This window comes from Lactuca virosa, chromosome 5 (genome assembly GCF_052849685.1).
Source record: "Lactuca virosa cultivar CGN04683 chromosome 5, Lactuca_virosa_CGN04683_v6, whole genome shotgun sequence".
NCBI classification, from domain to species: domain Eukaryota; kingdom Viridiplantae; phylum Streptophyta; class Magnoliopsida; order Asterales; family Asteraceae; genus Lactuca; species Lactuca virosa.
In genome coordinates this window covers 357,585,892-357,657,980 of record NC_136430.1, presented here as the reverse complement: position 1 = coordinate 357,657,980, position 72,089 = coordinate 357,585,892, and the positions used below count along the sequence as shown (strand labels likewise).

Sequence of the window (72,089 nt, the reverse complement as noted above, 5' to 3'; positions counted from 1 at the left end):
GGTGCAAAACAGCCTTTGTTTGTTCAGATATCTGAGACTCTAGATGAGCATTGTTGATTTCCTTGACACCCCTTGGCTGATCTGGATACCACTCATCTTCGTTTTTGGAATGTTTAGACTCGATTTCCAGCTTTTCGAAAAGCTCTCTGATTTCAGTTGGCGTCATATCAGCCAAGGAACCACCACTGGAAGCATTTATCCGGCGCCTCTCCATGGGTGTCAGACCTTCACAAAAGCAATTATAAAGTTGATAGTAGCTGATCCATGGTGGGGGCACCGAACCACAAGCTTCTTGAACCTTTCCCAGTAGGTATGTAAAGCTTCTCCTTTTCCTTTTTTGGTCCCAAGGATTTATCTTCTGAGATTGGAAATTCACGTTTCTGGAAAATATTTCTCTAAAAGCAGCTTCGCGAGCTCGGTCCAAGTGGTGATGGAACCTGATGGGAGTTCATATAACCATTCCCTTGCTGAATCTTGAAGTGAAAATTGGAATGCCCTTAGCTTAATCTAGTCTTCTGTAAGATTATATGGCTTCATTCCTGAGCATACCACATGAAATTCCTTGAGGATTTTATGTGGGTCTTCGTTTTCCAATCCTCATAAAGTGGTAAAAAGATGAATCAGCCTATATCTGAGTTTGAAGTTCTAGGCTTCTGGAAAAGTAATGCAGAGGGGCTGCTGGTTGACTTCTTGAGTGGCCCACTCTCTGAGAGTCTTTTCTACTTCGTCTCCACTCATGGCTGATTCTTCATATTCGGATTCTGAAGAATCTGTGGGTTTTATTTGACTGAGGGTGGTGGAGAGTATATGTTTTATAAGGACTGTTTTGAGGAGAAGATGGGGGTACTTTCGGAAGAAACGGATCTAATTTGTTCCACAAGGGAGTTCCTTATGGTGTGGAGGTTTCTAGGGGTATGGAGGATTATGAACCAAAGAGACCAGCTGATCGTTTCTTTCTTGCTGATTCTTTCTTCAGTTTCCTTACAGTTCGCTCGATTTTTGGATCAAAAGCTAGAGGGGTACCTGAACGAAAAATTATTGGCATAAAACTATTAGAAAGCAACGTGTCCCCGACAACGACAACAATTTATTAACACACTGTCGCGCGCGTAAATATATGATAAAATATGCATTAAATTTCGTGTAAAATTCCCAACAATACCCAATACTTCTCACAAGCTCGAAAGCGTAAATATATGATTTTTTTTTCAGTTTATAATAAAGTCAAATCCCAAACACGGAACCAATTTATTACTTGTTACTTATTACCAATTTATTAAAAGAGTTAGGGATTCTATTAATTGATTAACTGGAATGATAAAACCCTAGCTAGGTGATTAAACTAAAAAGAATTAAAATCAAACATTCATTAAGAACAAAACTGAAAAATATAGATAGAAACACAAGTCAAAAATCAGATCTGAAAACTAATTATATGAGAAGTACAAGTCTATGTAGAACTGATAACTAAAGTTTAGGCAAACATGGCCAAAAACAAAATTAAACTAGATAAAAGAAACATTTACTGATAAATCTTCTAAACTAAATGTGTGAGGTGATTCGAAGTCTACAGATCTTCAAAAGTCGTTGAAAAAATTTAAAAATCGCCTTTGGAAGTGGTTTTCTTCATCTAGAATCGTCCAACCCTTACAACTGATGATGAGGGTTGTATTTATACTCAAGGTGGAAGCTTCCGGAGCAAGAATATGATAACATGTGATTGCATGTATCCAAGTTATGATCGTGTGTATTGAAGAAAATGCATCTCGGGCCTTTTTAATGAAGTAGGATGCTATTTTGGAACTTTTTTGGAAAACTTGCGATCGCATGAAGGGTAGTTGCGATCACATTTTTTCATTTTTTTCTCCCAGATGATATTTTGGCACGAAAAAACCTTGAAGAAAAGTTACGATCATAAATGTGATCGCATAAAGGCTCCATGCGATCACATGGGCAAGATATGAGCTGAACATTATTTAAATAAATGACATGAAAATGTACAAAATATGATCCTAAATGCTAATGAAAACTACCCTAAAAGATTCATAAAATGGCATCTAACAAGTATCCGGCCAGTCCTAGAAATTGACGCACTTCCGTTGGCGTCTTGGGCGCTTCCCAATTCTTGACCGCTTCTATCTTGGAAGGATCAACATGAATTCCTTCACTGCTTACCGCATGCCCAAGAAAGCATACTTTTCATAACCAAAATTCTCACTTAGAGAATTTGGCGTAAAACTTTTCTTTCCTTAACAACTCTAGGATTACTCGAAGGTGTTGCCCATGCTCTTCCTTGGTTCGTGAGTAAACCAGAATATCGTCGATGAATAAAATCACAAATTTATCGAAGTAGGGTTTACACACTCGATCCATAAGATCCATAAAGATCGTCGGGGCATTGGTCAATCCAAAAGGCATGACCAAGAACTCGTAATGATCGTAGCGTTTCGTAAACGTCGTCTTTGGAACGTCCTCTTCCATGAGTCGAAGTTGATGATATCCTGATCTCAAGTCGATCTTAGAGAAGTAACTCGATACTATCGAAGAGATGTTCTATTTAGGGTAGAGGATATATAATCTCAATGGTCAACTTATTTAGCTCTCTATAGTCTATGCACATTCAGAAATATTCGTCTTTCTTCTTGACAACTAAAACGGGTGCTCCCCAAGGCGAAAAGCTTGGTCTGATGAAACCCTTGTAAAGAAGTTATTGTTCTTGGATGGAGAGCACTTGCATCTCCGAGGGTGCCAATCTATAAGGAGACTTTTCTACCGGGGAAGCTCCTGGGAGTAGATCAATCCAAAATGCTAGTTGACGAAATAGCGGTAGACCGGGTGGATCTTCAAGGAATACATAAGGGAATTCGCACACCTGAGGTACTTCCTCTATCTTTTTCTTCTTATTGTCTTTCCTATCGACAATATGAGATTAGAAGGCGAAATACTTTTTCTACAAGTATTTCCTAGCCTTCATGCATGAGATGATCCTAAGGTTTATACTATGCTTGTCCCCGAAGATGATCACGGATTCTCCGTTGGGTAAGGGTAGACGTTGGGCCTTCTCGAAGTAAAGCAGCTCGATGTGGTTAGTAGATAACCAGTCTATGGCGATAATGACATCGAAACTTCCAATGACCATTGGCATAAGGTTGATAAGAAAGTGATGAGAATTTAGAGTTAAGGTACAGTTCCTAAGTATTTCCCTAATACTACCGACTTGGCCGTTAGCCATTTCTACTCTATAGGCTCCCCTAAGTTTACTAAAGGGGTGATCTAATAAACTTCCTAAATTCAGGAGTAATATAGCTTTTATCAGCACCGGTATCAAAAAGAATATTTTCATACAAATTATTGACTAGGAACGTTGTAACACCCGTCAAAAGTAGGTCAATAACAATCACATGTGATTATATCAATCATGTAATGTGATTTTGTTAAAACTAGTAATGTAGTAAACTTACTATGTATTTCATGATAATTCTAATATAAATATGAATTTTCATACATACTTTATAGTATAAATCAAAGTATGCATCCATATGATTCCAAAAATATAGAGAACGTCTAAATCTGACTTCGCGTGAAGAAGTTATGATAAACCGAACACTATAAAATCTTTATAAAAAGAGGAATTTAAAATAGGCTTAGAATTAGCTATTGTAATCTATTAGAGAGTTGTAGTACTCGGAATTACTTACGCGTGGATATAAAGAACATCAAAAACGGAGTTCGTATGCAAAAGTTATGGCCTTCCGAAGATTTCGCTGTCAGAAACCCTAATTTGACTGAACTCACGACGTGAGCACAGAAACTCACGACGTGAGGAGTCAAACTGCCATATTTCGGATCTAGAAGGTGTGACGAGGCTGCGAGGGGATAAGATCCAAACTCAGGACGTGAACATTGATATTTCACGACGTGAGGAGTCATTTTGCCACCTTCGGAAGCTAGAAGACGGATGGCAAGTCTATGAAGAGATAAGATCCAAACTCACGGCGTGAACAATGAGTTTTTCACTTCGTGAGGGCCAAAAATCTTACTATAAATAGCAAGATCGACCCCAGCCATTCTTACACCTGAACTTCTTTCTCCTCTCTCATTTGCTGAAGCCCTCTTGCATCCCGAACCCCGACGACCTCGTACGATGACTGTTTCTGCTTAGATTACATAAAATCACGCTACTAAGGTGAGTTTCACGGCCCCACTTTCTAATATTTCGAGGGAAAACGCATGCTAAATATTGTATATACGTTATTATTATGTCTATATGATAGTATATTAGTATCAACATATATAGTTATAATAACCGGGATATAGTTATTTCGTATCTGAAAATATACAACTATCGTAAAGTTGTTAGCATGTTATTGTTATAGTAGTATACTAATGTAGATCTTGAGTTATAATTAGGATTCTATTTATATGATGTGTGCGATATAGTTCCAGAGTTATACTCGGAAGTTCTATATGTTAATTGATAAGTATGTTGTTATTATTGGTTTTATGTCAAGATAAAACCAGGTATGTTATATGTTGTTGTTATTGGTTTTATGTCAAGATAAAACATGGTTTTGATTCTAATTATAGTTGTTGTACTACCGCAAGGTGTGATCCTTGTACTACCGCAAGGTGAAATCCTTGTACTACAGCAAGGTGTGATCCTTGTACTACCGCAAGGTGAAATCCTTGTACTACCGCAAGGTGTAATCCTTGTACTACCGCAATGTGTGATTCTTGTAATAATAATAAGAGGTATAAGACTAAGTCATATAGTAGCTGCTACAGACTCATGGTAGCACAACTTTAGAAGCATTATACTTTGTCGATATACAAGTATGAATGTTAAGTATAAGTTCCCCAAAGACTTATACTCTAAGTATAAGAATCTAGTAGGTATATTACTTGTATATTAAGTAGACCACTACACCTATCCTACTTACTCGTATAGAATTGAAATAAGATTTATACGTAGCAACTTTTGTTTGTATGGAATTACAAACACTTATATTCATAGTATATGAGACGTATAGGTAAACTACTTATTTGGTAAGTAAACTTTTATACCTAGGATATATATACTAAACGTTGGAGAGTCAAAATGATACTTTCAAAACTATACTTTTGAACTTGGAAAATGTATTATTTTTATATGGAGTCAAAACCTGTGGACTCACCAACTTTATGTTGACGTAGTTTAAAATCGCATGTGTTTTCAGGAAGTTGATAACTATGATACGAGAAATGACGTTACACCGCCCGGTGTTTCAGCCGACGGCCGGGGTGTGACAGATTGGTATCAGAGCTATTAACTATAGTGAATTAGTACTTTCTTAGGAAAGCACGACTATAGTTTAGGGCTTACTCTGTTAGGTTTAGGTATATCCCTTAGCCTAGTAATATAAAGTATTAGTAATTATACTACTAAAGGACTACTTACGGGAGCGGTGACAAGGATAGACATGTCGATTTGGGTTGCTGGATTTCAGAACGGCTATATGCTAAAATGATCCTGCCCTTCGACTGTCCTGACTGGCCGGTGCCTTATCAGCTAGACCTGAAGTAACAAACAATAACTAATAGAGCATGAATACAACAAAGAATAAATATAGAGTCATATATGAAGACTCAGACCCAGGATGAGAATACACCTAAATACCCGAAATGTTTTTGATCTCAAGGATTTAGATCAGATATTCCAACTAAAGTTCATATGTGCATAGATCTTATCAAAACTAGGTGTAGGTGTACAACTATATTTTATTATGATCAGATCATATGAACTATTTAAATTGGGAGTAATATTTGATAGACTAAACACTTCGTGATCTAAAATATATAGGAACTAAACAAAATGCCTAGAAGAAATAGCGCTCGTCTAAACCCTAACCAACGACTAGAACCACAACAACAACAACCGCAACCACCACCACCAGAAACAAACCCTCCAATAAGTTTAGTAGAACTTGAAGAAATCATAGCTCAGAGAATCGCTGCAGCTCTTGCTAATGTCGGAAGAGGAGGAGTTAGAAACGAAGGCGATGTAAAGACCGCCAGAATATGTACCTACAAGGATTTTATGAATTGCAAACCTAAGAGCTTCCATGGAACAGAAGGGGTTGTTAACTTGACCCGGTGGATTGAAAAGACAGAATCAGTATTTCAAATAAGCTTCTGTCCGGACGAATGTAAGGTACGATTTGTTGCATGTACCTTCGCCGATACAGCACTTACATGGTGGAACAGCCATGTGAATACAACGGGTATTGATGCTACCAATTCCATGCAATGGGAAGAGCTGAAGAGGATGCTAGTAGAGGGGTATTGTCCCAGGGAGGAAATACATAAGCTGGAACAAGAATTGTGGACCCTAACCATGAAGGGTTCAGAGATAAATGCTTATACCGCTAGATTCAATGATCTTGCGGTGATGTGTCCAGCACTAGTAACCCTAGAATACAAGAAGATTGAGCGATATATCTGGGGTCTAGCATCGCAAATCAAAGGAATGGTGATCGCATCGAAGCCTACAACATATGACAGTGCAAAGCGTATAGCTCATCAGCTAACCAACACAGAAATCCAAGTGGGATTTATAGCTGAGTCTCCCGAATCTGGAACGAACAAATGCAAATTTAATGGGAAGAATCCCATACAATCATCTGAGGAGAGACAAGATGTGGCAACTAATTATGCAACCACAACAGTAATACCCCTACAACCAAGGAAGTATGCTAGAAAACTCCCAATGTGCACTCAGTGCAACCGTCATCACCTAGGTAACTGTTCATGGTGCAGTCAATGTAACCGTCAGCACGCAGGTGACTGTTATATTTGCATGAAGTGCAAAAAGAGGGGACACACTGCAAATTACTGCAGAAGCACAACACCTACAACATAAAATCAAGGAACAAACACTGGAACATGCTATGATGGTGGAAGAGCATGTTTTGAGTGTGGTGAAATTGGACATATCAAGAAGGATTGTCCAAAGTTAAGGAGTCAAGGAAGTTAGGTCGTGGTAGGGCATTCGTAACAAGAAGCAGGGACGCTATCCAGGACCCTGCAGTGGAATCTAGTACAAGATAAATCTCTGGACGAAATTTTATCAACGGGGGGAGAATGTAACACCCGTCAAAAGTAGGTCAATAACAATCACATGTGATTATATCAATCATGTAATGTGATTTTGTTAAAACTAGTAATGTAGTAAACTTACTATGTATTTCATGATAATTCTAATATAAATATGAATTTTCATACATACTTTATAGTATAAATCAAAGTAAACATCCATACGATTCCAAAAATATAGAGAACGTCTAAATCTGACTTCGCGTGAAGAAGTTATGATAAACCGAACATTATAAAATCTTTATAAAAAGAGGAATTTAAAATAGGCTTAGAATTAGCTATTGTAATCTATGAGAGAGTTGTAGTACTCGGAATTACTTACGCGTGGATATAAAGAACGTCAAAAACGGAGTTCGTATGCAAAAGTTATGGCCTTCCGAAGATTTCGCTGTCAGAAACCCTAATTTGACTGAACTCACGACGTGATACACAGAAACTCACGATGTGAGGAGTCAAACCGCCATATTTCAGATCTTGAAGGTGTGACGAGGCTGTGAGGGGATAAGATCCAAACTCAGGACGTGAACATTGATATTTCACGACGTGAGGAGTCATTTTGCCACCTTCGGAAGCTAAAAGACGGATGGCAAGTCTACGAAGAGATAAGATCCAAACTCACGACGTGAACAATAAGTTTTTCACTTCGTGAGGGCCAAAAATCTTACTATAAATAGCAAGATCGACCCCAGCCATTCTTACACCTGAACTTCTTTCTCCTCTCTCATTTGCTGAAGCCCTCTTGCATCCCGAACCCCGACGACCTCGTACGATGACTGTTTCTGCTTAGATTACATAAAATCACGCTACTAAGGTGAGTTTCACGGCCCCACTTTCTAATATTTCGGGGGAAAACACATGCTAAATATTGTATATACGTTATTATTATGTCTATATGATAGTATATTAGTATCAACATATATAGTTATAATAACCGGGAAATAGTTATTTCGTATCTGAAAATATACAACTATCGTAAAGTTGTTAGCATGTTATTGTTATAGTAGTATACTAATGTAGATCTTGAGCTATACTTAGGATTCTATTTATATGATGCGTGCGATATAGTTCCAGAGTTATACTCGGAAGTTCTATATGTTAATTGATAAGTATGTTGTTATTATTGGTTTTATGTCAAGATAAAACCAGGTATGTTATATGTTGTTGTTATTGGTTTTATGTCAAGATAAAACCTGGTTTTGATTCTAATTATAGTTGTTGTACTACCGCAAGGTGAGATCCTTGTACTACCGCAAGGTGTGATCCTTGTACTACCGCAAGGTGAAATCCTTGTACTACCGCAAGGTGTGATCCTTGTACTACAGCAAGGTGAAATCCTTGTACTACATCAAGGTGAAATCCTTGTACTACCGCAAGATGTACTCCTTGTACTACCGCAAGGTGTAATCCTTGTACTACCGCAATGTGTGATTCTTGTAATAATAATAAGAGGTATAAGACTAAGTCATATAGTAGCAGCTACAGACTCATGGTAGCACAACTTTAGAAGCATTATACTTTGTCGATATACAAGTATGAATGTTAAGTATAAGTTCCCCAAAGACTTATACTCTAAGTATAAGAATCTAGTAGGTATATTACTTGTATATTAAGTAGACCACTACACCTATCCTACTTACTCGTATAGAATTGAAATAAGATTTATACGTAGCAACTTTTGTTTGTATGGAATTACAAACACTTATATTCATAGTATATGAGACGTATAGGTAAACTACTTATTTGGTAAGTAAACTTTTATATCTAGGATATATATACTAAACGTTGGAGAGTCAAAATGATACTTTCAAAACTATACTTTTGAACTTGGAAAATGTATTATTTTTATATGGAGTCAAAACCTGTGGACTCACCAACTTTATGTTGACGTAGTTTAAAATCGCATGTGTTTTCAGGAAGTTGATAACTATGATACGAGAAATGACGTTACACCGCCCGGTGTTTCCGCCGACAGTCGGGGTGTGACAAACGTACCCATCACTAGCGTCGAATCTTCGATGGCTTCCTGCACTCCAATAATGAATGTCATGTCTCTAGAAGCACCTCCCTGACCTCTTAACTTTGGACAATCCCTTCTGAGGTGTCCAATTTCGTTGCACTCATAGTACGCTCGACTATCTCTATTGGATGGGGTTCTACACTTGTTTGCAAGATGACCTCTCTTGCCGCAGTTGGTACAGACCCAACATGCTCCATGGTGATGATACCCACATTCCTTGCACTTAGGACTACTTCCTGAAGTAGTCCCTACCAAGGGTGCTAACACTGTAAACGCTCGAATCACTTCCCGTTCTTCTCTGACGACTGCCTAGCCTTACCTTTAGTCTCCTTGCCAAATTTCCTTATTCTACCCTCTGCCTTGGGAAGGTTAGTCTTCTGAACCATCGTTCCTCGAAGAACCTCTTGATGGGTCAGACTAAAGGTTAATCTCTTGGCGCTATCAAAGGTAGGCGGTTTTGAGGCCATGACTAAGCCTTGAATAGGCCGAGGCAAACCCGAAATATACCTCTCTATCTTCTACTACTCCGGGGTAACCATCCCGGGACACAAGGTGGCTAGGTCATTGAAGCGATTTATATAGGTGGCAATATCAGCTTCCAGTATCCTCATATTCCACAGCTCCTGCTCCAATTTCTGCATCTCATCACGTCGACAATATTCTCTAATCATGATTTGCTTGAAATCATCCAAAGACATGGCATTAGCTACATTTATGCCCATGGTCTTGGTGTAACTGTTCCACCAGCTCAAGGTTGCATCTGCCAGGGTGCAGGTGGCGAATTTGACTTTACATTCCTCTAGGCATAACTTATTTCAAAGATCGATTCCATCTTCTCTATCCACCTATTCAGCCCAACAGCTACCTCATTTGCATAGAAGGATTTTCACTTACAGTTCATAAGATCCGTATATGAACAGACTCTAGTGGGAACTTGATTGTCTCCTTACGAACTCTCGCCTCCATTACCTCTTGATCCTACATTCCTAGGGGTTTCTAGACTTGTTATGGCATCAGCTACATGTTGGGTGACCAGTGCCTCAATTGTGGCTGAGCTCATTAGCTCGGGATTCCTTTCAGGTGTTCTTGGTTACATCTAGTGCGAGGCATGATTCTATGTTTAAGGTACGAGTTAGTTGTTATTTTATCTTGCTAAGCTATAAGGATTAACTTATTTAAAGCAATCAAAACAAACAAATAACACTTAAACATTTAGATCATACAAACTTTTATGGATTTTATAAACTTTTTACATCACTTTATCATTACCAAAAGATTGTGTACAATTGTGGTGCGAACATGAATACGATCTATTTTACACAAAAGAAGCAGCGGATTCCTATATCGGCTACGCTGCTATTCCCTCCCTCAAACCCAAAAATATCATAGTTCCTAGCTACCCAAGGCTAGAACTATGTACCACAACCTAAAGCCAACTACCAACCAAGTCAATATCTAGGCTAATTGTTGCTGAAGGTACCTGATCATTGCCTCCATAGTGGCTGCTCCAATCTCAGACACTAATAACCTTAACTCCGCCTCTCTCACGAGCTGATCAAGACACTCAATCTCAATCTGCTCATGTTGCACTAGATATTGGGACTCCTCTAGGTGATCATAAGCGTGGAGGATCCTCATCTCATCAAAATCCCTCCTCTCCTGTAAACCTCTGATGACGTCATCAATATCCTAACCTCCCTCCGCAACGAGTCGTGATCCCCCTCTACCTGATGTATGCGATCCTCGTGTTGTGCCACACACGGAACTAACATTGAAATCGCTTGATATGTGGGATCCTCATGGATAGGGTTGCATCTCAGAGCCTGGGACGGCTCTCCGATCTTGTAGTGGCCAACGTTTTCCTCCTGGATCTACTCGTCTACTTGGGGTGTCCATTTATGGGTAGGGCAAGGTTTCTTGGATGGATTTGGGGATGATGGGGGGTGAGGTTTCTCACTTTCGGGATGGAATAAGAATGGATTTTATGGAGTGTAGATCACTCGGGGTCCTGAGGCGTACACACTGGAAGGCTGGTCTGAGGCTGGAGACTCTAATGATGGCTTTGACTCAAATGTGTCCTCCTCCTGAGTCATGGTATGTCCATCACCGTGGGATGACGAGTCGGGATATGGCGAGCCGTCACCTGGATCTCCTCTTGACTGCTCTTCATGCGAATCCTCCTCCATTGGCTCCTTGCGTTCATAAGGCTCCACATCCTCATAGGGCTCCTCATCCTCAATAAACTCCATATCAGTGGGGGTAAGTGGACTCGACATCCACGGATCGTACTCTGCCTCCTCCGTCACTAGGGAGTGCGGCACCACCTGATCTCCCTCTGGGGAAGGATGAGAAAACCAATCCTAGATATCCTCCATGGATGAGGTCTTGATGATTACGCCTGCTCCGACCGCCCTGCATAAGACATCCAAAAGGGTTAAATGTTTATGAGGGATAAGAGTAAAATCATAATACATATAATTATAGAATTATAGTTATATAATAGATAGTACCAGATCTATTGTGATTTTATCCTAAGTGTTTGTCGGATAATCGTTGCCTAGATTATCATCCTTGAGCTATGAACGGAACTCTACGAGTAGTAAGTCGGACTCGATCCTAAGAACTCTATGACATAAATCCTTAACATCTCTCGACGTATCACTCTATAAGGCTCTAGTCTTCGGGGGAGTTGATTAATGCTATTGATCCAATCATCTTCTAGTCAAAAACTTCGTCCTAATTTCCTAACTAGGTGTACTAACTATCGATCCACAAATCCTTAAGCGTTTAGATTGTCAACTATGACATCCAGGTTTGAGCGTGCGTCGGTCAGACCATAATAAAACTTAGTTGCGCATTCTAGGTCTAGTTGTGGGTCGACCGCAGTACTATCTAAACCTAGGATTCGTTTTTAACCTAAAATCTTAAGTTGTGATTTAAATGGATAATCTTTTTGGATATGAGGGTGCATTTATAAGAGTTTATACAACCCTTTATTTGATTAAAGTTTGATTGGGGTATTTTATTTAATCTTATCTTTATGTACTTACTACAAAGATCGACCAGTTAGGAAAAGTCGAAGAGCAAGACCATTTTGGCATATAACTGTTCTGAAATCCAGCAACCCTATCAACAAGTTTTTCCAATCTAGACACATCACCAAGAGTAGTTTATCCGTACAATTATTATTATTAATATTTTTATTAGGTTTTACTAATTTAGAGTTTTTACGCCCTAGGATATAGTCGTATTTCCTAAGGAATTACTAGTTTGCTATAACTTGAGGCTCTGATACCAATCTTTCACACCCTGACCAACCGTCGACGGAAATATCGGGCAGCACGAAGTAGGGATAATTGGATCTCGGGAACAGGTACAATCAAACACAAAGGTATACTTTAAACATTTATTTATTATTGATTTTTGAAGGATTACATTGTTTTAGGGACAGACACAAACTCCTAAAATCACTATACTAAACTTCAACAACTTCCTTGCATACTTCCTTCACACTTCGAAGACACTCTTGTACACTCATCTTCCTGGGAGTACATGTATTTTGAAAGTCAACATAATGTTGGTGAGTGCACGAGTTTTTATTTTTGAATTCCATTAAGAATACGTTTCTTTTGTGAAAACTTTTCTTATTTATTTACCTAGCCTTCAATTTTTTAAGGTATCTTTTATAAATCTTAAATTACTATCTTTTCAGAATATCTAATGATCCTAACGTAATTTAATTAGGATTGTCTTTTGTTAACCCTAATTTACAATCTTTTAAGGATTTTTAACAATCCTAACGTATTTTAATTACCATACCATGTGGTCCCTAATGGTAATCTAAGCTCCAAGTCAAATTTTAATGTATTAACGTGATCCCCTATAATCGACGCTACGACCGTAAATGTAACCCTAATCATGACGCTTCATCGGACGTCGAATAGTAACTTACATGGAAGGTATCCTGCCGAGATTGTAGCTAGCAATTGCAAGTGGGGTTATCATGGCCCCGTATAGATCTATACATAACTTCCTAGCTCTCGCAAGATTAATGATTATATGTATTTTGGATATGCCAAATTTAATCAAGGCTTGTGGATGAATAAACAACTCACTAACGCATTAACCCTAGGCTTTTATCTTTTTTATTTTAATCTTTTATCTTTTTCATAATTACCCTTATATATATATATATATATATATATATATATATATATATATATATATATATATTTGATAATTATATTTATGATCTCGTAATTATCTGATATATATAATTTGTCATATATACCCTAATTATGGTTATTTTAACAGGATATTTGGGCAGCGTAACAACTAAGGATAATGCATATCCTAAATCATGTCTAGCATAACTCCTAGGTAATTAAGGTTTCCTAGGGATTTGGCCATTATAACATCTAGGTAATAGCTACTCCTAGATTATCGAGGATCATATCCTTTAGACATAGATCATAGCTTAAATCTAGGCATAGTATGTACAGTTATACTATTCTAAGGAATTTATCATATTATAAAATGACTTAGTATCTATAAAATAAATATTTTTATAAAATCATTTGTTAAGCATGCATTCCCCTCTGAAAACATTTTAAAACTGTGAAATTGGGGTTGTGAACTCACTCTAGGGTTTGAAACCACGGATGTAGGGTAGAGATGATCTCGGAACCCCGAAAGCCGCTCCATGAGGTAACACACAAACAAAAGAGAAAGAGAGGAGTGTTTTGAAGGTGTGCTAGACTGAATGGGAAAGCCCACTTTTTATAGTCGAGTTTTGGGGTGCACTTCGCGCCTTTTCTATGCGCGACATGCATTCGAACACCGTGGCTCCACAGTAAGTTGACACGTGTCCCCACCCTACTCAGTCCTGTCACTCGCAATCTGATCGACTCCGGTGCCAGGTGTTCGGTGTGCGGTGGCGCGCACTTGACGCGCAAAAATCATTTCTTCCTTGTGTGTGCTTTAATCTAGACCATCTCTATATCTATATGACGATCTTAACGGGTACTACAACATTCCTTTTGGTTGTTTTAGCCGTTTTGACTTTCATTTTCGAGCCCAGCAGGGGGAATAATTAATGATTTTATAAAAATTATGACTTATTCATATGGATCCTATTTTTGACAAACTTTTTCCTAAAGTTTATATCTCTAGAAGTACTACGAAAATCCTTTTTTCACTTTTAGTCAAAACTCAACCAATCTCTAAGTACCATTTCGACGTAATTAATTTGAACTACGCGATTGATTTCTATTTTTATAAAATCCATAACTCTCTCCTTCGGAGTCAATTTTTATGAATCTTATATCCTTGAGATCAAGTTAACAAGTACAATCCAAATATGTTAACCGAATCAGAAAACGTCACAACTTTTTGATCGCTAATTTTAGAGCTTAATGGACGATTTTTAGCAAATAAATGTAAGAGCAAAACTTGTTAATGGTTTCTGGAAAATCCATCAAATACCAAGATGCTATGCCAAATCTCGAATCTAATAAATGACTTCGAGTCATGAACATTAGATGTAATCCAGGTATAAGAATCAAGTATGGACTTGATTAAAATTTATCCCTATAGCAAGGCTAGAAGGAGTAAATGATTTTTCTAGAAAGAATAAATTACATGGATAACCATACACATTTAAAGCAAGACTTGTTGTAAAAGGATTTTCTCATACTCATGTCATGGACTATGGTCCTCATCATACTCATGACATTGACTGTGATCAAACCTTTTTCACAAGTAGCTATGACTAGATAAATAAGGATATTGTTTACTATAAATTCATATTCTTAATATGAGATATAGCAAATAGATTTCAAGAAAGACCATTTTCCTTAATAGACATCTACTAGAAGATATCTATATAGATTAGCCTGGAGGTTCTCTTAAGCCATGATATCCTAACAAAATGTGTAGATCTTGAGATCCACTTGTGGATACAAAGCAAAAATCTACATGTTATAATCATCATTTTATGTAAAACCACAAGGTGTATTTTTATATCAAAATGAATAGAAAATGTGTTTTTACTAAGAACTAGTGGGAGCATAGTGAAATTCCTAATCTTGTATGAATGAGACATACTTAATCATGTGAAATCATATTCTGACTAAGCAAGATCGTTTTCACCTTGACTCAGAAAATGTTTCTAAAATGAAAAACTTAGGAAGGAGAAGATACATTCTTGGAATGTAAAATCTATAAAGGGATAGATAAAAAGAATGTTTTAAGTTTCATGTCTTGATATATATATTGGCGATATCTTGAAAGGGATCAAGACACAAGATTCTTTTGGAGAATTCTTGGCATTGTCATATGGCACCATTTTGAGTTAGCCTCAAAAGTATATAGCTCATAGGCTTGAACTAGATGAAATGATTTATATTCTATTTGCTTGGCAAATGAATTCATCATTTACGCCATTTTATGCATAGGACATGGCATTTGATCATGTTGTAAGCATGTCATAGGATACTAATTGAATACATGGTTAAGTCACTGGATGACTATGAAAACATTCTAAGAGTACTTTATAAGAACTAAGAGAATGTATATGAGACAATAAGTTTAGAAATGATCTTTATGGATAGAACTACACAAGATGTTAATTTCTAAACATATATAAATAATTTTGAATTATAATTGGATTTTGACTTCATTATGGAATGAATGGTAAATTTTGTTGGAATGAGGTCCAATCAAAACATAATGACACAATCTACTACAAAATAAGAATACACTACTTTAGAAGTTGAATTCAAATATGATTGGATGAATGAGATCATTGAAAAACTATGTTGATTTCTGTCATTCAAGGATCACATAGAAATCTTTGTGACTTCAAGAGTATACTTAATCAAGCTAAAAGACTCTATGTCACGAAAGAACACCAATCATATTCTCCAATATATTTAACTATACTTAGAGTAAAGTTAAGTATGGAGATGATAGTATTCACAGAATTCACACAAATTAACATTTTGTCAGATCTATTGATAAAGTCATTCTTTTGAGCTAAGTATGAATGGTCACACTTCAGCTATAAGACTTTATTATTCTAGAAATGGGTTTTTGATTTAAATTTAGTATTTGGATATTGGACCATTATAACAACAACTATTAGATAATGTAATGATATATTGGGATATAGTCATGACATTAATACTTGTTGTGTTCTATATTAACATGCTTAATCCATGAATAATGTTATTATTCTAAAGGTTCATAGTCGGTTATAATTGTGGAAGAAATTATGAAGTAAGACTAATCTGAATTGGATTGGTTGACTCTCACTAGATCAAAGTAGGCAAGTGGTTGTAACCAAGTTTCATAGGTACTTTTCAGAGAACTAATATTGAACTGACCCGCATCAAGATCATCTCATGGATCGCTATCATGAATGATACTTGATTAAAAGGTACTATCTTTGTATCCTTAACACCTGAGATACATAGTGGGACTTAAGTATAGGGAGTACTATGCTTTGATAATGGTCAAATGTTGTTCCTTAACCGGGCAGTTATAAAAGCCATTTTCAGGTATGATGTGAACAATGCAAGAGGCTTATGTAGTCAAGATGGGATTTGTTCCTCTTATGTGTTGAGAGTTAGACATCTAAGGTGCCTTACCAAAAGTTGAACAACTAATGAGATTGATCGCGATCCGAATCTCATGTTCAACATGATGTCTGTAGCAAAGGGATAACTGATAAACTTACCTTATACACCAATTGTAGCTTTGAGCTTTTAAGAATTGGGCGTTGATAGAATGGCACAAATAGTCGTATGGTCTTAGGGGCAGTGAAATGTTGTTAGACGTTCACCACTGTTTATATCAGTCTAATATGAGTCTTGCGCAAGTGGAAGATTGAAAGGTCTAGTATGCTCAAGTGTCATATTAAAGTGATATTGCTAAATAACATATGGTACTAATGGGTCACACTAACAACAACTTGATACAATTGATTATTTATTATAAATTGATTTCAATAAATATTCAATAAAAGTCTTATAATTAAATTGGAAATTATTTATTTCATGGAAATAATTATTTTTATTAGCAAGTAACATTACATTATTTCATATAGTATGAATTAATAAGTCATGCACAACTTTTTGGACTAGTTGGAAACCTTTTTGTCTTTTAATCAAAAGACAAAGTTTATATTTTATAAACCTTGAGTTCATAAAATTTAAACTAACTTTTCTCTTTTATATATATATTTCGAAATTTGTATAAAAAGATGAAAAGTATGGGCTTTCCATTATTTTATTCAAAAGTAATAAAGCATGGGAGACATGTTTATGACATGGGGACATATGTGTTTAAAGTGTTAAGACCTAATGGTTAATACCTTCACTTTATGCATATAAATAAGAGGCTTTCACTCTTGAATGAGTGCACCGTTCCTTCTTCCTTACTAGTGGCCGAAACTAGTTTCTTCCCTCTCATTCTCTCTAGTTTTGCTTTGAAGACTTGGAGATTACTTGCTTTCACATGCCCTCTTTAAGTTCATATTGGTTATGAACTTAAAGCTTAAGGGTTTAAGAGTTTTGGACTAGCATCTACATCAAGTTGAGTCATTGTTGGTGTCTCAAAGGTTCCACATTCTTCATCAACTTCCAAGCCTCCCAAGAGGACCCAATGAACTACAAAGGTTGTTATTTCTTCACCTCTTCTTTGGTTAGTGTTTTAATCTTTCTATAACTTGCAAGAAGATATTTGGTGGGTATAAAATGTTTATGTTATTTCAAAAATTAAAGTCTTTTGTTGCCATATTTTTCTAGTTTATGAAACTATTTATGAACTAAAACCCAACATATTTGTGTAATCACATGTGACTGAAGTATACATTTTTTAGTATTCATGTGATAAAAGTACTAATTTTTTAAAATAGATGTTAATCACATATGATTAAATAAGTGTGGCATGTGTATGTATCTAATCACAGGTGATTGAATTATACCTTTTTCGTTTTTCTTTTTCGAATTCATCTATGTTTTTCCTCTTCAGCAATTTCTTTTTCCTTTGGTGTAGGGATATTTGAGATGTATAAATATAGATATAATCAGAAAACCGCATATTATTTAAACCAAGTCTAAGCATACATTGTTCATAACATAAGCTAATCACATGTGATAGAACCATAGTGTTTGATGTTTTTGGTATGTCAAATATGAAATCTTTAATGTATATATTCTTCATAACATAATAGATGTTAATCGTATGTGATTGAATATTTTTTATGTATATAAAGGATGGTACTCATATATGATTAAACTATATTGTGGTTGTTTATTTGTATAAAAACTTGTGATTGTTGTATAAACGTTTTTTAGTCTCATACTTACATGTAATATAATTATAAATTGGTCGTTTTTTGCTTCGTTCTCCTCTCTGTACTTTCTTCTTTAGTGACTTTCTTTTTTATTGTTTTTGGGATGTCTCATATGTATAAATAATTGCATGTGATTAAATAAAAGACAATATTTAGAAAATAACAAATAGTTAAAACAAATCATGATAACTAAAGCATAAAGTGTCTAATCATATGTGATTGATGTATAAAATATGTGATTAAATCAATTTTCTATTAAAAATAATAATGTATCTTAAGAATTTTTAAATTAGCGATATGTTTTTATAATAGCTAACCATGAAATGTTAACAACAAATACTAATCAAATGTGATTGAACCATAGTCTTGGATGTTTTGTTTATGTCAAAGATCGTAATCATATATGAATAAACCATATTGTTTGATGTTTATTTGTCTAATCACATGTGATTGAAGTATACCTTTTTCAGTTGTCATGTCATAAAATTACTAATTTCTTAAAATAGATTTTAGTCACATGTGTTTAAATTAAGTATGTCATGTTTATGTATCTAATCAAATGTGATTAAATTATACCTTTTTTTCGATGTCTTCTCCGTTGTTTCTTCATTAGTGTGTTTTTTTTGCCTTTGTTTATGGATCTCTAAGATGTATTGTAACAACGTAAATTTCCAAAACAATTTTTCATTTTTAAAACATACTTTTATTCATTAGGTACTATCAAAACATAATGTATCCAATGTTATCATAACAAAACATATCCCAGAATCTCAAGACATAAACTTCATGAGTGTGTACGGATCATGCCGGCGCCTTCCCGCGATCCTCGCTAGTACCTGAAACACATAACACAACAACTGTAAGCATAAATGCTTAGTGAGTTCCCCAAAATACCACATACGCACATACGTCACTCAAGGCTATAAGACCTTCCGGTCGCTGTGTCTCAGAGGACTTCCGTCCCACAACCCTGGTAGACCTTCCGGTCCTACCCGTAATGACCTTCCGGTCCATATCATGTTGACCTTCCGGTCCATACCATAATGACCTTCCGATCCTTAGCATTCATAACATACATACCACATCCATATCATATAACAGCATACAGCACATACATCTCATAGGATATAAGACCTTCCGGTCACACATAGGTACCACTCCAGGTACAGTATAGTGACAAGACTCACCTCGTACGGTATCAGATAACCTCCCATGCTTGGATACCCGATCTAGCCTCCTCATATCGACAGAATAACATCCCTAATCAATACTCTCTCATCATCTCGTCTCTAATGATGGGTAGAAGGCCATTCTGCCCCTCCCAGAACTCTCTTGAATCAGCTTGACCAAAACCCTAAGGTCAACTGAAGTCAACGGTCAAACTTTGACCCGACTCGTCGAGTGCACATGGGCGACTCGGCGAGTCCATGCGGGTCCTTTGAATCCTTCTAGCCTCACTTGGCACGTCGAGTCATCCCTTCACTCGACGGGTTACTCTGTCACGAATCGCGGGGCAACCCCGAATCGACTCGTCGAGTCCACTTATGAACTCGGCGAGTTGCTTCCATGGCAACACTCAAATGACCTTCTGAGGTCAGATCTTCTTCTCTAACCTATAGATCTGACCTTCCCAAACATGGTAACCACGTAAAGGCTCAGTCTTGACATTCATGCAACGCACACAAGGCTTTCCTTGGTGAAATGGCTTCTAAAATGGCAACATAGTCTCATTCCCTCCATGAACCAACATAAAGCAGAATGGATAAGGCCCTCTGGACCTCTAGAGGTCCAGATCCAGAGTCTAACACTCAAAGGGACAATATTCTCAACATTTCAAGCCAATAAAGGGTATAGAAAACCCTAAAATTCAAGGATCTTAAACCAAACTGAGAAAGGATCGATGTGCTACCTCAACACTGTAGATCCAAGCTTGGAAACCACGGATTAGCAACCCTCTTGTCCTCCTCTAGCTGGAAACACCTTCTTCTTTGCAAAACAACACCAAAAAGGGTTGAAATGGCTTTCTCTCTCACACAACTCGTTCAAGCTCTCTAGGGTTTCTCTCTCTGGACTGGTAGCCGCAATTGAGGGCTATAAGGACCCTTAAATAGGGCACAGGCCCAAAGATTTAGGGTTTCTGTCCACAGCGCGGACTCGTCGAGTCCACCCATCGACTCGTCGAGTCCCTTCATTAATCCAGTCAACAAATCGCGATCCTACCCGACGAGTCTAGGCGTCGACTCGTCGAGTCCCTCCTTATAACTCAAAAAGAAATACTCAAATCGTCATGCCTGGAAATCCAGATGTTACAATTCTCCCCCACTTGAAATAGATTTCGCCCTCGAAATTGCTCCTCACCCACATAGATGAAAACCAAACACTCGAAAAGCACCACTGAGAGGTTCTCACACCAAAACGATATCCTTCCCCATGAATACCTGGATCCGACCAGGAACTCCAAATTTGGAACAAAACCGGCCCCTCTATTGCTAAAATACCCCTTCCTGACCTTCCCAGAATCGGGAAACTCTAGTGGCCTGGCCTGCCGCCAGACCCTCCACTCACGCTATCACCATGATATTCGCTCTTCGAACATCAAACCCTGATAACTCCCTGCTCCTCTGATTCTCACAAGACAAAATCCGACAATCTGCTACCGATCGCTCATACCAACGTACCAAAACAGTCTGAATCACGCCCCAAGAAACGAAAGGGTTTACATCCCACCAGGGCTCATCCACTAAACTACTATCAGAATCCATCTGAACAATAAACTTTCAACATCCTGTTCTATGACACAAGAGAATCGTGCTCGCTCAGAAGTCCTCAGACATCTAAAATCATAAGCCTCGGCTGCATCCCTCATATCTCTTTTTAACGTTGAGTACCAGATCTGATTTCGACCCAACAGTTGAACCTTCAGGGTCATCCGTTGCATTATCCCAACCGTCTCCATGGTTTTCTTCTTACTATAGCCACATCGGCCCAATGTGACACACAAATAACGAAGTTCACTTAACCCTAAGCGAATGCTACATCCCCGACTGGAGATCGACTCAACCCCGACCTTTGTCATCTGTTACTCATCGTTCCATGCGACTTGCGGTACCTCCCGTACCCAAGTACTGACCCACACAGGTCTAAGACATCAGATGACAAACAATACTCCTCAACATGGAACTCACCTCCGAATCCAGAATCTCATCTCGCCTATCCAACGCACCACCAGAGTCAAACTCAAACTCGAGAGTTTGGTCCGACCCAGAGTTGGAACCACTCGTCCCAACGAAGCACTCAACTCAGAACTCATTTCCCGCAACCCATGCGTACCTCACTTATCCCATTATTTCGGATTGCGATGACCATACCTTACTCAGAACATAATGACTCCGTATCATTGAGGAGACCCCGGTCTCGCCCCTGGTCCGACCACCAGGTTCCCAAAAACTCATAAATTAGGGCCACCCCATGCCTAAAACTCTTTTGCGCCATGTTCTGATCAAAGAGTACCTTATCATGACAACTTCTAACTGACTAGTGTGTACTACGTCTTCCCGTAGCTTCACATCAACCTCTCACTGACTGGTGAATACTACGGCTTCCCGCGGTATCACCACAACCTCTCACTGACTGGTGAGTACTACGGCTTCCCGTAGCATCACAACAACCTTTGACTAGTGAGTACTACGGCTTCCCGTAGCATCACAACAACCTCTGACTAGTGAGTACTACGGCTTCCCGTAGCATCACAACAACCTTTGACTAGTGAGTACTACGGCTTCCCGTAGCATCACAACAACCTCTTACTAGTGAGTACTACGGCTTCCCGTAGCATCACAACAACCTCTGACTAGTGAGTACTACGACTTCCCGTAGCATCACAACAACCTCTGACTAGTGAGTACTACGGCTTCCCATAGCATCACAACAACCTCTGACTAGTGAGTACTACGGCTTCCCGTAGCATCACAACAACCTCTGACTAGTGAGTACTACGGCTTCCCGTAGCATCACAACAACCTCTGACTAGTGAGGACTACGGCTTCCCGTAGCATCACAACAACCTCTGACTAGTGAGTACTATGGCTTCCCGTAGCATCACAACAACCTCTGACTAGTGAGTACTACGGCTTCCCGTAGCATCACAACAACCTCTGACTGATTCACAATCTGCGGATCAATCATAGATAGGTGCATGCACTTACCCAAATGAAGCATCACTATATCTGGCGGCAACCGTCATAACAAAACACCCTTCCCTGCTACGATCCATATTCTTGGACAATCTCACTTGCTGTCATTAAGCGAAAGGGCTCCCACTGGAATCATCGATGCTTGACCCACCACTTGCCGTCTGCACTCAAGACTCAAAATTATCCGAAATCCAATGCATTAAATTCGAATACCTCGATACACCTCATAGGACCTCATGACGTCTCGTCTCATCCACTCATCTTCCTGTTCCACAACCTGAAATTGGTTGTCTAATCAACTTCTGCCCTTTCCAAGCTGAATAACAGCCCCATTATTGAACCAGAATTTCTCAACCGCCGAACTCACCCTACGAGCCAACCATCTCGAATTCACCATTATGACCTTGAAGAATTCCCGTTCACCCCAAGGTCTCCGATCAACGGCCACTTGTCGTGGAGGCACTCATCCTTTTCAAACATAACACATGCATTATCTCGCTTTGCACCTCGTCTCAATCACCAAAAACCTTGGGCTCAATGAATTCGCACCGCCGGTCTCTATATCCAGATCTCTTAACCATTCTCGATTGAATCTCTGATCCCCTCAATAAAATACCCGGTTCTCCCCCACTTAGGGTTCGAACCATCCCCAATCGGCGTTCCAGCAACCTATCACACCGACTGTTTCCACCAGTAATCACCGCACCTACTCTTGGAAGGTGCTACGTAACGCTCGATGATCTCCCGGCAGAGATCGAGCAGCTCCAAATGCCCTGAAACTCAGATGAAATCCTCAGAACTTCCCAACATGACTGCCTCTAGTCATTCAGAATCTCACACCATTCCATCATCGGACCTCCCAAATGTCCAGTATTAACCCTGACTCTTAGTCTGGAAGTAATGATCTACCGTACTCCTCATCATCGACTCCTCAACCAACGTTCCATCACGCCACTTATCATAAGAGCAGAAACCATATTTCCACTCTTAATACCCATCAAAGACAATAAGGGCCACCACCCTGATATACTCCTCTGGATCGTCTGACGCTGCAGCTAACACATACCCTACTATACTCAATTAGGGTGTATCTTGGTCCTTGACCATCTCAGCCCCCACTGACGACCTGTTCAAGCTATATCTTTATCTCGCGGCAGATCTACTGCCATATACTCTGGTTGGAGATCACCATCCGTGCAATCCCATAGGGCTCACCCCCAAACTCAAAAACCGAAATCTCATTACCTCTTACATCTCCCACAGGAAACAGAAATAGCACCACTCGGGTCACAGAAAGTGACCTCTCCACTATCGGCTGGTCGCCCAGCCCAGACCGTATTCTCCCATAACGCACCATCCCTACTCATCCCTGAGTCTTGCGACTCCAACTGGCATATCACCAACAATCCCTCAGAGCTCACTCGATTTCCCTTTTCAAGGGATGCTCCACTAAAACTAGTTCATCAAGGCCTTCTGGCCCCATACTCATTCACCTCTGATCTCAGCCTAGACAATCCCCACGGAATAACCGGTAAAAACCAAAAATACTAACCGCCACATATCATGGTACTCAAACCGCGTGGCCACCTCTCGATCTGCTATGAATCATGGTACCTGCACCATGTTATCTCCTCTTAATCTTCTACGAGTCATGGTACTCGAACCATGTTCCCTCTTCTTATTCCACCTCACATCATGGCACTCGAACCATGACATCACCTCTCGACCTACTACAACTCATGGTACTCGAACCATGACGTCACTTCTCAATCCGCTACTTATCATGGTACTCGAACCATGACATCACTTCTCAATCCGCTACTTATCATGGTACTCGAACCATGTCATCACTTCTCAATCCGCTACTTATCATGGTACTCGAACCATGACATCACTTCTCAATCCGCTACTTATCATGGTACTTAAACCATGACATCACTTCTCAATCCGCTACTTAAAATCCTCCGGATTAGCCTTCCGAATCGCCACGGTCATCTCGTCATGAATCATACGGCGAATCTCATCATCGCTAACACCGCTGCTCTCCGGTGTGTGTGGTGTACCAACCATGATGTCTCTGAAACACAACACGAAGATACCAGAGACTCGATCGAGTATACTCGCACTCGATCACCCAACCCTACTAGTTCCTTGGTACCCTAAGGATTCTTACTTGGACTGCTCACTGATCCGGTGTTTTCAGTAGTACGGCCCCTATACTACCTTTCACACCGCATCAGTATTCATCCCAAGTCCTCCTCCTAGGATCCCAGATCACAAGTACTCTACACCTTGCTAAGCATAGGCTACCCTTCGGTAGACCTCTCATAAGCTCCTCACTGCTACCTACTCACTCTCGAAGCATCACATAGCAGCAGTAATCTCCTCGGCTAAGGCATCACAAATCAGGCCACTCTAGTCCTAATATGAATACCTAGCTTACTCTAGCATGCATAGCATATCATATCATATCTCATAATACATAATGTAAGGGTATTTTGGGAAATCACCGTTCGGGCGCTGGCTGATCGTACACACTGCTCCTTTCTGCTTTTCTCAAAGTCTTTTACTCTTTTAGAAAAATTGTTCCTTTTTATGAAAAACCTTCTCAAATCCTCAGTTTGAGTTCAGATACGCCCGAAGGTGCATCCGAATCCCTCAAACCAAGGCTCTGATACCAACTTGTAACAACGTAAATTTCCAAAACAATTTTTCATTTTTAAAACATACTTTTATTCATAAGGTACTATCAAAACATAATGTATCCAATGTTATCATAACAAAACATATCCCAGAATCTCAAGACATAAACTTCATGAGTGTGTACGGATCATGTCGGCGCCTTCCTGCGATCCTCGCTAGTACCTGAAACACATAACACAACAACTGTAAGCATAAATGCTTAGTGAGTTCCCCAAAATACCACATACGCACATACGCCACTCAAGGCTATAAGACCTTCCGGTCACTGTGTCTCAGAGGACTTCCTTCCCACAACCCTGGTAGACCTTCCGGTCCTACCCGTAATGACCTCCCGGTCCATATCATGTTGACCTTCCGGTCCATACCATAATGACCTTCCGGTCCTTATCATAATGACCTTCCGATCCTTAGCATTCATAACATACATACCACATCCATATCATATAATAGCATACAGCACATACATCTCATAGCATATAAGACCTTCCGGTCACACATAGGTACCACTCCAGGTACAGTATAGTGACAAGACTCACCTCGTACGGTATCAGATAACCTCCCATGCTTGGATACCCGATCTAGCCTCCTCATATCGACAGAATAACATCCCTAATCAATACTCTCTCATCATCTCGTCTCTAATGATGGGTAGAAGACCATTCTGCCCCTCCCAGAACTCTCTTGAATCAGCTTGACCAAAACCCTAAGGTCAACTGAAGTCAACGGTCAAACTTTGACCCGACTCGTCGAGTGCACATGGGCGACTCGGCGAGTCCATGCGGGTCCTTTGAATCCTTCTAGCCTCACTTGGCACGTCGAGTCATCCCTTCACTCGACGGGTTACTCTGTCACGAATCGCGGGGCAACCCCGACTCGACTCGTCGAGTCCACTTATGAACTCAGCGAGTTGCTTCCATGGCAACACTCAAATGACCTTCTGAGGTCAGATCTGCTTCTCTAACCTATAGATCTGACCTTCCCAAACACGGTAACCACGTAAAGGCTCAGTCTTGACATTCATGCAACGCACACAAGGCTTTCCTTGGTGAAATGGATTCTAAAATGGCAACATAGTCTCATTCCCTCCATGAACCAACATAAAGCAGAATGGATAAGGCCCTCTGGACCTCTAGAGGTCCAGATCCAGAGTCTAACACTCAAAGGGACAACATGCTCAACATTTCAAGCCAATAAAGGGTATAGAAAACCCTAAAATTCAAGGATCTTAAACCAAACTGAGAAAGGATCGATTTTCTACCTCAACACTGTAGATCCAAGCTTGGAAACCACGGATTAGCAACCCTCTTGTCCTCCTCTAGCTGGAAACACCTTCTTCTTTGCAAAACAACACCAAAAAGGGTTGAAATGGCTTTCTCTCTCACACAACTCGTTCAAGCTCTCTAGGGTTTCTCTCTCTGGACTGGTAGCCGCAATTGAGGGCTATAAGGACCCTTAAATAGGGCACAGGCCCAAAGATTTAGGGTTTCTGTCCACAGCGCGGACTCGTCGAGTCCACCCATCGACTCGTCGAGTCCCTTCATTAATCCAGTTAGCAAATCGTGATCCTACCCGACGAGTCTATGCGTCGACTCGTCGAGTCCCTCCTTATAACTCAAAAAGAAATACTCAAATCGTCATGCCTGGAAATCCGGATGTTACATGTATGAATATAGATATAATCATAAAATCGCATCTGATTTAAATCAATTCACAACAAATAAGCATACATTGTTTATAATATATGTTAATCACATCTGATTGAACCATAGTCTTGGATGTTTTGTGTATGTCAAAGATGGGAATCACAAGTGATTAAACCATAATGTTTGATGTTTACTTGTCTAATCACATGTCATTGAATTATACCTTTTTTAGTTTTTAGCTTATAGAAGTACTAATTTTTTAAATAGATGTTAATCACATGTTATTAAATAAGTGTGGCATGTTTATGTATCTAATCACATGTGATTGAACTATATCTTTTTCTTTTCTCTTTTTTTGATGTCTTCTCTGTTGTTTCCTTCTCAGTAATTTATTTTCCCTTTGGTTTAAGATCTTTGAGATCTATAATGTAAATATAATCAGAAAATCACATATGATTTAAACCAAGTCATGATAAATAAGCATATATTGTTCTTAACATATGCTAATCACATATAATTGAACCATAGAGTTTGATGTTTTATGTATGTCAAATATGGTAATCAAATATGTCTAATCACATTTGATTGAAGTATACCTTTTTCAATTGGTTTTATTGTTGTTCTTTTTGTAAACCTTTTAGGAGTAGTTTCTTTATGAATTGGAACTTCTTTATTCTCCTATGAGATGTACAAATACACATATTATAATAAAATCATATATGATTTGTTCTAGTCACGACAAATAACAATAAATTTTTCATATAGATTGTAATCACATGTGATTCAATCTTTTTTTGTATGTATAAAATATTCTAATCATATGTGATTTTAATCATATATAGCTAAATAATTTATAATAATCATATATATATATATATATATATATATATATATATATATATATATTTGTATATGATTTATTACCTGAAGCCACTATTTTTACATCAGTCTTCTTTCTGGGATATTTTTTTTAATGTTTTAATATTCTTTACAAGTATAAATTGACTTTATATAACTAATACATGGATAAAATAACACTAAATCAAGAAAATAAAATGTCAGTAGTTGTCAAAATTTAGTGTTATTGAATAGAAAACCTTCAGTAACTTTAAAATATGTATATTTCATGTATAAATATATAAAAGAACTCGATAATCATGAAAATCGAGTATTATAAAACAAAAAACATTGAATAATAGTTCAAAAAAGCTTTGAGTATGCAAATTTCATGTATAACAGTAGAAAAAGCCTTGATTACCTTGAAAATTGAATTATATCGAGCAAAAAACAGTAAATAATAGTTCAAAAAAACTTTGAATGTGCAGATATTGTGTATAACAATAGAAAAAAAAAACCTCTACTATCATCCAAATCATGCAATGTGCATTTTTTACCTTCTGACGAAGCTTCGAATGTCGCGATCTATGTTGTGGAAGACATTTTTTTGTATATTCTTTGAGTTCGTGATCGATTCAGCGTGGAGGATCGGGCCCTTAGTGTGGAGGATCGGGCCCTTGCATTCCTAGAGGCCTACAATCATGCAACTAAAGGGGCTTCACGGAAAAGGCAATAACTTTGGCTACGGATCTACGTTTTGGGCCTACGAATAGTCAAATCGAATCTTGGAGCAAGGAGCATGCCTAGATAAGTACCTAAAGGGGAATTACCTATTTTTAGTCCAGAAATCGCTTTCTAAATGGAGTTATGAATAATTTTGTTATTTTTCCTTAATTTTGGGGTTTTGTTTTTGGGTTTGTATTTAGCCATGGACTTTTAGGGTTCCGTTTTAATTTCTGCTTCTTATTTAATAGTTTTTGATGTAATTTGGATGGTCGGTCATCAAATTTATGAACTTTCATTTTCTCCCAAAATTTTGTGCGTGTTAACCGAAATTTTGAAGCCAATCCCACGGTATTCGCAGAATCAACGTGGTTTTGAAGAGATTGACCTGGTTATTATTTTAGAATCAATAGGTTCACTCTTGTTTATTTATGTTTGTTTTGTACGCTGCATCAGTTGGTATCAGAGCCAGGTTCCTGGTTTAGAATGCCTTCGAGGAGAAACAAGACACCAGCCAATGTTCATGAGCAAGAACTGGAAGAACGTATTATGGCAAGAATGGAGGAGAGGATGGATCAAATGGTTGATCAATTAACTGGCAGGATGGTCGAACTGATGAATCGAGGAGGTCAAAGGTCCCGAACTCATTTATAGGTGGAAGATGATGAGTTTAGGAACCCGTTCGGCGGCAATGATGGTTCGTAGTCTGAAGACGATCTAGAAAGGCGGCCAAGGCGTGAACGTGGGGGTGACAATAAGCGTTGGGAGGCCGTAATGCGAATTGATATCCCAAAATTCGATGGGGTTAGTTTGAATCTGGAGGGGTTCATCGACTGGTTGGCTACTATTGAGGAAGATTTTGAGTTCAAAGAAGTCCCTGAAAACAAGAGAGTGTCATTGATTGCTACCAGGCTACGTGGTATGGCATCTGCATGGTGGCAACAATTAAAACTGACACGAGAGAGGTTTGGAAAGTCAAAGTTCGTGACTTGGAGGAAGATGAAGAAGTGTTTACGGTCCAACTTCCTACCCCATAATTTTCAAAGGTTGATGTAACAACGCTTGCAAAATCTAAAGCAAGGTGCTAGGTCAGTTGACGATTACACAACTGAGTTCTACCAATTGATTGATCCAAGAGATAGAGGAACATCTCGTTTCACGATATATTAGGGGTCTACGGGTCCAAATCATGGACTCTGTAAATATGTTTGACCCGGTGTCTATTTCTGAAGCGCACCAACGGGCATTGGCTTTTGAGAAACAAAGTCGTCGGGTGGGCGGTTCGTCTTCGACTGCCATTGCTGGAGGAAGTTCCGGGACGGGTGGTATGGTACCCCGTGTTATGCCTAATCAATAAAGACCGACATCTAATAGTGTTGGACCAACTCCTAGGACAACTGGTAGTAGTAGTAGCTTGAAGTGTTTTAGTTGTGGGGAGACAGGTCACAGACAATCAGAGTGCAAGAAGTTCGGAAAACGTCATTTGTTTGCTGAGCAAGATGATTGGAAAAATGATGATGCTGGTGAAAATTACAAAGATCCCCCTGTGTATGACGAAGAGCTTCAATTCAAAGAGGAAGTTGTAATTGGAGATGTGGGGGTAAATTTTGTGGTAAGGCGCTCTTGTTTTACACCAAAAGTTGTTAGTGATGATTGGCTTAAACACAACATCTTTCAGTCGACATGTACTATTTTAGGAAAGGTTTGTAATTTTTTTATTGATTCAGGAAGTTGTGATAACCTTATATCTTAAGAAGCAGTTCAAAAGCTGGCTTTGAAAACAGAAAATCGCCCTAAGCCTTACAAGCTACAATGGCTTAAGAAGGGTGGTGAGGTCACTGTATCTAAACGAGCCCTTGTTCAATTTTCTATTGGTACCACGTATAAAGATGATGTGTGGTGTGATGTGATTGCTATGGATGCTTGTCATTTGTTGTTGGGTAGACCTTGGGAGTATGATCGTAACATAGATCATAACGGCCGGACTAATACTTACAGTTTCTTGTTTGGTGGTGTGAAGATATCATTGGTTCCCAATAAGCCAAAGGAGCCAGTTCCTAAACCTTCGGGTACTCTATTGACCCTTACTCCGTTTGAAGACAAGTTAGATGCGGAAGGTGACATTTTTGTGTTGCTAGGGAAGGAAGTGGCTAAGGAGGTTGAAATTCCCGAGGCTATGTTTCCTATGTTCAAGGAATTCGCTGATGTTTTCCCTAATGAATTACCTGATGTCTTGCCACCTTTATGTGACATCCAACACATTATTGATTTACAACCAGGAGCTCAGTTTCCTAATAGGCCACATTATAGAATGAGTCCCGGAGAGCATGAGGAGTTGCGACGACAGGTGGAGTACCTGATTTCAAAAGGTCGTGTTCGGGAGAGCATGAGCCCGTGTGTTGTTCCTTCTTTGTTGGCTCCTAAAAAGGATGGTACTTGGCGTATGTGTGTTGAAATTCATGCCATCAATAAGATCACAGTGAGGTACAGATTTCCAATTCCTCGACTAGATGACCTACTTGACCAGATTAGCGGTGCCACTATCTTTACGAAATTGGACTTGAAGAGCGGGTACTATCAGATTCGACTTAGGCCTGGGGATGAGTGGAAGACTGCCTTCAAGACTCGTGAAGGACTGTATGAGTGGTTGGTGATTCCTTTCGGTTTATCAAACGCTCCTAGTACATTTATGTGTGTGATGAACCAGTTGTTCAGGCCCTTTATTGTTAAATTTATAGTCGTTTATTTTGATGACATACTTATTTACAGTGCTACTCTTGGTAAGCATGTCAGCCATGTGAGGCAGGTTTTGACTGTACTTCAACGAGATAGTTTGTATGCAGCTATGAAGAAATGTGTTTTTATGCTCCCTAAAGTCTTGTTCTTGGTGTACGTTGTTTCTAGGGAAGGAATACAGTCGGACGAGTCTAAATTAGCAGTTGTCAGACAATGGCCAACTCCAACTACCATCACTGAAGTTCGAAGCTTTCATGGTCTTGCTTCATTCTATAGGAGGTTTATTCCAAACTTTAGTTCTATTATGGCACCAGTGACTGATTGTATGAACGGGAAGACCTTTACTTGGACCGAGGCGGCATAATCAACTTTCCAATTAGTAAAAGAGAAGCTTACTACAGCACTGATTCTTGTATTGCCAGATTTTTCTCATGTTTTTGAATTACACACAGATGCTTCCAAGGTTGGGAATGGAGCAATTCTAAGTCAAGGAGGACGACCCATTGCTATTTTAGTGTGAAGTTGACGGGGCCAAAGTTGCGTTATAGAACTTATGATGTTGAGTTATATGCAGTGGTCCAAGCTGTAAAGTATTGGTGCCATTATCTGTTTCATAAGGAATTTGTTTTGTTCACATATCATGATTCTTTAATACATATTCGCAGTCAAGATAAGGTGTCACACAAACATGGGAGGTGGATGTTGTTCATGGAAAAATTCACTTTCATGGTGAAACACAAGTATGGAATGTCGAATCGGGTGGCTAATGCATTGAGTCGGAGGAGTAATTTGCTAGTTTCCATGAGGGTTGGTGTGTCGGGGTTGGATGTCCTCATGGAGCAGCTAACGGTTGATCCTTATTTTTCTGTTGTTCTATAGGGTATACAATCTGGACAGAGGTCTGATTTTCTAGTGCATGAAGGTTTCCTTTTCAAAGGCAATCAGTTGTGCATCCCTAATTCTAGTCTCCGCCTTCAAATCATCAGGGAGTTGCATGGTGAAGGGCATGTCGGCCGAGATCACACTTTACAGTTGGTACAATCATCTTATTTTCTGCCTATAATGCACAAGGAGGTGGATAGATATGTTAAACGGTGTCAAATCTGTCAGGTGTCAAAGGGCACATCTACCAATGCAGGACTTTATATGCCTTTGCCTGTTCCATCACAACCTTGGGTGGATATCAACATGGATTTTGTGTTGGGTTTACCACGTACTCAACGGAGAAATGATTCAATATTTGTGGTTGTTGATCGTTTTTATAATATGCTGCACTTTATTCCTTGAAAAAGACGACGGATGCAGTTAATGTGGCTCAGTTATTCTTTCGAGACGTCTACCATTTGCATGGATTGTCGTCTTCTATTGTTTCAGATCAAGACACTAGGTTTTTGAGTCATTTTTGGCGTAGCTTATGGAAAATGGTGAACACTCAGCTTAATTTTAGTAGTGCATATCATCCTCAAACGGATGGCCAAACAGAAGTTGTCAATCGATCCCTCGGTAAACTTTTGCGATGTTTAGTGGGTGATCATGTGAAGGCCTGGGATCAGAAGCTTTGTCAAGCTGAGTTTGCTCATAATCATGTTATCAACCGAAGTACTAGCTTTAGTCCATTCCAGGTGGTCTATATTGTTCAGCCATGGGGACCACTGATTTGATGTCGCTTCCTATTTCTACTGTTGTTCCAAAGAAAGTGCAGGATTTTGTTGAAGGACTACATGATGTTCATAAGGTTGTTCATGACAACTTGGTCCGAGCTAACTCCAAGTACAAGCAAGATGCAGATAAAAAACGCAGACAAGTTGATTTTGAAGTAGGTGACTTTGTTTGGGTTGTTTTGACTAAATATCATTTTTCAGTTGGTGAGTACAACAAGTTATCAGCCAAGAAGATTGGACCAGTGGAGATTTTGGAGAAGATTAATTCCAATGTTTATGGTCTACAGTTTCCAAGCCACATTCGTTATTCCGATGTTTTCAATGTAAAACATTTTCTTCCTTATTATGGGGATTCTTCAGATGATGACCATGGTGCACATTCGAGGTTGAATTTTGTCTACCCAGGAGGGGATGATGCGGGCCCTAGTGTGGAGGATTGGGCCCTTGCATTCCTAAAGGCCCACGTTGTGCGACTAAAGGGGCTTCACGGAAATGGCCATAACTTCGGCTACAGATCTCCATTTTGGGCCTACGACCATTCAAATCGAATCTTGGAGCAAGGAGCTTGCCTACATAAGTACCCAAAGGGGACTTACCCATTTTTTAATCCAGAAATCGCTTTCTAAATGGAGTTATGAACAATTTTGTTATTTTTCCTTAATTTTTGGGTTTTGTTTTTGGGTTTGTATTTGGCCCATGGACTTTTAGGGTTCTGGTTTAATTTTTGCTTCTTATTTAACTGTTTTTCATGTAATTTGGATGGTCGATCATCAATTTTATGAACTTTCATTTTCTCCCAAAATTATGTGCGTGTTAGCCTATATTTTGAATCCAATCCCATAGTATTCGTAGAATCAACGTGGTTTTGAAGAGATTGACCTGGTTATTTATTTAGAGTCAACAGGTTCACTCTTGTTTATTTCTGTTTATTTTGTACGCTACATCACTCTCTCTCTCTCTCTCTCTCTCTCTCTCTATATATATATATATATATATATATATATATATATATATATATATATATATATATATATATATATATGACTTTAGCTTGTAGCTCAGTTGGCAATGGGACGAAGAGACTTGCAAGATATCAGACAAATCAATGATTCAATCTCTAACCCCTCCATTAGCCACAACCGTTGAGTGGTCTTTTAAAGCGCTCGTCCAACTCGCCCCTCGGAGGCTGGAGTTAATGTAGGCCTAGTTAGGGTTGCCGGGAATGAACCTTTGTGCAAGATATATATATATATATATATATATATATATATATATATATATATATATATATATATATATATATATATATATATATATATATTACCTAAAGTATTTTAAACTATTTAAATTAGTTATCGCTGTAAAAGCCTTGATTATTTAAGTTTTTAAATTTTCTAAACATGGAAAGGATTTCAAATAAATTAAAAAACATTATCCAATATTATCTTGGATGCTCCAAGCTTTCGAAAATCCCTTTGGGAGTTTCGAAAACTTCAAGCTTTCCAAATAATCTTGGATCTTAGCTATTTAATAAATCATGGATAATGTCTTATGTTACATCAATTCCTTTTGGAGATAATTAATAAAATTATTTTAAATCAATTTTAAAGTCATAACACTCTAAAATTTCAATTGCAACCTAATCATGTTTATAATTTCAATTTCTTCATAAGTACAAGCAAACAAAATCTCAACTCAACCTTTATGTTTTGCAAATATCATTTAAGCGTTCGCTCAGATACCACTGATAGGTTTTCTGTATACTTCCTTAGATAATCATATGACAGCGAAAACATACATTTTAATCTAAGTCAAGCAAACAACTAAAACCTAAAAGGATACCTAAATAATATGAACAACTACAAGAGGGATCAAGAAATAACAACTTTTAGTAAAACCAATTTGCTTGAAGAACCTATGATGGTGATTCGAAATCTACAAGCCAAGGAAGACTAACCAAAGTAGATTACATGTAATGGTTCACATCTAATAATTACAAATTATTAGTGTTATAATATTAAGCTTAGAAAAAAATAGAGATTTACTAAGGAATAAGTCAAGAGAGAATTGAGACTCTACATATGTAGAGTGGGACGAAAATTATAGGTGCCAAGGAGGGGTATTTATAACTTTTGGTTGCTTGGAAAGAAAGTTGATTTCAATTGATAACTAGATAAAGATGATAATTAGATATCTAATTCATCTAAAATTCAAATCCAAATCCTTGTAAATAAAGTTGATTTGAAGTATGTATGATTCATAACAATTCCTTTGCTCTTTCTTTCACTTGAACCAGAGAAAGGATCTTTAGTTATCTTTCCGCACAGACAAAACTATTATATATCAAATGAATCAAGATCATTCAACTTCAAAATACCACTCTTTTAAAGTTGGGATATGTGTTTCTTGTTTATACAACTAATACGACAACGTCATAGATAAGAATCACTCAAATCATATTTGAGTATTTCGGTGTTAGCATGGTATATAGAACTATTGTTTAATGAACCATTTAGGTTTACTTCATATATTCCATTAAGAGGTATACAAAGTTCTTTAAAAGATTGAACAAGATAAGATAATTTTTATTCAACCAAAACATCACTTTACATGATACATGCAAGATTAAAATAAACAATCACAGAAAGATTCAAGGATTACAACCTTTGAAGCCCTTGAATCTTTTAATGAATATGGTTGTTCAAGATGGCTAAAACTCGAAGTTAAGGTCCTCTACAAGTATCCACCAACAAGCTTTGTTGGCAATTGATAAGATGCTAGTCCTTTTCTTGTATAACTTCAACCTATTAAGCTTGAAAGCAAAATTTGATATTGCCTTTCAAGAGATGGATGAATAGAGGTTTTCTTCTAACAATTTTAGAGAGAAAAAGCAAGTAGATTGTGTGTGTGATAAAGAGAATTCGACCAAGGATTGAAAAAAGCAAGGTGTGTTCACTAGTATAATTCGAACTTAGGTAAGTATCATCCATGTAATCAACATCCATGTTAAATGTCATCTACATGCGTTAGACTATCCTCATGTGAGAGGGTGATGATGATTTCGAACGTTAAATGCAAGAGTAAAGGGGAGAGTGGGTCAAACACTCAATTTCCTCTCATTTACTCTTCTAACATTTACAAATTCTAACTTTTATATTATATAAAGGGTTAAATGATTTAAATTGTGTAAGATTTATTTATTTAATTTAAAAAGTTAAGTTAAATAAATAAAACATGTGTGTGTGTGTGTGTATATATATATATATATATATATATATATATATATATATATATATATATATATATACTAGGTAAGGTTTGAGGCCCGTGCTAAGCACGGCCCATGGAGGGTAAATTGGGTATTTTTTTTGGATTGTAAAATGTAAGTACATCGCTATTATAGGTAAGGAATTCCAAGTACATAGCTATTATCAGTAAAGAACCATGAATATTGCTTTTATTGGTAAAGAGATGGAAGTACATTGATATTGTGGGCAAGGAAAGTAAATTACATTGCTATTAGGGATAAAGAAATGAAATTAGTCAAATTACTATGGTATTACAAATAAATTATTTGTTATCATGCAACAAAGACCCAAGAACGAGAGTCGTGATGTTGGCTTCTAGCAACAATGAGTTTATTGTTTTATTGAAATCCACCACGCTTTTATATAGTTTATAACATAACACGTTATTAAGTGAATATCATCACCATGTATAGATATGGAAGTTTCTCCCTTTACAACATTCTTAAATTCCACAAATGTCTCGATGACAACCATGCATAGTCCAACTATAACTCCCTCCTTGTCATCCCCTGTTGTAGCTAAGATATGCACCCCTGATGCATTCTGTAAGTGAAATATCTACACGATTATGCTATTTTGTTTTTCCTATTTGATTATACATTTAACTGAAATGTTAATATATATACTGAAATCAAACAGATGAATATTTAGAGATGCGAACACACTCACAACAAAAATTTTATGCAACAATACATGAATTATTGTTAGTCTTTCTTTAAAACATAGAATACATGAAAAATTACTTGGAAATGAATAACCAAACCTAAATATACAAATAAGAAAGACATCATTACATTAATCAATTAAATTGCTAACTTTGCCCCTTTCATGGTGAAAATTTTAGAACATGCTTTTTGTGGCTAGAAGCATTGCGAATTTGTAAGAATTTTACTTTATTAACTCAAATTTAGCAACCTATTTTATCTATCCAATTATGAGAATTATACTTTCGTTCCTTCCGCACCGGGTATTGTACTTTGAAAATATACCCAATTTAGACGGTGAAAGTTGTGTTGTATTCAAATGATATTGCTATAATTTAGTAGATATTTTGGGAAAATTTAAAGTGAGATGCTATGATAAATAAATGAATGGAAGTATGCATCTATTTTTTGCATTTATGCCTTCTTTTTACCTTCCGTCATGATTTAGTTACAAATGAGGACAATCCTTTAAAATATCACAAATTTCCATACTACAATACATTCCCATTATGGATAATTAAATTAAATTACATTTAAGAAGCTAATAGTAACAATGGTTTCAAAACTGCCATAAAGTCCAAATTTTATTTAAAAAGACAAATCAATAAACAAAAAATATAAAATAAAAAATCCACCTTATGGAGAATAAATAAGGGTTGCTATTTCCATGTTCTCAGAGGGTGTTACACTAATTCTATATTCATCAGCCACATAATCATACCATAACCAGGTACAAATTTGAATTAAATTGGTAACTTATGAGGGAAGTTGATGATTAATGGAAATTGGAATTAAATCGATAATTTCAGAATGAACAACACCCTCCTGTTTGCATCAAGTCCCGTTGTACACCTTATAAACCTTTATTTAAATGACAATATGTTACAACCCAATTTGAAACCCCCGAATAAGAGCTATGGCATTAAACCCTCAACATACATTTCACTGCAGCACAAAACTATCATAATCTAGAAGTTCAAGAGATTGGAAAATCATGTGTACAACCAACTGGTCAGTAAAGTGATCCAAATTGAAAAATCTAGGATAAACTTAACAATATGAATAATCAAATACCATCCAGGTTATGTAAATTAACATGATTCGGATAATTTTTGAGAGTCAACTGCAGGAGGAAAGTAGGTTGTTATGATAATCTATCAATTAATATAAAAACTAAAATTTCACCTTATATGCAACCATCACCTCTGATTGTTCAATCGTCATCCTAGCATTCAAAATTACAAGGTAAGTTGCACCACATACTTTACAAAGCAATTTGGCCTTTACACTGTAAAACAAAGGGGTTATTTTTTTGCTTTTTTGTTTTCTTGAATATAAATTGGAGATATCACCAAAAAAAAGTCTAAACAATGAGACCAAAAGTTTCTTAAATATGTTTAAATTGGTTGTTTCAATGGAATATCCTTAGAGAAAAAAAATACAAAAACACCATATCTGTTTCCCTTTTCAGAAAGGAAACATTCAAATAACAATAGTTTAACATATATCTTCAAAATACCTGCTGTAAATAAAAAAATGAAACGAAAAGTAACAATAATAAGAAAACAGCTAACCTCTAGTTCCTTCACGAAAGGTTTTAGCAACACAAAGAGGGGTCTTCCTAAGACCTCTATTGATGTGTCTTCTCACCCAAACCTTGCAACAAAACCTTCACAACATCTTAAATGGCTAAAATCTTTAATTGTTGCTCAAACCTACAACCACCAAGGCCCAAGCTTCACTCCATCTTCTAGTATCACATTGTAATGACCATCATCCAAGGCTCCCACTATAAGAAACATTAACAAAAAAATGAAAACCCCTCACAAACCCAAATTAGATCCAATACAAGATGTAATCTACAATCAAAGCCCTTTCTTAATTCATCAACAAAGACTGAAGTATAAGTAAAAACATCAAAAAATCGAAATCATCAGTTTAGAAATCAGAAGAATAGATCAAAAAACAATAACCCAACAAAGTAGAAGCAATTTTTGGGTCACCAACATTCTTCATGGTATCTCTAGAAGTTATTGGTCACGAATACTGCCAGGCAGCAAAAAGATATTAAACAATCAAGACATATTGCATGATCAAGAATTTTAAATATGTCACAATAATAAACTACTTACATTTAGCCTCATGGAGTTAATGTCATTTCCCTGATTCAAGTAATAGTAGAAATGCAGCAACCAAATCACTTGCCTTTGTGAAATTCACCCTTGTTACATCCCCATGTTGTATGTCTATACCCTAAATTATCTGAGATATTTACCTTGCCAGGATTTAAAGCCTATCAAGAACCCTAATTTTAACATAGCAATTGGTTGGATTAATGAAAACGATGAAGATACCCGTGAGGCGTTAGTTATCAAAATCCCTGATTTCAGAAAGCAAGAGAAAGATGAGGAAGGTGTCGAGGATACAGACCCAAAAGAATCAAAATTAATAACAGAAAAAAGATCAACCACGTTACCTGAGTGAAAGAGGGAAAAATCAATTAAACCGGACTGATCTTGAATGGGGGAGAATATGGTATAATATATATACACCCTCTTTGTATTGAAGAAGTGCATTTGAGGTCGTGTCGATTGGATGCATCGTTTTCCTGGAAGCGGTACAAATAAATGTCGATTAAACGATTTAAGGGGTGAAAAATATGGCAACAGGACTTTCTGATATTCTAGAATTTATATGGCGATGCATTTTTTTGCCATAGAAAAACAACGGATGGGGGAATAAAATCACGTATGATGAATGGAAACGGTGTGAAGGATGAGACAAGGGGTGAATCAATGCCTCCGTCAAGAAACAGTGTGATACATAATAGCGTCGATCAAATTTTAGAATTTGATGATCTTGGCGTCGCTTGGAAGATAGGTTATGTAGGTCAAGCAGATACAACACAGGGGAATAGAGGCAATGTGAATCGACGTTAGATGTCCATGGCGTCGTTTAGAAGGTTGGGTACGTGTCGATTCACCTTAATCCCTTGCCTCCAATTTGATTGGTGTCGTTCCAATGTAGGGTTACGTGTCGTAATTGGAATTGTACAAAAAGGCAGTAGGCGGCACCAGAATAAAAGGGTGTTTATATATAGTAATGATATATATATATATATATATATATATATATATATATATATATATATATATTGTCATTGTATTTTCTTATTAAACCAAGAAACTAATAAAAATCAAAAATAATTTTTGAAGGAAAATCAAATCATTCAAGGACAACATGGCGTCCATGTATCGAATATCAAATTAGTAAAAAACTATAGAGACAAAATTCAGTCATTATATGTATTCATAACTTTTTTATAACTATATGGATGAAAAATAATCCCTGTATGTATTTTAATTTATTTTTAAATATATTTAAATGTTTATATATACAATAGTTTTAAACGAAATGTCTATCTCTAAATATATATCTTTAGAGACAAATTATATGTGTAACACTCGTGTTTATAGCCTATGCATTAATATTAAGGTGATAGTCTAGGTTAACCTTTGTAACTCATTTTGAATAAATGAAAAAGGAATTATGTGAATTTTATGTGTTTTATATGTTTTATGCTTAATTACTAGGAGTTAATTAATTAAGAATAAAAATGAGCGTCAAAATTAAATTTTAGATAAAGCCGATATCTATTAAGAAAGTTATAGGGGTCGTGACAAGGATTACGGATATATAAAGAATGCCGAAATCCGAGTTATAACGAAGAAGTTATGACCTGTCGAAGTTTCACGACAAAACCGGCTCGGTGCTGAATGTCGTAAAAAGTGAGTTTTCGGTAAACTACTTTTTAGCCTTAGTGATCTAAACGAAACTCGTAGTGTTCGTTAAACCGAGAGTAGGTATAAAAAGAACGCCCAAATCTGACTTCGTATGAGGAAGTTATGATTTTTCAAAGTTTCAGCTTAGCAGTACACAGCTAAAAACTCGAATTTTAGATCGAGTGATTTTTAGCCGACACGACCTAAACGAGAATCGAAGGTCTCGTAAATAGTAGCACAACGGTAAAAAGTATGACGAAAACGGACGTCGGATGAAGAAGTTATAAATTTTTAACGGATTTCCTGTCCCGGTCTGTTAAAAATAATAATATAAAAATTAAAGTCAAAATTAGCCGACGAAGTCTAAACAGAAGTTGTAGAGCGTAATTTTACCTACGCGTGCATATAAAGAACGTCAAAAACGGAGCTCGTATGCGAAAGTTATGGATTTTAGAAGTTTTTGCACAAAAACCGAGAAAATTCGCATAGTCACGAGTTGCCACGTCACCCTCGCCTCGCATGTGACACGTGTCCGAAATCTGTGACTCATGCGAAGCCACGTGGCGAAGCTGCTGAGTCATCCGAGCACATGGCCTTATCCGAAGCGGTCCAGTAGCCATGCGACACGTACCCTCTTAGCACGAGACCGAACCCTCGCTGACTGCCACGGTGCCTAGGCTTCGGACCAGTAGACCTCGGTCCAATAGGAGACTGCCAGCGAGCCTTCGCAGGTGCGACCCACGTGCAGCCCTCGTGCGAGCCTCCTCTGCGAGCCGTCGGATCCGCAGAGCGTGGCCACTTCTCAGCCATTGGATCAGGAGGCTCGGCCCTATAAATACAAGGGTGCGAGGCCTCCCGGGGGTATTTTGAAAACTTGTCATTTTTAGCCCCTTTCTCCATATTTCTTTCATATTATCATCCCCCGAAGCCCCGGTATCAATTATAAGCCTCGGAATACGCCACGAAGTGCCCGTGAAGCCCGGAAAATTTATCTTTTCGGTTTCGAAGCCCGACTTTTGCAGAGCCCGGTTTCTCAATAAAACTCCCGGTTTTATTAGAAACGAACGTTTTAGGAAACGAATTGCTGCCCGATTATCATCAAATCATGTGAGTGTGTAGTTACTTTCAATTTACACATAGATATGAAGTAATTACCTTAAATTACGTGTTATGTGTAAATATGTTAATTGTTTATTTGAGGTGACTGTTGAATTGATGTTTTATACAAGTTTTAAATTGTATATGTATTTTATCTACAAATATGTTGGGTAAAACATGGGTAGACAAAATAGTCGGTGGGTGTTAAAAATGATGAGAGGCCTCGGTGTCGGTGTTGTTGTTGGTGTTATCGTTGTAGTCGTCTAGCGGAGTATAGATGACGATCACGGACCTTTCTAGACAGTCCAGTGGTACACTAGCAAGTTCGCAACTTGTAGGTGTTGATGAACTAAATGTTCATTGGTGTACTCCAATCCCCCTCATGGTTGCCTTTAGGACATGTATGGCTGAGGAGTCCCCTTAGCAGTAGTGTCCAACCGGATGATATTCCTTAGGCTAAGTCCCTTGTGTTAGGTGTTTAGGGACGTAAAGTGAGGACAACGGGAATGGGTAATTAGGGTTATTGTTGATTGGTGAACTTAATATGTTATTATTATTGTGGGTTGAAAATCCTATATGCTCACCAGGCTCCCAAGCCTGACCCACTCAGCTTTTTATGATTACAGGTAGTGGACCCCGAGCATAGTCGGAGGACGATGAGAGATTTTTGATTATAGGCCAGTAGTTGTAAATAACCGTTGAAAGGCTTATAATGTCTTGTTTATGCTTTTGATCTGTATCGGAACATGACATCCCAAGTTTTGATATATTTATGGGAAATATATACCTTTTTAAAGAAGGGTTTTGATAAACTTTTATCATATGTTGTTTGGGGACCAATTCCGCAACATCTTTTGAAAAGATTTCTCTGATTTTATTTTAAAAAGCATAAATTAAATCGGTCTTTTCTGGCCGAGAAATTAGGGGATGTCACAGTTGGTATCAGAGCATTAGTTTAAGCGAACTAAGAAATATCCTACGATTTCTAGACTTGAACTTAGAATGCTAAGTGATGATTGTGAGGTGAGTGTCTACCATATTTTAGACATGAGCACTAGTTTATTTTAGGAAAGGTGCCTAAAATGCCTTTATGTGTTAAATGCTATATGTTGCCATATATGCCATTATTTGTTCGGATCTATGGTCTGTTGTCGACCGGATCTGGAAACCTTATGTGTGTAGGATTCTAAGCGTATGACTACGAGATTAGAACTAACATGTAAACGTTTCGGAGTGATAAGGGAATTGATATGTCTAACAAGGATAAAGACCTAAATTCGCCTTATTCGGTATATAGATTGTAATGGCAAGAACTCGAAGTGGAGCGGGGAATGCAAACCAACAACCTCAACCCCAAGTTGTGGAACAGGTGCCTATAGTAGGAGCTGCACCAGAACCCATCACTATGGCTGGAGTACGAACTATGATTCAGACCATGTTGGCTGATCAGAGGGAGGAGTTGAGGCAAATGTTGCTGAACAACAGGGATGAACCTTCAGTTCCTGTTGAACAACGTGAACTAAATGACGATCGATCTGAAGAAGGGAACAACAGCAGATCGGTTGGTCATAGTGAACCGCTTGTGGTTGGGAGGAATAACCACGAGGTTAGAGTGGAGAGAAATGGGTGCAAGTATAAGGACTTTATGACTTGCAAGCCATCGACCTTCACTGGAAAAGAAGATCCTGTCGGAGTTATGGACTGGATCTCGGAAATGGAGTTGGCTTTCATGACTTGTGATTGCCAAGGCAAGTTACAAACTACCTTTGCAGTACGTCAGTTCAGGGGTAGTGTTGCTCGTTGGTGGAACACATTGGGGAAAACCCTAAGCCCTAATGAGCCATTGCAAATGACTTGGGCAGAGTTCTTGGTGCACTTTAAGCGCAAGTTCTGCTCGGCCCAAAACGTACTTGAGTTAGAAAACCAATTTCTAACGTTGAAGAAGGAGAGTATGACCGTTGACGAGTATACGAATAACTTCACAGACAAAATGGAGTTTGCTTTGCGTATTGTCCCAGATGAGCTGGCGAAAATTGACAGGTACGCAAAGGGACTTCCATGGGAGTATGCGGTGCCAGTACGTCAGGCACTTACTTTGGAGGCAGCTATCTGGGCTGCCAAGTCTGTTGAAGATATGATCAAGGGGAGAGCCGCCAGCAAGGTTGAAGTTGGCGAAAAGAGAAAGTTTGAAGGAACGTCAGGTTCCAATAAAAAGAACAAATTCTCGAAGTCTGGTTCGAGAAAATTCGGAGGAGGAGCCGAAGCCAAATGGTGTGACAGGTGCAAGAAGAAACATGCTGGGAAGTGCAGCGTGGAAATCACTTGTTACAAGTGTGGAAAGCCAGGGCATTATGCCAATAATTGCACCTTCACTAATAACGTCTGTCATGGGTGCCATGAAGAAGGGCATATATTGAGGGATTGCCCGACGAAGAAGGACGCAGCGAAACCCAATCTGCCACCAAAGCCAAAGGCGAGAGCCTTTCAGATGACACTCGAAGCTGCGAAAGAAGAAGTCGATGTCGCTTCAGGTACCTTTCTCGTAAACGAATCGCCTGCCCAAATTTTGTTTGATTCTGGAGCAAATTACTCCTTTATATCGCATGAATTTGGTAGAAAACTAGCTTTGCCTGTTGATAGACTAGTTAATGCTTTATTAGTCGAAATTGCTAGTGGCAAGTTTGTACCTGTTAGCCATCGTATGAAAAACATCATCATTGACTTGGATGGGAATAAGTTCCACGAGGAATTATTGCCTATCGAGTTAAATGGATTCGACGTAGTTTTAGGAATGGATTGGCTTAGTGCCAATGATGCCGAAATAATGTGTAGGAAGAAGATAGTTAAAGTAAACCCGCCAGGGAAAGAGTCGTTTATGGTGTATGGAGACAAACGCAGAGTAAATTCTGGAATCATTTCCTTAATGAAAGCCATAAAGTGTTTGGCCAAGGGGTGTACATCATATCTAGCATTCGTGATCGATGCTCAGAAGGAAAAGAAGGAGGTGCAGAATATTCCAGTGGTGTGTGATTATCCGGAAGTCTTTCCCGAAGATCTTCCCGGATTGCCCCCTGATCGACAAGTAGAATTCCGTATCGACTTGTTATCAGGAACGACGCCAATAGCCAAAGAACCATATCGATTAGCACCAACCGAAATGAAAGAACTTATGACACAACTTCAGGAGTTATTGGATAAAGGTTTCATTCGACCTAGTTCATCACCCTGGGGAGCCCCTGTATTATTTGTAAAGAAGAAAGATGGGAGCATGAGAATGTGCATCGATTACAGAGAGTTGAATAAAGCGACGATAAAGAACAAGTACCCGTTGCCGAGGATCGATGACTTGTTCGATCAGTTGCAAGGATCGAGCTATTTTTCGAAGATCGATCTTAGGTCGGGGTACCATCAACTAAAGGTGAGGGAGCAGGATATCGAGAAGACCGCGTTCAGAACAAGATATGGACACTATGAATTTTTGGTTATGTCGTTCGGATTAACCAATGCCCCAGCAGCTTTCATGGATTTGATGAACAGGGTTTGTAAACCATACCTTGATAAATCCGTGATAGTATTCATAGACGATATCTTGATCTATTCGAAAAGCAAGCAGGAGCATGAGAAGCATCTGCGTGAAGTGCTAGAAGTTCTGAAAAAGGAGAAGTTGTACGCAAAGTTCTCCAAATGTGAATTTTGGATTCAAGAAGTCCAATTTTTGGGTCATGTGGTTAACCAAGAAGGGATAATGGTTGACCCAGCAAAGATTGAAGCTGTGATGAAGTGGGAACAACCAAAAAGTCCCACGGAGATTCGAAGCTTTTTAGGATTAGCCGGATATTATCGCCGATTTATCCAAGGCTTTTCTTTGATCGCTACTCCATTAACAGCTTTGACCCACAAAGGAGCTACTTATGCTTGGAATGAGAAGCATAAGGAAGCCTTTGAGAAGTTAAAGAAGAGATTGTGTGAAGCACCGATTCTTTCGTTACCTGAAGGAGCTGATGACTTTGCAGTCTATAGTGATGCCTCTGGAGTTGGGTTAGGATGTGTTCTGACCCAAAGGGATAAAGTGATAGTGTATGCATCGAGGCAGTTGAAAGAGCATGAAAAGAACTACCCAACTCATGATCTGGAGTTGGCAGCGGTAGTATTCGCCTTAAAGATATGGAGGCATTATCTTTATGGTACTAAGTGTAAACTTTTCACTGATCATAAGAGTCTTCAATATCTCTTTAATCAGAAGGAATTGAACATGAGGCAGCGGCGCTGGCTGGAACTACTCAAGGACTACGACTGTGAGATACTTTACCACCCTGGTAAAGCAAATGTTGTTGCTGATGCTCTCAGTCGGAAGGTAAATCTTGAAAAGAGAAGGCCAAGAGCGCTGAAGATTGAAGTTGTCTCTACAATTGTGGAAAGTATAAAGAAAGCTCAGGAGGAAGCTTTGGAGAAAAATGACCGGAAGGAGGAACGTTTGGGTAAAACGTTGGTGTTTGATACAAACGGTCAAGGATTGAAGGTATTCAAAGATAGGATTTGGGTACCTAAGACGGGAGGAGTAAGAGGTCTTCTGATGGAAGAAGCTCACAAAACCATGTACTCGATTCATCCCGGCAGTACGAAAATGTATAGGGACCTAAAACCCTATTACTGGTGGCCGACGATGAAGCTCGATGTTGCTAAGTATGTGGCTGAGTGTGTAACTTGTGCTAGGGTTAAGGCACAACATCAGAAACCGTATGGGAGTTTAGAACCTTTACCAGTACCCATGGGTAAATGGGAGGACATTACCATGGATTTTGTGACTAAACTACCCAGAACAAGGAACGGTCACGACATGATTTGGGTGGTCGTTGATCGCTTCACTAAGAGTGCGCATTTCATAGCCGCTAACGAGAAATGGTCTATGGATAAACTTGCGAATTCTTATGTGAAGGAAATTGTGAGGCTACACGGTGTTCCGTTAACAATTGTATCCAATCGTGACAGCCGTTTTACCTCAAGGTTTTGGAGGAGTCTACAAGAGGAATTGGGTACCAAGTTGTGTTTGAGTACAGCTTACCATCCACAAACCGATGGTCAGAGCGAACGAACGATTCAAACATTGGAGGATATGCTGAGAGCATGTACCCTAGAATTCCAAGGTAACTGGGATGAACACTTACCTCTAGTAGAATTTTCTTATAATAATAGTTTCCACTCAAGCATTAAGATGGCACCTTATCACGCTTTGTATGGGGAAAAGTGTCGAACGCCATCATGTTGGCTGGAAGCTGGGGAAAAGCAGTTTATGGGACCTGAAATAGTCCATCAAACTGCTGAAAAGTTGAAAGTGATAAGGGAGAGGATGTTAGCTGCTCAAGATCGACAAAAGAGCTATGCTGACAAAAAAAGACAATCGATATCCTTCGAAGTTGGAGATTCGGTTTTACTTAAAGTCTCGCCGTGGAAGGGACTTATAAGATTTGGTAAAAAGGGGAAAGTTGAGTCCAAGGTTTATTGGACCATTTAAAGTTCTTCAGAGGATCGGGAATCAAGCTTACAAGCTAGAATTACCGGAAGAACTGGAGGGTATTCATAACACATTTCATGTGTGTTATTTGAGGAAATTCACGGGAGATGTGCCCGACATAATTCTGATTTCTGAGTTAAAGGTGGATGAAAACAAAAGGTTGATTGAAGAACCTGAGGCAATAGTTGACCATAAGACTATGAAGTTGCGACGCAAGATGGTTGATTTAGTGCTTGTGCACTAGAAACATACGAATGGACCAAATCTCACCTGGGAAACGGAGAGTGACATGATGAGTCGCTACCCGCAGTTGTTTGGTGATGTGTGAATCCGGGGACGGAATCATCCTAAGGGGGAGAGAATTGTAACACTCGTGTTTCTAGCCTAGGCATTAATATTAAGGTGATAGTCTAGGTTAACCTTTGTAACTCATTTTGAATAAATGAAAAAGGAATTATGTGAATTTTATGTGTTTTATATGTTTTATACTTAATTACTAGGAGTTAATTAATTAAGAATAAAAATGAGCGTCAAAATTAAATTTTAGATAAAGCCGATATCTATTAAGAAAGTTATAGGGGTCGTGACAAGGATTACGGATATATAAAGAATGCCGAAATCCGAGTTATAACGAAGAAGTTATGACCTGTCGAAGTTTCACGACAAAACCGGCTCGGTGCTGAATGTCGTAAAAAGTGAGTTTTCGATAAACTACTTTTTAGCCTTAGTGATCTAAACGAAACTCGTAGTGTTCGTTAAACCGAGAGTAGGTATAAAAAGAACGCCCAAATCTGACGTCGTATGAGGAAGTTATGATTTTTCAAAGTTTCAGCTTAGCAGTAGACAGCTAAAAACTCGAATTTTAGATCGATTGATTTTTAGCCGACACGACCTAAACGAGAATCGAAGGTCTCGTAAATAGTAGCACAACGGTAAAAAGTATGACGAAAACGGACGTCGGATGAAGAAGTTATAAATTTTTAACGGATTTCCTGTCCCGGTCTGTTAAAAATAATAATATAAAAATTAAAGTCAAAATTAGCCGACGAAGTCTAAACAGAAGTTGTAGAGCGTAATTTTACCTACGCGTGCATATAAAGAACGTCAAAAACGGAGCTCGTATGCAAAAGTTATGGATTTTAGAAGTTTTTGCACAAAAACCGAGAAAATTCGCATAGTCACGAGTTGCCACGTCACCCTCGCCTCGCATGTGACACGTGTCCGAAATCTGTGACTCATGCGAAGCCACGTGGCGAAGCTGCTGAGTCATCCGAGCACATGGCCTTATCCGAAGCGGTCCAGTAGCCATGCGACACGTACCCTCTTAGCACGAGACCGAACCCTCGCTGACTGCCACGGTGCCTAGGCTTCGGACCAGTAGACCTCGGTCCAATAGGAGACTGCCAGCGAGCCTTCGCAGGTGCGACCCACGTGCAGCCCTCGTGCGAGCCTCCTCTGCGAGCCGTCGGATCCGCGGAGCGTGGCCACTTCTCAGCCATTGGATCAGGAGGCTCGGCCCTATAAATACAAGGGTGCGAGGCCTCCCGGGGGTATTTTTGAAAACTTGTCATTTTTAGCCCCTTTCTCCATATTTCTTTCATATTATCATCCCCCGAAGCCCCGGTATCAATTATAAGCCTCGGAATACGCCACGAAGTGCCCGTGAAGCCCGGAAAATTTATCTTTTCGGTTTCGAAGCCCGACTTTTGCGGAGCCCGGTTTCTCAATAAAACTCCCGGTTTTATTAGAAACGAACGTTTTAGGAAACGAATTGCTGCCCGATTATCATCAAATCATGTGAGTGTGTAGTTACTTTCAATTTACACATAGATATGAAGTAATTACCTTAAATTACGTGTTATGTGTAAATATGTTAATTGTTTATTTGAGGTGACTGTTGAATTGGTGTTTTATACAAGTTTTAAACTGTAAATGTATTTTATCTACAAATATGTTGGGTAAAACATGGGTAGAGAAAATAGTCGGTGGGTGTTAAAAATGATGAGAGGCCTTGGTGTCGGTGTTGTTATTGGTGTTATCGTTGTAGTCGTCTAGCGGAGTATAGATGACGATCACGGACCTTTCTAGACAGTCCAGTGGTACACTAGCAAGTTCGCAACTTGTAGGTGTTGATGAACTAAATGTTCATTGGTGTACTCCAATCCCCCTCATGGTTGCCTTTAGGACATGTATGGCTGAGGAGTCCCCTTAGCAGTAGTGTCCAACCGGATGATATTCCTTAGGCTAAGTCCCTTGTGTTAGGTGTTTAGGGACGTAAAGTGAGGACAACGGGAATGGGTAATCAGGGTTATTGTTGATTGGTGAACTTAATATGTTATTATTATTGTGGGTTGAAAACCCTATATGCTCACCAGGCTCCCAAGCCTGACCCACTCAGCTTTTTATGATTACAGGTAGTGGACCCCGAGCATAGTCGGAGGACGATGAGAGATTTTTGATTATAGGCCAGTAGTTGTAAATAACCGTTGAAAGGCTTATAATGTCTTGTTTATGCTTTTGATCTGTATCGGAACATGACATCCCGAGTTTTGATATATATATGGGAAATATATTTAAAGAAGGGTTTTGATAAACTTTTATCATATGTTGTTTGGGGACCAATTCCGCAACATCTTTTGAAAAGATTTTTCTGATTTTATTTTAAAAAGCATAAATTAAATCGGTCTTTTCTGGCCGAGAAATTAGGGGATGTCACAATATGCAAACGACTTTTAGAGCTACAAGAACGGGTTACATAGACGAATCCTTTGGAGACAAATTCTTTTATTTAAAAGTTATTTTTCTTACGGTGATTGAAATCACCAAACACCATATATTACCTTGGATGACGCCTCATAAACATCAAAATAGAATTCCAAAACAAAGCTTTACTATAATCATCTAGTGGGGCATACATATTTACCATTAAACACCGCAGATTCAAAAACACCCATTCACCTTCAAATATAATCATATTATCCATATATCAATTATAATAGAGTCTATTTCCTAGTACCAGATTCATTTGAAACCCTTATGACAACTAGTTAACAAAAATCACTCAAGTGTTTTTTTAACTTATGATACTTAATTGTTACTTATGACCACGAGTTATTAAAATGGGCACACACACACACACACACACACACACACACATATATATATATATATATATATATATATATATATATATATATATATATATATATATATATATATATGAGGTTGATAGAGTTTGGAGAACAAGATGGAAGAAAAAATGACTTGACAAAACATAAAATTCTATATTGAATGAGGAAGAGGTAGATGCAATTTTGGAATATGCCAAAATGTATAAGAAAAAAACTCTATTTTAGAGTATTTTTATTTTATACTGTACATATAGTATTCTTAAGAGTTATATTGTAAATCTATGTATATTAGAATGTTGTTTATGAGATGTAATAAAAATATCATAAAACGAATACCGTGAAGAATTTGTTTTTCTACAATTTTGTACTTCTTTAATCAATCAATTACTTTATTAAATTTAAGTAACTTGTTATATACATTTGACTTACATAAAATATTTGAAAACATGTGATAGATAGAAAGTTTTACAATATAAGTTATATGTCTCAAAATAATTATCGTACAATATTCAGTTTTAATATGTTATAATTTTCCATGTGTTTGAAATAACTTTAGCAACGATAAGTTCTATTTATGTTATACTATTTTATTAATTTCATTTATATATAAGAACTTTAGTTTCCTTTATTAATTTAAACCTTGAAGAACTATGTAGATACACAATTCAACTTCATAAAAAAAATTCTCAATAAATAGACTCAAATGATAGTTCTAAACCAAATATTTGAGATGTAATTAACGAAACACTAATAATTTAATATTTAGACCCATTTAATATTTCTAATTTAGATGGTAAAAAAGATATAGCATTATAATTGTAATAAATTACTAAAAAATAAAGAATACACTTACCGTTTAATACATCAATCATCATTATCTATAAAACGATACATATAAATAAAATACACGTCTCAAAAATACTTTTGTAAAAAATCTATATAATGAAACGATTTATTTGGTCGATTTTTCGTTATAAAAAAATCTACATAAACTTTACTATTTTATTATAAATTATTTAGACACATTTAATATTTCTAATTTAGATGGTAAAAAAGATATAACATTATAATTGTAATAAATTACTAAAAAATAAAGAATAATCACTTACCATTTAATACATCAATCATCATTATCTATAAAACGATAAATATAAATAAAAAATACGTCTCCAAAATATTTTTGTAAAAATCTATATAATGAAACGATTTATTTGGTCGATTTTCGTTATAAAAAAATCTACATAAACTTTACTATTTTATTATAAATTAGACGGTGTATGTTAGACATAAATAAAAATTTATAGTAAAACATAGACAAGTATATGATATTAAAAATATGGTTAATGTTATAAAAGGTATTACATTTTTGTATATTTTTATACTAAACCTAACATATTTCTATTTTTTCTACGAAACGCACGGATATCTGCCTAATATCTATATACCTAACTTTAAAAAAAGAGTTGGATTGCACGTAGAAACCAAACAACGTGATGAGCAGTTTTACAAGCATATTAAACTTAAAATTCCCCAATAAATCTTTAAATTTACACAAATTCAATCAATCATTTGAGTTTCTTAAAATACCTAAAGATTAACCGTATACTCCATACATAAATGCATAATCATACATTGTTTCAAATAGTTTCCTATACACACGAATTAAGAGACAAAACATTCATCTATCAATAATGTTCTCTCCAATACTATTCCAATATGATGTATCTTAAAAAATGAAGTTATGTTATTTAAGATTTATTTGCAAATTTTGAATTTTTAAGCGAAACCTCAAAACTATATTTAAAAAATGAACCGTTTTATAATTTAGAAAAAAACAAATTCCACATAACGTTTTTCACTTTAAATACAAAACAAAAGGGAATTGTAGAATTTCAGAATGTTTGACCAATCTTACACCAATTGATATCAACTGTAATCAATGATTTATGTCAGATAACTCGATCATAAATCGTTTTATTCAAACAATATTATTTCTCCCTTGACAATGGAGTTCTATCTCTTTTGGAAATTGAAGGACTTGATACAAAAAGAAAATATAACTGCAAAAATAACCACGAATCCCACATGAACACCCGCCACAACACCAATGAAGTCGTGTTTGAACCCATAATAATGACGCAAGTATTCCTTCACTGTCTCCCCATTGTTGAGCAGGCTGTCAAAGTCCCCTAACTGCGAAACAACCAGACCGTATTGTGTCCATGCCATCGGATCTGCCCAGTAGTACCATCTCCACCACACTGGAATTTTCTACAACACACAGTAAATACATTGTCAGAAAATCATAGATATTTTTTTTGTGGTTTTGTGTATAAAATGTAAGTTTCTTTTTCACTTAATATTCTAAATAAAACAGACTTAATCTAGTAAAACGGACTTGATTAAAGAGCACTATTTAAAAGTAAAAAAGCTCTTTGTGAAAAAGAGTAAAAATACGAATAAGCATCCATATATATGGCATAGACCTCTATAAGGATCAACAAAAGATGTCAGGAAAAAACAGGTCAATGTTCTAGTCGCAAGTGAAAGGAAAAAAAACTGGAAAAAATGTATTGGATGTGGATGCTAGGTCTAATAAAAAAAACTTCAAGAGATTGAGGCTTTCCATTAAACTCCAATTTCCTACAAGTATCCCCTGATCATTTATATTTTGAACATCATTTAGCAAAACAACGAATGAAAAAAAAAAAAAAAAAAACTGGAAAGAGCCTTACAGGTTCTGGGATGATGTATCCAGAGAAGAGATTCCAGAGCCCATAAAACGCAGCAGCAACAACGGAAGCGATCTCCGTATTCGGTGTGACTGCGACCGACATCATACCGAAGTATGTCATGTAGAGCAAGCAACAGAACATGATGAACATGAACCAAAAGAATTTTACAACCGTCCAATCAAATCCAATCATTGCATACACTATAAGCCCGAAAACCACAGCTTGGGAAAAGATATAGGGGATTTCCACAACAACCTATGTATGAAAACATGCAAAAAATGTTAGGATCTCAAATGGTAAAAAAGACCATACATTAAAGTTATACGAGTTACCTGAGCAAAAGCATATGGCAATGCAGAATACATTCCAGCAGCTCGTTCTCTATAAAACACAGTTCGTTCTATGTCCACCACAGGCTGCACCGAGGATGCGTATACGATTCCTAAGAAGAGAACCGATGTATAGAGACAACCCATCGCGTCATTCAAATTTTGCAAGGTGTCCCTGACATGTATGTATGTCTTAGTTATGTGGTGTCCTTGATTTTGGACTCAAACATAGATATAGAGACAGATGGACAGTGTCTATAAGCTGATGTGCCACCTTAACAGAACCCCATTGAGTTTAGACTAGACGTTGGCTTTAATACCATGTTAGCTATGTGGAGTCTCGTATTTTTATTCCAAAGAGCCTTTGAGGGGAAAAGTGAGACTCGCACATATATAGAGGCAGGTGAGACCATGTCTAGCCGAGGTGGAACTCTAATATATATATATATATATATATATATATATATATATATATATATCTATATATATATATATATATATATATATATATATATATATATATATATATATATAAGGCCGAGTTATTGTGCGAACCAAAAAAAGCATGAGAACTTGCGAACTATCCAACAGTTCAAAACTACGCGTCAATAGTCATATAGACTGTAGACGCATATGAATTAGCGGTCATATGAACTGCGGATGCATGCATCAGTAGTTATATGGACTGTGGACGCGTGGATCAGCAATCATATTATTGACTTTGGATGCATGCATAAGCAGTGAATATATATGAACATTTTTAAATGAAAAAAGAAATGGTCAAATCTTTTTTTAACCTAGATATGGTTTAGACGCTATATTTTATTAATGTTTTTGGTTTTGATTTTGAATAATGTTGTTTGGATTAGTAGTTTTTAAGTTCTCAAGCTTTTTTTTGGTTCTAAAAACAACTTGCATCTATATATATATATATATATATATATATATATATATATATATATATATATATATATATGAAAAGTAAGTATAAAACTAAAAAATTGTAAGATAATGTCTTTTGTTTGTTTTTCACCTTTTACCTCCAAGATCCCAAAACATAGATCCCAGCATGAGTGCAGTGATGGTGGTGAAGGAGAAACGAACAGCAGTGTAAGGCTGGTTCCTCCAATATGAGCATCGTTGTTTCCATAGACATGCACGACATTGAACGAAGAACGGCTGCGAGAATTGAGTAGTGAAATGAAGGTCGTTGGAACCAGGGCGTGGTTCACTTAGTTCCCCAATAAGAGCTTTGTTTCTCCTGCGAATTTGCTCCAGTGAGTTAGGAAGAAGTAATGATTTGTTCCTATAGCCCCATGTGTTACGTAGGACATGACAGACGAGAACAGTTGTACACATTTGGACGACGAGGAACGATGACAACAAGACAATTTTTGTGTCATCCAAAAAAGTGGAACAATGTTGGACAGACATTTTCTCGATCTCTCATCTTTGAAAAAGCCGTGAATGCCAACCATATCCTCATTATAAAAAAATAATTTTGAAAACTTCTCTAGTCCAGTTCCGTCTGTGTATAAACACTACCATATATATGACTGGACCCACTTTCTACCTCCATTTTCTATGATGAGGATGATGAGACACTTATGTCTTCTTTAGAGATGAGAGATCAAGAGCAAGTCATTGTTCCATCTTTTTGTGTGAGACAAATATTCCAAGTCAAAGTGCATGCCACATGTAGGATAACGTGTTCAGCCCGTGTGTAACAAGTGTGTAATATACTGGCTATAAAGATTGAGCTATTGTGGTGTAGCACTATTACTCACCCATAAAGTTCCGAATTCTTGTAGATGTCGCTGAAATCGAATCCCAAAGCTTGTTCTTGCGACGAAGTACTGACTTCCAACATCCAAGTCGCAGGGTTATAACCATCTTTAATTTTACTAACCCCCTCAATATCCTGGTTCACAAAAACAGCCAGATTTGACCACTCGGCTTATTTATTGGTCTAAACTTGATTAAATCTACTCAAATGTGATTGTATATTACCTCAAAGTACTTGATCAATTCGCAAGAGTTACGACCAACGGGTCCAACATATATCTCCTTTCCTCCTCTTTTCATTAAGAATAACTACAATATTATTTGGATGAGAAGTTCTCTTAAAGGTTAACGCGGTTTATATATGATGAACCAGATGTAATGAATTTTATAAATGTACCTCATCAAAAGCTTCAAATATATCAATGCTTGGCTGATGAATTGTACACACAACCGTTCTCCCCGTGTCCACCGTGTTCCTAACAGTTCTCATCACAATAGCAGCCGCTCTAGCATCAAGACCGGATGTTGGTTCATCCATAAATATTATAGATGGGTTAGCCACCAGCTCAACCGCTATGGTTAACCGCTTTCTCTGTTCAGTTGATAGCCCGTTGACCCCCGGCAACCCTACTAATGCATCTCTCAACGGATTCAGTTCCACAAGTTCCATCACCTCATCAACAAACATCTAGAAGCAAAAAAGTGCCATTAGATCATGTTGTTATTAACCACGGTTACTTTACTCTGCCCATGTTTTCTAACCTTTCTAGTGTTTTCATTAACATCAGCTGCCAACCGTAGCCATGCCGAGTAGATCAAAGATTCATAAACTGTAACATGAGGAGAATGGATGTCATTTTGTTCGCAATACCCTGAAATCCTAGCAAATGTTTCTTGTTTCTTTGGATACCCAGATATCCGAATGTCGCCTTCTATAAGTCCTCCCGTTTTTCTACCTGCAAGAACGTCCATAAGCGTAGTTTTACCAGCACCGCTAACCCCCATAAGCGCGGTAAGAACACCAGGTCGAAAAGCTCCACTCAAACTCTTGAGCAACACCAATCGATCTTCACTAACACCTTGCTCTTTCATTTCCTACAAAAAATTTCAAATGGGATGGTTTAATGTTATATTATTATAATAGCAAGTATTAATGTTCCACATCAGCTAAACACGACTACCACTACATATGTTGGAGACTCTCCTTTCTCCTCAAGGGTTCTTGTGGAGGGACAATCCATGACTCCACATACGTAACTAACATGGTATTTGAGATCACGCCTAATACCTTAGGGGCTCAACACATCTAGTCTAATCTCATCGAGCCTCCATCTCAGAGTCATGTTAGTGTCCAGCATGGGAATATTAGTTTCCCACATTGGCTAGACACTACCCTACTTGCATGTACATATGTTGGAATCCCATCTCTCTCATTGGAGTCTCTTTTGGAGAGAAAATATAAGAATTAACCAAGCTACATATCTCACTAACAGCAAGAAACATGTTACCTGTGGCATATTAACGGAGTACTTGATATTATCAAACGTGATACAATGTGGTTCAAATGGAAGTATCATTCCTCTTTTCTTGTTTTTATTTCCTTCATTTGTGGCCATGGACGATAACTCAACGGGCACCACATCACTTTCTGTGTGTTCTGTTGCGTTTGCTTGGGTTTTATCATAAGCTGTACAGTTTGCACACCAAATATCACACACTGAATGCATATTTTACCAAAATATACCGATACCAAGGAGCCACTTACGGTCAAGAAATTGTAAACACAGCACGTAACACAAATTGAAGATTAACATGAACCCAATCAGAGCCCCAAATGCAATCCAATACCAGTAAGTTTCCGCGAACAATCCTTCATAAGTAACGATAAATCTCCCAAGTGTTGAACTGCCGAAAGGCTATGAACAAATAATCCATCTTAATGACATGTATCGTTGTAAAATATAATTTGCATATAAATTAATAGTTACCTTGTTAAACTTATGTCCGAGAAACTCATTTACCACGATTCCATTCAAAGCATACATCATTGGTGATGACCAGTATCCCCAAATCCACCAATTTTTTACTTGGTCTTCAGGAAGAATAAGTTTGTTAGTTTATTAAAAAGGCTAGAGCATTCTGAACAATCTATATTTTTACCTCGTGATAAGACGAATCCACCCAAGGCAAAGAGAATAAGGAGTGCAAATGCACCAAATGTGTTTGCAACAATCAAGTTGCGGCCTGCGGCCGCGATCAATCGAAATAATGCAGAAGCCATCTGGTTAATGACCACGAGCAGTAAGAAATGCTTGAGAAATCTGCAAAACATTAAATTTCATGTTCTTATCAATGAAAAGGAGTATAAAGGACTCATAATCTGTAATGCATGTTGTTGCATAAAAATGGAATTCAATAATAAAAATTAAATATCCTTTAAATTCTTATTTATATTCAGATACTTTTTGATATTGTAAATATACATAATTGAATTTTTAAACTTTATATACATCAATAAGTGAATGGAACCCCTAAATAAAATATATCAAAATGGAATTTGAATGATTCTGATTCAACTGAATTCCATAGATTTTGCAAAGAATTCAGTTATAAAACAAAAAACAGAACTGACCCTAAAATGTCGGTTTCTTTAACAAATGAAAAACCAACCCATCGGATTTTCAAAGCTGTTGGGAAGTAGGGAATACCTCCAGAAGTTGGGATCAAATCCTATTACATAGTAAGTGAGTATTGTCCAAATCGCGGCTTCCACAATCGAAATCGGAATCTTTATAATCCAAGTTGGAATAGCATACGCCCATGTCGGATAGAATTGGAAATCCCGTTGCCTGTAGAATACTGGGAGCTTTGCAATCGTCATAGCAATCTCAGCCAACCCATTAAACATGATCATTGTGACACCAAAGAACAAAGCACCAATGTATAGTTCTCCATCTTCGAGCCCAGATCTATGCATGTTAGTTCGGAGAAACACAGTCATCGTGATAATCGCCATAATAGTTAGCTGAAATCAAACAGAAATAATCAGAATTATAAAGAATAAATCATCAAGTTAGTTACACACGTGGAGCCCTAGATGTTGAGTTCTAGAGTATAATGGTTGTCGGAAGGACATGACCCCAAATTGAAAAGTGTTATCTCATCTCCATGTAATTTCAAACCTCATTATGAAATTAATAGAAATCTCTCTAGTTCGGCAGTGGACGTTGCACAATTAACTTAATCATGTGAACCACATAATTCTTATATTCTTTTATTTTTCTCCACATCTTAAACTCTAAGTCTGTGTTGATCGAAAACCTACGACTAGTGTTTCTATCTAAAAGAGACGTTACGAAAAGAGGTTAGACTCCAACATATACATAGTTAGATAAAATTTTGTCTAGACTGTCTAGCGGACACGGTAAGATGTAGGACACTAACAGGTATCTTGTTGAGGAGATGCTAGATGCAATACCATGTTATTTGGATATGTTAAGTCCTAGATTCTCTCCAAATTAAAGAGAAAACATCCCTTAGGGAGAGAGCGTAGACTCCAACATATACAGAGACAGATGAGAGCGTGTCTAACCATTGTAGGATACTAACACATCAAATGACAGACATAATGAAAATCGACTGCAATGTTACGTACTTGGGTTATTTTGAAAATGTAGATGAATGAGTGTCTTTTCATGAGCAATATTTCTCTATCGACACAAGCTTTCAAGAGCTCCTTCTTGTTTAAACCAAACTTCTTGTTTGTAAGAGCTGCAGGATGGCTTTTGCTTTTGTCATACGGGATTGCAAGTCCGTTTTTTAGGCGCTGTCCTACATGAAATGATTCATATGCCTGAGCAAATTCCTTTGGTGTCACAAATCTATAATCATCGTGTCTTCTTGTCCAATATTGTTCCTGATCTTTCTTTGATGTCACCTATAAAAACAAGAAACAGATTGAACAACTTGTTGGACTCTTAGGTTGCGCTTGTTACACGGGAAAGTTTTCTAGGGCTACTTTTGATGATGGGAAAAAGGCAAGAATTCACATCTTTTGTATAGTCAAAGGCATGTCCTGCTTAACAAACATGTCTTATGGAATAATGGCACCATAGATAATGCCTGGAAAAATGCACATAAGTTTTTATCTAGGACTTTTGGAGCACACTGACCCATGAAAAGGGCGGGACAAATTTCCGGCATTTGGAGCTCCAATTTCGACTTTCTCTGATTTTCATTATTTTTATGTTTTTTTTTTACAGTAAATCGCATGACCACGGAATTTCCATCGATCAAGTGTTATCTTGGGTAGGAAATTTCAGTATGTTAAACATAATTTTGAATTTGAGAAAACCCACCAAAATTAGCAATGTCTTGTATAAGGAACCATTTTTTATGTCTAAATATTATTCTGAAATATAAGATTGTGCTAAATTCAAAAAATGATAAGGTCCTTTGATTAATTGTGTATTATAGCATCCTACTTTTGTTTGTTTCTTTACGGCATCGTACTTTCAGTTTTTTTCTTGTTAAGCCATTGTGTACTTATTTACCCATTTGTACTGATATTGTAATTTCAAGATTTTTCATTTAGGACATTATACTTTGAAAACAAAAACCCCCAAATTAAACCCTATGGGATTTGAACTTGGGTCAACCCCATTTTGGAGTGCGTAATTTCCAAGTGATCACCACTAGGCCACCTTGATAAAGATTTTTGAAAGTATAATATTGAACAAAATGAAGGTAGTGTCCTATATGAATCAAATCAATAGAAGTACGTTGCTAGCTATTTTTTGTATTTAGCCCAAAAATATTTTCCTCGTTTGTGTTGGTTTCACTTTGTGTACTTCCATCCAACATCAAGATCGATCCATGATGCTAACAAAGATAAATACAATCAACAGACACGAGTGATACTTACTTCTTGCAGGAAATCAGCAACACCTTTCCTCTCCGGGCAGCGAAACCCCATAGTTTCAAAAAACTCAAGCACATTTTCACGTGGACCCTGATACACGATCTGTCCATCACTCAAAAGCACAATGTCATCAAACAAACTATATGTCTCTGGTGCAGGTTGGAGAAGTGATATGAGCGCTGTTGCTTCAAGAATATGAACATATTGCTTAAAAGAATTCACTATTTGGAATGTTGTTGAACTATCCAAACCGGTAGATATTTCGTCCATTAGGAGAACATTCGATGGTCCAACGATAATTTCACCTGTAAATTTTATCAAATTAGTGGAATAAATCATATCCACTCGTGTCTTTAGCAAAGTCAATGTTTTACCTGTTGTAACACGCTTTCTTTGGCCACCGGATATACCTCTTCTCATCCCATCTCCTACCATCGTGTCTGCACACTCCTCTAACCCCAATATCTGCTCAACAAACAGTTTGTGTTATAATTATTCTTCAGTTTTTTTTTCTTTGAATTTGCATATATTACGTGTTAAGATAGAAAACATCATATAGCATACCTTGAGAGTGTAATCTGTGACGACACTAGCTTCTTGACCTTCCGCTGCAGCAGCCTGTATGATAAAAACCAGTCATAATTCTATTAAGGGATTGAAATGAGTTATCAAAGTAATTGAGTGAATTTATTTAAACATGTTTCTTTCTTTTTAATCATAGGTGTGATTCCATACCTTCATATAGATATCAATATCAGGATCCGGTTTAATGTTTGCGCTTTTTTCTCTTCTTGACAATTCAGCCAACATCTCTGCGTTATATCAGACAAACCCGATATTTATTTCAGTGCTAAAACATATTCTATCTCTTCAAAATCTTGGAATATGATTTCTTGGAGAGATAAATTTAACATGTTGCTTAAACTAACCATAACGTGATCCAACCCCTTGGCATCGTGCAGAGAAAGCCAATGTTTCTCTAACAGTCAATACTCCAATATGAACATCGTTTTGACTGATATAAGCAGATGTTCTCTCGGGTACAAACTCATGTAGCTCGTGACCATTGTACGTCACCTTTCCAGTGCTCTATGTTCAAAAAATTTATATACTTGTGAAAGTGGAAATAATAATCTTTTATTACTAAAATTTACATATTTACATGTCACCCCACTAATACAACTTTTTCACACTTGCACCTTCTTTAAATTCAATTCAATATTTACCTGAAGTCCCTTACCAAGACGCCCAGCCAAGGCTAACAACAACGTTGTCTTCCCCGAACTTGGAGGACCCAAAAGTAATGTCATTCTGAATATGCGAAAAATTAGAAAAAGAAATGGATTTATAAGTTTGAATAAACAAATGAATTGATATAAAAGCTATTGGAATTCGTGTTCTTTCTTCTAACCTGCCAGGTTTAATTACCCCACTAACATCATCAAGGATAGTTATATGCCTTTTCGTATTCCGTATCACATGAAAATAACTCAAGAAACCCTATTGGAAGTAAACAGATGGATCAAACTCCAGATATATATATATATATATATATATATATATATATATATATATATATATATATATATATATATATATATATATATATATATTCGTGAACAGTTAAATAAAAACTATAATCAATTTAGGTTTGTCTATGTGCTAACTATTGTCATTTTTACCTCTGCGATATCAAGGTAGAAATTGATAAAACTAGGTAGAGCTCTGCTTCCTGTATTAATATCTGCCTCCACAGTCAGATGCTCATATCTGACTTCAATCGTTGGCAATTCAATCCCAACCCTGTAACATATTCAATCAACCCATGAAAGATAAGCAGGATATTGACCTTGCACGTTTGTTCGTGATTGTAATAACCAGAAAATTAAGAGAATAATAAAGGGGAATCTTCAATTACCTATCAATTCTATTTCTGAGCCTCGTCAAGAACTGCTCATTATCTTCATCTGCAGCATTAACAAGCCGATCAAGTAACTGTTTTCGCTCTGCGACTCCAAGATTATCAATATCGATCTCTGTTGTTTGTCCAGTTGATCCAAACAAAAGACCTTTCTTCAAACGGTCGAAGGTGGGTAGTTTTTCAAGAGCAGCCCATTTAAGAGCTTCTTCATCGTTTTCTTCACGAGTAGATTTTGAGAAAATATCAATGCCTGTTCTTAAACTGCGACTTCCTCTTATGCTCCCTAATCGTCTGCTAGTACTAACTCGTCTGCTACTACTAGCTCTATATATATCGCTTCTATCCATTCTCACCCACAATTAGAAGGAAAAAATTTTGGCGTTTTTATATCCAATTTTGATGTGGGTTTTTAAAATTAACGAAAAAAATCAAATGGGGTTCCAAATTTTGGTCATTAAAAGGAGAAAAAATAAGAACAAAAAAGGGCTCTCTTTTAATTGATCGAAAACCGTAACAATTCACCTCCTTTTGTAATGAGAATTGGGGTTTTGCAGATGCTATAGGGACATGAAGGAAGCTTATAGCCTTATAGGGTGTTTAATAGTAAGGTGAACCGCAAAATTTGAAACTTCTAGCGGGTTTTAAACAGAAAATCAAAGAATAATAAATAAATTGGCAAGAGGAAAATACTCGTTTGTACCAAACATTACACGTCGTAGGATACGAAGATAGAGTGTTACTAAGTGGAGACTTTAGACTGGCGTACTAGCTGAAACGCTAGTTGATAGCTGAAAAGCTAGCTGTTAAATAAAAAGTTAGCTGATAGCTGAAAAGCTAGCTAATAAAAAATAATGTTTGGTAAAACCAGCTGAAAAGTTAGCTGATATATATAAAATTACATAAAAGAACATGTAAGAGTATGTGTCTCTATAATTAATTAAGGGGTGTATTTGGAAATTTAAAAAAAAACTCCTAAAAAGCTAGTTTAAGTATCTTTTCAAAAAGTTAGCTTATAAGTTATTTTTTGACTTACCAAACACAACAACATAAAAAAACTCGAAAAATAAGCTACCTTATCAGCTAGTTGTGGCGCGCCAAACACAGCCTTAGACTATCCACATGAGTGTAATACCAATTCATCTTTCAATTAAATCACGTCAGCTTTGTAATTATCTCTTACATTAATAATTAACAACACTCTTTTAAAAAAGGTCCCCACTTACACCCCAACAATGTATTTATATATTATTAATCACTTAAAAAATTAAAAATACTAATTTATATATATATATATATATATATATATATATATATATATATATATATATATATATATATATCCGGTAAGAAATTTTTTTTGGTAGGAAGGTAAAAAGTTTTTTTTTACATATTTTTTTGACGAACAAAATAAATGAATCACTAGATGATTCATTTGTAAGATGATTCACAAGAAAAAATTCCCAAAAAAACATCTTTATAATTCATTTTTATGACAATTTTAGTGAATAACAACAAAATCATTGTATATAAATGAATCATCGAAATGTTTTTTTGAGAATTTTTTCTTGTGAATCATCTTACAAATGAATCATCTAATGATTCATTTTGTTTGTTCGCGGAAAAAATTTGTAGAAAAAAATTTTCTTATCTTCCTACCAAAAATTTCCTTCTTATTTGATCTTGACTATATATATATATATATATATATATATATATATATATATATATATATATATATATATATATATATATATATATATATATATATATATATATATATGGAAAAGTTCAATACAGAACTATAGTTATTGGTTCTCCAAGGAACCAATTTTTTTTTCAAGTTCTAGAACTTATTCTTTATCGAAAAAAAAACTAAAAATATATAAATTAATAACTTAACATTGTGAATGTTAAATATATTTTTCGGATTCACCGTGTGAATTTAGATTCATTTTGTGAATTTGACGAATCTTTTTTTTTATCGAATTTGATATCATTGGAAAAAGGATAAAAAGTTATGAATTTCTGTATTTTTAGTTTTTTTTATAAAAAATAAGTTCTAAAAGTTGAAAAAAAGATTGGTTCCTTACTTCCTTGGTTAATTATGGTTCTCTATTGACCCTCACTCTATATATATATATATATATATATATATATATATATATATATATATATATATATATATATATATATATATATATATATATATATATATATATATATATATATATATATATATATATAGGCTTAGGTTATTCTATTCAAAGTAATTATTGTGTTATTGTATGCATAAATGTGGGCCAATCAAATTTACTTATTTTAAGAAAGTGATTAATATATATTATTGAATTAAATATAATTGAAAATATCATCTTAATTAATTACAAGGGTAATTTAGTCAATTAATATAGATTTAATAAAGGAAAATGGCATTTTTTAAGGGATCATAGATTCTATTAATTTTAAAAATCCGATTTTACGAATTATAATTCTTTTAATTCGGACATTCTGACAGAATATGTTTATGAGTATATTCAAAAATAAAAATATTCTTGAACCATAAATAATAAAAATATTCTTGAACCTATTTCTTGATCATGAATTTAAAAACTTCTTGTAGAATAACAAACTCTTGAACAATCAATTGAAGAATAAAAACAAAAAATACATTATTTCTTATAGAATACGGGTAACAATTGTTAAGAATTACATTTATTGTTAAAGAATAAAACTGAAAAACAATCAAAACGGAAAAGAAAACATTAAAATCTAACAACGACTAATACATTCTAAAATAATAATGTGGTCCGTTTCAATTTTGTGGTCTGTTCTTCAAGCATCAACTTCTGTGATTCCAACAGAATTGGAATTCGTCATTCCATTCCAACAGAATTGGAATTCGTGATTCCATTCCAATAGAATTGGAATCTCACCAATATCATCCATTGAATCATCTACATAAACATACTTGATACCTTTTCAGAATTCAACCTTGTCAAGATCCTGCACTATCCACATAAATGAAGTGTTAAATCAGGAAAAAAAATTCGAATGAAAAGCAAATTAATCATTTTCTGTCAAAAGAATCAGAAAAAAGATAAGCTATGGAGATGATCAAACCTTTGCAACAAGAACTTACGCTCCTTGAATTGACTCCTAGCTTTTACCATAATTTCCATCCAGCTTCTTGAATGCCTTTCAATTTGAGCTTCCACCCATATCAAAGGCTTCACCTGAGTGCTAAGTCGATATGTCATCAGGTCAAATGCTCCATCAGGAGGCACAAATGATATTGTTCTGGTGGAACTTAATGTCATCCAAGTCAATGAAAATGAAAAACTATCTATATATATAATATATGTGATATAAGATTTAAAAGAAAATGAAAAATTACTGGTGGAACTTAATGTCATCCAAGTCAATGGCTTTTCCCTTTGTAGTTCGTCCTTGTGCCTCCAATATTACTCTATCATTCAGTCCAAGCTTATACTCAGGCATACCAATGTAACAAGAATGAAATAAAGAACCCTAATTTGAAACTCACCTGGAAAATTAAACAAAAAAACAACAAATGAAAAACTGAAATCAAGAACCCTAATTTGAACAAAGAAGATGGAGATGGTCGATGAAGTGATTAGTAGTGTTCACAAGGGATATATGGAACCTATAATTGGAGCAATACCAGAAGAAAAAAAAACTCTTTCAATCTCTTCTTTTTCGCTCCTGTAGCCGAGATCGACATTAGGCTTGCTTTTTCGTCAAGATAGGAGGGCCGGTGAGGCTTGATCGGAGGCAGCAGCCTCCGGTTTCTTCTTTGGTTTTTCCAGCGAACAATAAAGATAACGAGAGAGAGAGAGAGAGCTTCTCCAAAACGTCTATTGAAAGTCCGTAAAAGGGGATGTGTTGTTGGCTTTCTCCAATCTCGCCATCTGGTTGGGACAGAAGGGCGGTGGATACGGTGGTCGGAGGAGCAAGAGGGTAGGGTGGCGGCCGGTGGTGGGAGGCATAAGGATGGAGGTGACGGCTGGAGATGGTTTGATTAGGGTTACGGTGGTTTTAAAAAGCCTAATAGTTGAAGTCAATGGTTACCATAATTATAGGATATTATTTGTGGAAACTAATTATCAAATTACCTATTTACCCTTATTTATTTATTTAATTATTTATTTATATTTTAAATTTTGATTGGCCCATATTTATGCATACAATAACACAATACTTACCTAAAACACCTGAACCTATCTCTCTCTCTCTCTCTCTCTCTCTCTCTCTATATATATATATATATATATATATATATATATATAAAGTAAGTTCAAATAAAAACAGCAAATAGTGTGAAAACATAAAAACATTGTGTTTATGTCATTATTCTGCAATGAAAGTTATATATATATATATATATATATATATATATATATTGTTGAAATAATTCTAATATTAATATTAACGTTTGATTATTCATATATTCATTATAATGTTATTATTCTATTATAAATTTAAGTATTTGTATTTATGTTGTAAATTCTAATTTTAGTTTTAATCATGTGCGACGCACATCGATAGAACGTAATACGGACTCGACGAAATAATCATGTGCAACGAGCGTCCATTGAACGTCATTTAAATGGGTTTATTTTCGTTTATTTTGGTTTATTTTTATTTATTTTTGTTTTTTTATTTTCTTTAAAAAATTCAAAAAAAATTTAATAGATATATGCTCGGTTTTAACGTTTTGAATTTGTTTTTTCGTTTTTTATTATTTTTTTCGTCTTTTTAAATTATTTTTTTTCTTTTTTTTCGTTTTTTTTTAAATCATTAAAACATACTTGAAGATACTAGTATTTTTCTTCATTTTTGTTTTTATTTTTCTATTTATTTTTCTTTTTTTTTAAATAAATTTTTTTACAAAAAACTTTTTTGATCAATATATACTCGTTTTTTCAGTTTTTTCTATTTTTTCGTTTCCTTTTTATTTTTTTTCTTTTCTTTTTAAATTTTTTGATTCTTTTTATTTTTTGAATTAAATATCGGTTCGAGTTTGTGATGTTTAACCAATGTTCTAAATAACGAGAGACGTGGGTTTGGCGGCAAGGTCAAAGTTAAGCTATGCAAGCCTTGACGAGCCATGACTTTTTTCAAGGCATGACTATTTTATATAAATTAAAAAACATAAATCATACAATTTTTGAATTTTATCAAATATATCAAGTTTTTAGAAGTGTTATATTAATATTTAGTATCCAAAAGTTAATAAAAATTCAATTATTTTAGGGCCGATCAGAAGAAACAAAAAAACAAAAAAAACCGTGCATTGAAAAAGCCTCGCGCCATAACGCGATAAGGCGCGCCTTGACACGTTGTTTGGGCGACACGCTTAACAAACCCGCTTGGACGTTTTCGTAACGGCTAGGTCACGCCTCACGTCATGGCACACCTTGAGGCGCGCCATGGCGCACTTTTTAGAACCATGTGCGTTAGTGTTTTTTTTAGCATCTCTTCGTGGCAACATCAGGGAGAGTTTCGTCTGTAACCACCCAATTGGAGCAGACACCGAATGAAAACCAGCCGAAAACCAAAAAAAACCTAGCCAACATAAGCAAAATCGGAAACCGCCGATGAAAATACCATCTACTGCTCATTAATGGTACACGTATTAATATGTATATAATTAGTAATATAAATAAAATAATACTAAAATTATTTTTTTATAAAGTATATATAAAAAAGATATGAAATGTTAATCTACAATTACATAAATTAATTGATAATAAGTAATTGAGAAAATGAAAAATTAGAAATATAAAAAAATACATAAGTTATTTTTATATAACCTACAAAATTTCAAAAAAAAGTATTCTTCTTACAGACTGTACTTTGTATAACTCTTCCTCTGTAGAGTTTGCTCATATGGTAAGTAAATTGCAATCTTTTTAAATCTTAAAAAACAATCAGCACCTAAGACCATCTGCATCGCCTCTTGGAGATGGTATTTGCAATGCCCCATCATTCTAAAAATATGTCACATCATATTTCATCTTTTAAGGTTGGTGGGTGTGGACAACATGTTAAGACATGTTATCATACCCAAAATTTGCCAACTCATATGCCATGTCATCTTTAACACCATTTGATTTATGTAGGAAATGGTGTGCAAATGTTATAACATGTTAAGAAATACAAAGAGAGTTAGAGAGAGAGAGTGAGATAATGACTTTTGATTGGTTGATTCTCACGTTACTTCCCGTGGCCATGGTAACATTTCTTAACATAACACCAAATAACACGAGAGGGGGGCAGTGTTCCGGTGTTATGGCGCCGTTATGGGAGCTGCCAAATCAGCATAACGCCTTATGGCGTTGCCCATACCGAGTAGACTAATATATGAAAGACTTGCATTGTGGACCCCATCACAAACTATCATTACTTTTTATTTGAATAATTATTTCTTTTATTTTTCTTCAAAATTTTCACACCACCACACTAACATAGATAATTAAAATATAAATTCTCTAAAAGAATTGACAATCTTTTTATTTATTTATTTATTTACAACACACACACACATATATATATATATATATATATATATATATATATATATATATATATATATATATATATAATCAATTAGGAACTTGACAAATGCTAGGAACTGTGAGGATAATTTTTGGCTTTAAGATTGAAAAAAATAAATGGTCAAGATTTGATTTTATTTATCGTCAAAATTTCGCGAGATGATATGACATTTTGGTAATTAATTGCGAGCTTTTGATAATTTCTAGGGAATGTTAATTGTTTAGAGGTACAATTAACAAAAGTAAAAAGATTAAAAGAGAAAAGAAAAAATAAGGAATAGTCGGCCCATGTGACATCTCCAGGCGCTGACACGTGCCCTCACCCAACATGACAAGTATCAAACTTTTATTGGCTGATTGTTTTTTTTTCCACCCCTTAGTTTTTCGACCATTATTTTTTTTTTTTTTTGCAAAAAAATTCTGAAAAAATCATAGTTTTTAAAATTTAGTTCTCTACAAAATGAACACAATCATGAAATTAAAAAAAAAAATTATATTTATAAAAAAAGCCAGAAAAAAAATTCTCCAAAACGTATAAAAATTTAAGGAATACTTCTACTCACTTTTCCAATGACTTTGTAAAAAAGAATTTTTTAAAAATAAGGTGTTTTAGATACCAAACTTGATTTTAAAAAAATTAGAAGTTTTTTTTTTTAAATAAATATTGAACATAATATGATCCAAATAGAGATGATTCAAAATATTTATGTTTCAAAGATATTATGATTCAATATGTGTATGATCCTTAACTTGTTATGATCTAAAAATATTTTAATTCAAATATTTAATGATCCTTAATTATTATATTTTTTATGATACAAAATTAGATGATTCAAAAAAATATAATGATCCAAATGTTGTATTGAACAAAAACTTTATTTAGTTCAATATATTATGAGCCAAAATCATATGATTCATAATTGATATGATCTAAATTACTATGATTCAAAATGATATGATCCAAAATTTTATGATAAGAAATAATATGATCCAACTTTTGATGATCTAAATTAATATGATCCAAAAATATATGATGCATAATGTCGTTATGATTCAAAAAAAAATTATAATAGTTAAACACATGGTTCTAAAAAGCGCGCCTTAAGGCGTGCCATGACGTGAGGCGTGACCTAGCCGTTACGAAAACGTCCAAGACGGGTTTGTTAAGCGTGTCGCCCAAATAACGTGTCAATGCGTGCCTTATCGCGTTATGACGCGAGGTTTTTTCAATGCACGTTTTTTTTTTGTTTTTTTGTTTTTTCTGATCGGCCTTAAAATAATTGAATTTTTGTTAACTTTTGGATACTAAATATTAATATAACACTTCTAAAAACTTGATATATTTGATAAAATTCAAAAATTGTATGATTTATGTTTTTTAATTTATATAAAATAGTCACGCCTTGAAAAAAGTCATGGCTCGTCAAGACTTGCCATAACTTAACTTTGACCTTGCCGCCAAGCCCACGTCTCTCGTTATTTAGAACCTTGCTAACGCATATCATCACCGCCAAGGCTCCACTAATTTTCTTACGATTATTCCTAAACCCTTTCCGGCTCCCACCACACCTTCCATCTGTAAAACCTACATCTCTTCCCCTTTGGATGATCAGAAATTGTCTCGACTTCTTCTACAACAGTGTGATCGTTATTCTTGTTGTATCTTTTCCTTCTATACTATGGTTTTCATTTTCTTCAGGTACATGCTTTAATATTTGTGTTGTGAAAGATTTTCTTTGCTATTGATTTCATGTCATTGTCTTTTGCGTTTTCTATGGTTTGTTCTGTTGTATTATTCTGGCGACTTCATACTTCAAAATTGTGTTTTGCGGTTGTTGTTCTTATTCATTTGTAATAGAGTACTCTATCGTCTGATTGGAAGTTTTTCCCCATGTCGAATTGTGCCTTCGTTTTAATTTTGTTGTAGTTACTCTGTTGTCTATTCTGTACTTTCGGTATGAGTAAATCTCTTATTGAGAGGAATGTTTTCTATGTAGAATGTCTCATTCACAACTTATGATAAGTAGGGATGGCAAATATATACCATGGAAAATCAACCAACATGTGTACAAACAGAACAATTATGTTGGTAACCAATATATTTGGTAGCCAACATATTTGGCTGGTAATGGCATACCAATTAATTAATAATGGTACCGTAACAGTATAAGGTTTTAAATACCACGGTATTACCGTACCAACCAATTCATTTTTCATATATATATAAAAGATTGTATATTTTAACTTTAAATGCATTTGACGATTAAGAGTTCAAGAGATTTGATATTAGCATTTACGGTCTAGTAACGTTTAAAGTTTAAACTCATATTAACGTATCACATTTACTCCATTGTTAAGTTTAAACTCATGATACAAAATTATATAATCTTTTTGAATCGAAATTTCAATCCAACCATCTATAAAACTCTTATTTACAAAACTCACATGTATGCTTTAAGTGCACAATTACATAGAGAAATCCTAATTCGCAGAACACTCATACATATTGGTATATATCATTACCAACATGTACTAACCGAACTTATTGGTAGTCAATTAAGTTGGTACTAACTATACTTGGTTAGGTAATGATAACTAAAATTGCATACCAACTACAATTAATACCGTATATGGTTTGGAAAAAATATACCTGGTATCGTACCAATTTCACCCCTAACTATCACTACACAAAACACACAAGAAAGAAATTGGACAAATTATGTTTTTAAAAGCAATTTATGGTTTCATAAATAATTAGTCGAGCACTTAAAATTTAACATTATTTAATATCAATAAGTAAAATAATAAATGCGCAAGCACCATCTAACAGGCTAACACTACAAATGGGAAGATATATACATAAGGGTGGTGGTAGCCGGTAGGGGGCGGCGGCGTCGTTAAGAGTTAATTATTCAAGATGTCATATATTAAAGTGGCCGTAAGCATAGGATGGGTGGAAAACAAATTAACCGCCAAATTCATAAATGGAACCTCCTATTTGCACGATAAGTTCGTGTGAAAAGTGAAAACCTTGGTTTATGTGTCTGACTCAAAAGTTTCTTCTACTATTATTTCACCCTTTCATTTAACCACATTATTCAAAGAATAATACAATAAATTATTGTTTTATCTTTGTTTTATTTTATAATTTTATCAAACTCGTAGTATTTTTGTTTCAATTTTAGAATTTCGGTACTATTTATATTTGTGAATATAATATAATTAAATGTTCGATATCAAATTGAATATAAAATAAAAACGAATGCTATATTTAAACATTCTA

At 36.3% G+C, this 72,089-nt stretch overlaps 1 protein-coding gene across 1 annotated transcript; it reads right to left on the bottom strand.

Moving 5' to 3' along the window:
• Nucleotides 1-52,336: 52,336 nt before the first annotated feature.
• LOC145116642 (pleiotropic drug resistance protein 1-like) lies at nucleotides 52,337-62,746 on the bottom strand. Its single transcript, XM_079052961.1, has 23 exons — nucleotides 62,226-62,746; nucleotides 61,990-62,110; nucleotides 61,719-61,807; nucleotides 61,534-61,618; nucleotides 61,237-61,396; nucleotides 61,043-61,119; nucleotides 60,872-60,925; nucleotides 60,682-60,772; nucleotides 60,311-60,612; nucleotides 59,042-59,323; nucleotides 58,095-58,411; nucleotides 57,547-57,707; nucleotides 57,375-57,478; nucleotides 57,152-57,302; nucleotides 56,895-57,073; nucleotides 56,149-56,481; nucleotides 55,784-56,074; nucleotides 55,612-55,695; nucleotides 55,389-55,522; nucleotides 54,635-54,862; nucleotides 53,605-53,776; nucleotides 53,273-53,527; nucleotides 52,337-52,808 (listed from the first exon to the last, which is right to left on the bottom strand). The coding sequence occupies exons 1-23, from the start codon at nucleotides 62,573-62,575 to the stop codon at nucleotides 52,551-52,553; spliced, it is 4,278 nt and encodes a 1,425-aa protein (XP_078909087.1). The 5' UTR covers nucleotides 62,576-62,746; the 3' UTR covers nucleotides 52,337-52,550.
• Nucleotides 62,747-72,089: the final 9,343 nt, after the last annotated feature.

Bases quoted from the DNA above. Each gene is read 5' to 3' on its own strand.
- LOC145116642 (XM_079052961.1), bottom strand. From the start codon at position 62,575: ATGGATAGAAGCGATATATATAGAGCTAGTAGTAGCAGACGAGTTAGT. The intron at 61,397-61,533 runs GTAAATATTGAA...TTTTGAACATAG, and splicing joins GTCTTGGTAAGGGACTTCAG to AGCACTGGAAAGGTGACGTA. The intron at 53,528-53,604 runs GTAACTCGTATA...TTTCATACATAG, and splicing joins TGCCATATGCTTTTGCTCAG to GTTGTTGTGGAAATCCCCTA.